Source organism: Triticum urartu, chromosome 4A (assembly GCF_056163025.1).
Source record: "Triticum urartu cultivar PI428250 chromosome 4A, HENAU_Tu73, whole genome shotgun sequence".
Lineage (NCBI taxonomy): Eukaryota > Viridiplantae > Streptophyta > Magnoliopsida > Poales > Poaceae > Triticum > Triticum urartu.
In genome coordinates this window covers 148,513,048-148,585,136 of record NC_141876.1, presented here as the reverse complement: position 1 = coordinate 148,585,136, position 72,089 = coordinate 148,513,048, and the positions used below count along the sequence as shown (strand labels likewise).

Genomic DNA, 72,089 nt, shown 5'->3' with positions numbered 1-72,089 from the left:
TGGTCCTTGAAGAGTACGGGTTCGACAAGTCCGATGGCGCACTTGTAAAACTACATTGTCGAGACCGAGACCGCCAAGTACCCTTTCGAATCCGTCAAGACCGTCAAGTGAACGACCACCATCGCTCCGAGATCCGAACGGCTACGACGACATGAACATGTACGGAACGTTTACGACTACACCGCTTGACCCGAACCGCTCCGATAACGCACTCTCCGAAAGGTATAACCGCCGAGATGATGATCTGTGGAACGAATGCATGTTGGTTGTTGTAATCCGCCCGTGAACGTTAGTTGTTCCTGTTGGGTTTCGTAGTAATTTCAAAAAAATTCCTACGCACACGCAAGATCATGTGATGCATAGCAACGAGAGGGGAGAGTGTTGTCTACGTACCCACGCAGACCGACTGCGGAAGCGTTGACGCAACGTAGAGGAAGTAGTCGTACGTCTTCACGATCCAACCGATCAAGTACCGAAACTACGGCACCTCCGAGTTCGAGCACACGTTCAGCTCGATGACGATCCCCGGACTCCGATCCAGCAAAGTGTCAGGGAAGAGTTCCGTCAGCACGACGGCGTGGTGACGATCTTGATGCACTACAGCAGCAGGGCTTCGCCTAAACTCCGCTACAGTATTATCGAGGAATATGGTGGCTGGGGGCACCGCACACGGCTAAGGAATAGATCACGTGGATCAACTTCTGTGTTCTAGGGTGCCTCTACCTCGGTATATAAAGGACTAGAGGGGGGAGGCTGGCCTGCCACAAGGGGTGCGCCAGGAGAGTCCTACTCCCTCTGGGAGTAGGATTCCCCCCCAATCCTAGTTGGAATAGGATTCGCGGAGGGGGAAAAGAGAAGGAGGGGGCCGGCCACCTCTCCTAGTCCTAATAGGACTAGGGGAAGGGGGAGGCGCATAGCCCATGTAGGGCTGCCTCTTCTCTTTTCCACTAAGGCCCATCATGGCCCATTTAACTCCCGGGGGGTTCCGGTAACCTTCCCGGTACTCCGGTAAAATCCCGATTTCACCCGGAACACTTCCGATATCCAAACATAGGCTTCCAATATATCAATCTTTATGTCTCGACCATTTCGAGACTCCTCTTCATGTCCGTGATCACATCCGGGACTCCGAACAATCTTCGGTACATCAAAATGCATAAACTCATAATATAACTGTCATCGTAACCTTAAGCGTGCGGACCCTACGGGTTCGAGAACAATGTAGACATGACCGAGACACGTCTCCGGTCAATAACCAATAGCGGGACCTGGATGCCCATATTGGCTCCTACATATTCTACGAAGATCTTTATCGGTCAGACCGCATAACAACATACGTTGTTCCCTTTGTCATCGGTATGTTACTTGCCCGAGATTCGATCGTCGGTATTCCAATACCTAGTTCAATCTCGTTACTGGAAAGTCTCTTTACTCGTTCCGTAATACATCATCTCGCAACTACCTCATTAGTTGCAATGCTTGCAAGGCTTATGTGATGTGCATTACCGAGAGGGCCCAGAGATACCTCTCCGACAATCGGAGTGACAAATCCTAATCTCGAAATACGCCAACCCAACATCTACCTTTGGAGACACCTGTAATGCTCCTTTATAATCACCCAGTTACGTTGTGACGTTTGGTAGCACCCAAAGTGTTCCTCCAGCAAACGGGAGTTGCATAATCTCATAGTCATAGGAACATGTATATTCATGAAGAAAGCAATAGCAACATACTAAATGATCGGGTGCTAGGCTAATGGAATGGTTCATGTCAATCAGATCATTCAACTAATGATGTGACCTCGTTAATCAAATAACAACACTTTGTTCATGGTTAGGAAACATAACCATCTTTGATTAACGAGCTAGTCAAGTAGAGGCATACTAATGACACTCTGTTTGTTTATGTATTCACACATGTATTATGTTTCCGGTTAATAAAATTCTAGCATGAATAATAAACATTTATCATGAAATAAGGAAATAAATAATAACTTTATTATTGCCTCTAGGGCATATTTCCTTCAGTCTCCCACTTGCACTAGAGTCAATAATCTAGTTCACATCGCTATATGATTAACACCAATAGTTCACATCTTTATGTGATTGGTTCACATCTCTATGTAACTAACACCCAAAGGGTTTACTAGATTCAATAATCTAGTTCACATTGCTATGTGATTAACACCCAAAGAGTGATCATGTTTTGCTTGTGAGAGGAATTTAGTCAACGGGCCTGCCAAATTCAGATCCGTATGTATTTTGCAAAATTCTATGTCTACAATGCTCTACATGGAGCTACTCTAGCTAATTGCTCCCACTTTCAATATGTATCTAGATCGAGACTTAGAGTCATCCAGATCAGTGTGAAAACTTGCATCGACGTAACTTTTTACGACGAACCTTTTTGTCACGTCCATAATCGAGAAACATATCCTTATTTCACTAAGGATAATTCTGGCCGCTGTCCAGTGATCTACTCCTAGATCACTATTGTACTCCCTTGCCAAAACTAGTGCAGGGTATACAATAGGTATGGTACACAGCACGGCATACTTTATAGAACCTATGGCCAAGGCATAGGGAATGACTTTCATTCTCATTCTATTTTCTGCCGTGGTCGGGCTTTGAGTCTTACTCAATTTCACACCTTGTAACACAGGCAAGAATTCTTTCTTTGACTGTTCTATTTCGAACTACTTCAAAATATTGTCAAGGTATGTACTCATTGAAAAAACTTATCAAGCGTCTTGATCTATCTCTATAGATCTTGAAGCTCAATATGTAAGCAGCTTCACCGAAGTCTTTCTTTTGAAAAACTCCTTTCAAACACTCCTTTATGCTTTACAGAATAATTCTACATTATTTCCGATCAACAATATGTCATTCACATATACTTATCAAAAATGCTGTAGTGCTCCCACTCACTTTCTTGTAAATACAGTCTTCATCGCAAGTCTGTATAAAACTATATGCTTTGATCAACTTATCAAAGCGTATATTCCATCTCCGAGATGCTTGCACCAGTCCATAGATGGATCGCTGGAGCTTGCATATTTTGTTAGCACCTTTAGGATTGACAAAACCTTCTGGTTGCATCATATACAACTCTTCTTTAATAAATCCAATAAGGAATGCAGTTTTGTATATCCATTTGCCAGATTTCATAAAATGTGGCAATTACTAACATGATTCGGACAGACTCAAGCATAGATACGAGTGAGAAACTCTCATCGTAGTCAACACCTTGAACTTGTCGAAAACCTTTTGCGACAATTCTAGCTTTATAGATAGTAACACTACTATCAGCGTCCGTCTTCCTCTTGAAGATCCATTTATTTTCTATGGTTTGCCGATCATCGGGCAAATCCATCAAAGTCCATACTTTGTTCTCATACATGGATCATATCTCAGATTTCATGGCCTCAAACCATTTTGCGGAATCTGGGCTCATCATCGCTTCCTCGTAGTTCGCAAGTTCGTCATGGTCTAGTAACATGACTTCCAGAACAGGATTACCGTACCACTCTGGTGCGGATCTCACTCTGGTTTACCTACGAGATTCAGTAGTATCTTGTTCTGAAGTTTCATGATCATTATCATTAACTTCCTCACTAACTGGTGTAGGTGTCACAGGAACAGTTTTCTGTGATGTACTACTTTCCAATAAGGGAGCAGGTACAGTTACCTCGTCAAGTTCTACTTTCCTCCCACTCACTTCTTTCGAGAGAAACTCCTTCTCTGGAAAGGATCCATTCTCAGCAACGAATTTGCCTTCGGATCTGTGATAGAAGGTGTACCCAACATTTTTCTTTTGGGTATCCTATGAAGACGCACTTCTCCGATTTGGGTTTGAGCTTATCAGGTTGAAACTTTTTCACATAAGCATTGCAACCTCAAACTTTAAGAAACGACAACTTTGGTTTCTTGCCAAACCACAGTTCATAAGGCGTCGTCTCAACGGATTTTGATGGTGCCCTATTTAACGTGAATGCAGCTGTCTCTAATGCATAACCCCAAAATGATAGTGGTAGATCGGTAAGATACATCATGGATTGCACTATATTCAATAAAGTACGGTTATGACGTTCGGACACACCATTACATTGTGGTGTTCCAGGTGGCGTGAGTAGTGAAACTATTTCACATTGTTTTTAACTGAAGGCCAAACTCGTAACTCAAATACTCTTCTCTACGATCAGATCGTAGAAACTTTATTTTCTTGTTACGATGATTTTTCACTTCACTCTGAAATTCTTTGAACTTTTCAAATGTTTCAGACTTATTTATCATCAAGTAGATATACTCATATCTGCTCAAATCATCTGTGAAGATCAGAAAATAATGATACTTGTCGCGAGCCTCAATATTCATCGGACCACATACATCAGTATGTATGATTTCCAACAAATTTGTTGCTCGCTCCATTGTTCCGAAGAACGGAGTCTTAGTCATCTTGCCCATGAGGCATGGTTCGCAAGCATCAACTGATTCATAATCAAGTGATTCCAAAATCCCATCAGCATGGAGTTTCTTCATGCGCTTTACACCAATATGACCTAAACGGTAGTGCTACAAATAAGTTGCACTATCATTATTAACTTTGCATCTTTTGGTTTCAATATTATGATTATGTGTATCACTACAATCGAGATCCAACGAACTATTTTCATTGGGTGTGTAACCATATAATGTTTTATTCATGTAAATAGAACAACAATTTATTCTCTTTCTTAAATGAATAACCGTATTACAATAAACATGATCAAATCATATTCATGCTTAACGCAAACACCAAATAACACTTATTCTGGTTCAACACTAATCCCGAAAGTATAGGGAGTGTGCGATAATGATCATATCAATCTTGGAACCACTTCCAACACACATCGTCACTTCACCCTTAACTAGTCTCTGTTTATTCTACAACTCCCGTTTCGAGTTACTAATCTTAGCAACTGAACTAGTATCAAATACTGAGAGGTTGCTATAAACACTAGTAAAGTACACATCAATAACATGTATATCAAATATACTTATGTTCACTTTGCCATCCTTCTTATCTGCCAATCACTTGGGGTAGTTCCGCTTCCAGTGACCAGTCCCTTTGCAGTAGAAACACTTAGTTTCAGGCTTTAGGACCAGACTTGGGCTTCTTCACTTGAGCAGCAACTTGCTTGCTGTTCTTCTTGAAGTTCCCCTTCTTCCCTCTGCCCTTTTTCTTGAAACTAGTGGTCTTGTCTACCATCAACACTTGATGTTTTTCTCGATTTCTACCTTCGTCAATTTCCGCATTACGAAGAGCTTGGGAATCGTTTCCGTTATCCCTTGCATATCATAGTTCATCATGAAGTTCTACTAACTTGGTGATGGTGACTAGAGAATTCTGTCAATCACTATCTTATCTGGAAGATTAACTCCCACTTGATTCAAGCGATTGTAGTACTCAGACAATCTGAGCTTATGCTCACTAGTTGAGCGATTCTCCTCCATCTTTTAGCTATAGAACTTGTTGGAGACTTCATATCTCCCAACTCGGGTATTTGCTTGAAATATTAACTTCAACTCCTGGAACATCTCATATGCTCCATGACGTTCAAAACGTCTTTGAAGTCCCGATTCTAAGCCATTAAGCATGGTGCACTAAACTATCAAGTAGTCATCATATTGAGCTAGCCAAACGTTCATAACGTCTGCATCTGCTCCTGCAATAGGTCCGTCACCTAGCGGTGCATCAAGGACACAATTCTTCTGTACAGCAATGAGGATAAACCTCAGATCACGGATCCAATCCGCATCATTGCTACTAACATCTTTCAACACAATTTTCTCTAGGAACATATCAAAAATAAACACAGGGAAACAACAACGCAAGCTATTGATCTACAACATAATTTTCAAAATACTACCAGGACTAAGTTCATGATAAATTTAAGTTTAGTTAATTTAATTAATTAAAGAACTCCCACTTAGATAGACATCCCTCTAATCCTCTAAGTGATCACGTGATCCAAATTAACTAAACCATAACCGATCATCACGTGAGATGGAGTAGTTTTCAATGGTGAACATCGTTATGTTGATCATATCTACTATATGATTCACGCTCGACCTTTCGGTCTCCATGTTCCGAGGCCATATCTGTATATGCTTGGCTCGTCAAGTATAACCTGAGTATTCCGCGTGTGCAACTGTTTTGCACCCGTTGTATTTGAACGTAGAACCTATCACACCTGATCATCACGTGGTGTCTCAGCATAAAGAACTTTCGCAACGGTGCATACTCAGGGAGAACACTTCTTGATAATTTAGTGAGAGATCATCTTATAATGCTACCGTCAATCAAAGCAAGATAAGATGCATAAAAGGATAAACATCACATGCAATCAATATAAGTGATATGATATGGCCATCATCATCTTGTGCCTGTGATCTCCATCTCTGAAGCACCGTCATGATCACCATCGTCACCGGCACGACACCTTGATCTCCATCGTAGCATCGTTGCCGTCTCGCCAATCTTATGCTTCCACGACTATCGCTACCGCTTAGTGATAAAGTAAAGCATTACATCGCGATTGCATTGCATACAATAAAGCGACAACCATATGGCTCCTGCCAGTTGCCGATAACTCGGTTACAAAACATGATCATCTCATACAATAAAATTTAGCATCATGTCTTGACCATATCACATCACAACATGCCCTGCAAAAACAAGTTAGACGTCCTCTACTTTGTTCTTGCAAGTTTTACGTGGCTGCTACGGGCTTAAGCAAGAACCAATCTCACCTACGCATTAAAACCACAACGATAGTTTGTCAAATAGACTCCTTTTTAACCTTCGCAAGGACCGGGCGTAGCCATACTCGGTTCAGCTAAAGTTGGAGAGACAGTCGCCCGCAAGCCACCTATGTGCAAAGCACGTCGGGGAAATCGGTCTCGCGTAAGCGTACGCGTAATGTTGGTCCGGGTCGTCTCGTCCAACAATGCCGCCGAACCAAAGTATGACATGCTGGTAGGCAGTATGACTTATATCGCCCACAACTCATTTGTGTTCTACTCGTGCATATAACATCAATATAAATAACCTAGGCTCGGATGCCACTGCTGGGTTTCGTAGTAATTTCAAAAAAATTCCTACGCACACGCAAGATCATGTGATGCATAGCAACGAGAGGGGAGAGTGTTGTCTACGTACCCACGCAGACCGACTGCGGAAGCGTTGATGCAACGTAGAGGAAGTAGTCGTACGTCTTCACGATCCAACCGATCAAGTATCGAAACTACGGCACCTCCGAGTTCGAGCACACGTTCAGCTCGATGACGATCCCCGGACTCCGATCCAGCAAAGTGTCGGGGAAGAGTTCCGTCAGCACGACGGCGTGGTGACGATCTTGATGCACTACAGCAGCAGGGCTTCGCCTAAACTCCGCTACAGTATTATCGAGGAATATGGTGGCTGGGGGCACCGCACACGGCTAAGGAATAGATCATGTGGATCAACTTCTGTGTTCTAGGGTGCCTCTACCTCAGTATATAAAGGACTAGAAGGGGGGAGGCTGGCCGGCCACAAGGGGTGCGCCAGGAGAGTCCTACTCCCTCTGGGAGTAGGATTCCCCCCCCCCAATCCTAGTTGGAATAGGATTCGCGGAGGGGGAAAAGAGAAGGAGGGGGCCGGCCACCTCTCCTAGTCCTAATAGGACTAGGGGAAGGGGGAGGCGCGCAGCCCATGTAGGGCTGCCTCTTCTCTTTTCCACTAAGGCCCATCATGGCCCATTTAACTCCCGGGGGGTTCCGGTAACCTTCCCGGTACTCCGGTAAAATCCCGATTTCACCCGGAACACTTCCGGTATCCAAACATAGGCTTCCAATATATCAATATTTATGTCTCGACCATTTCGAGACTCCTCGTCATGTCCGTGATCACATCCGGGACTCCGAACAACCTTCGGTGCATCAAAATGCATAAACTCATAATATAACTGTCATCGTAACCTTAAGCGTGCGGACCCTACGGGTTCGAGAACAATGTAGACATGACCAAGACACGTCTCCGGTCAATAACCAATAGCGGGACCTGGATGCCCATATTGGCTCCTACATATTCTACGAAGATCTTTATCGGTCAGACCGCATAACAACATACGTTGTTCCCTTTGTCATCGGTATGTTACTTGCCCGAGATTCGATCGTCGGTATTCCAATACCTAGTTCAATCTCGTTACTGGAAAGTCTCTTTACTCGTTCCGTAATACATCATCTTGCAACTACCTCATTAGTTGCAATGCTTGCAAGGCTTATGTGATGTGCATTACCGAGAGGGCCCAGAGATACCTCTCCGACAATCGGAGTGACAAATCCTAATCTCGAAATACGCCAACCCAACATCTACCTTTGGAGACACCTGTAATGCTCCTTTATAATCACCCAGTTACGTTGTGACGTTTGGTAGCACCCAAAGTGTTCCTCTGGCAAACGGGAGTTGCATAATCTCATAGTCATAGGAACATGTATATGTCATGAAGAAAGCAATAGCAACATACTAAACGATCGGGTGCTAAGCTAATGGAATGGGTCATGTCAATCAGATCATTCAACTAATGATGTGACCTCGTTAATCAAATAACAACACTTTGTTCATGGTTAGGAAACATAACCATCTTTGATTAACGAGCTAGTCAAGTAGAGGCATACTAATGACACTCTGTTTGTTTATGTATTCACACATGTATTATGTTTCCGGTTAATAAAATTCTAGCATGAATAATAAACATTTATCATGAAATAAGGAAATAAATAATAACTTTATTATTGCCTATAGGGCATATTTCCTTCAGTTCCCTCGTTTGACACCGTCGTCGATTCATGGGACACCCAGTATCTGGGAGCGCCCACCATATTTTGCACGCATCCGCACACTTCTCCTTTACATCGGTATCTCAATCGAGTTACCGGAACCGGAATGTTGCCGTGGCACTATTTCGTTATCGTTGCCGTGGCACCCCTTTCCTTTCCACCACGGTGACAAATGCTTCTTATTGCTCTTGTCAAATTTTAACAAAAATTGCATAAACTTGAACATGACATCCGCATCATGATAACAACATTTAATATGTTTAAAAATTGTTATTTGCTTTAATTTGCTAAATGCATGTGAGGATTTGCCGGAATCATTGTTTGATGTTTCCGGCCTCTTTTAAACTTGCCTAGTTAGGTAGTTTTATTATGCTTCTCCTCTTGCCATGTTTAACAACCTTTAATATTGTTGGGTACCTAAACGAGAGAGAACTAAATAAGTCATGTGGTGTTTTCCTCAATATGCAACTCCGTTGCATATTGATCTCCACTTAACTTGTAGTGTTGTTTGTTGCACTTTGCCATGTCATGCTTCTTTAAACCGGACATTCATCATGCTTGTTTGCACATCATGCCATGCTTATGGATGGTTGTTTACTATGTTGCTTGCTTCTTTCCGGGTTGCTTCTCTCGTTAGCTTCGGTTACGTTCCGGAGTTGTGAGGATCCGTTCGACTACGCCCGTGTGTCTTCTTCATGGACTCGTTCTTCTTCCTTGCGGGATCTCAGGCAAGATGACCATACCCTCGAAATCACTTCTATCTTTGCTTGCTAGTTGCTCGCTCTTTTGCTATGCCTATGATGCGATACCTACCACTTGCTTATCATGCCTCCCATATTGTTAAACCAAGCCTCTAACCCACGTTGTCCTAGCAAACCGTTGTTTGGCTATGTTACCGCTTTGCTCAGCCCCCCTTATAGCGTTGTTAGTTGCAGGTGAAGATTGAAGTATGTTCCTTGTTGGAACATGGAGTTGTTTTTCCTTGTTGGAACATGTTTACTTGTTGGGATATCACAATATCGCTTATCTAATTAATGCATCTATATACTTGGTAAAGGGTGGAAGGCTCGGCCTTATGCCTGGTGTTTTGTTCCACTCTTGCCACCCTAGTTTCTGTCATATTGGTGTTATGTTCCCGGATTTTGCGTTCCTTACGCGGTTGGGTTATAATGGGAACCCGTTGACAGTTCGCCTTGAATAAAACTCCTCCAGCAAGGCCCAACCTTGGTTTTACCATTCGCCACCTAGCCTCTTCTTTCCCTTGGGTCGGCCAGCCCAAGGGTCATCTTTATTTTAACCCCCCCCCCCCGGGCCAGTGCTTCTCTAAGTGTTGGTCCAACCCAGAGCACTGTGCGGGGTCGTCCCTTGGCAACTTGGGTTACGTTGGCTCCCGTACGCCTAGCTTATCCGGTGTGCCCTGAGAACGAGATATGTGCAGCTCCTATCAGGATTTGTCGGCACAGCGGGTGGTCTTGCTGGACTTGTTTTACCATTGTCGAGGATGTCTTGTAACCGGGATTCCGAGCCTGATCGGGTCTTCCCGCTAGAAGGAATATCCTTCTTGACCGTGAGAGCTTGTGATGGGCTAAGTTGGGACACCCCTGCAGGGATTTGATCTTTCGAAAGCCGTGCCCGCGGTTATGGGCAGATGGGAATTTGTTAATGTCCGTTTGTAGAAAACCTGAAGATGACCTTAATTAAAATACATCAACCGCGTGTGTAGCTGTGATGGTCTCTTCTCGGCAGAGTCCGGGAAGTGAACACGGCGTTGGAGTTATGTTTGACGTAGGTTGTTTTAGGATCACTTCTTGATCATAGATTTCTCGAACGTGCTTTGCCTTCTCTTCTTGCTCTCATTTGCGTATGTTAGCCACCATATATGCTAGTCGCTTGCTGCAGCTCCACATCATACCTTTACCCTACCTATAAGCTTAAATAGTCTTGATCGCGAGGGTGTGAGATTGCTGAGTCCCCGTGACTCACAGTTACTTCCAAAACCAGTTTGCAGGTGCCGATGTTACCGAGCAGGTGACGCAACCAAGCTCAAGGAGGAGCTCGATGAAGATCTTGTCCTTTGTGTTGTTTCGTTCTAGTTGATCAGTAGTGGAGCCCAGTCGGGACGATCGGGGATCTGTGTAGCTTTTGGGGTAGTCTTCTTTTATTTTGGTTCCATAGTCGGACCTTGAGTGTATCTGGATGTATGTAATGCTTTATTCATGTAATTGTGTGAAGTGGCGATTGTAAGCCAACTATGTATCTCTTTTCCCTTATGTATTACATGGGTTGTGTGAAGATTACCTCACTTGCGACATTGCTTTCAATGGGGTTATGCCTCTAAGTTGTGCTTCGACACGTGGGAGATATAGCCGCATCGAGGGTGTTACATAGTTGCCCAAATCGCTATGACAAGCGTCATCCTGGGAAAGGCGGCAAGACCGCTATTGTTGTCATTGGAGACACTGACATGAAGGATGCTGGGTATGGTATATTTCCCACTATTCTTTCAGTATGTCATTCTCCTGATTGGTTGATTGACACGGGTGCTAATGTGCATGTATGCAGTGATATTTCCATGTTTTCGTCTTATCAAACCCCAGGGACTTCAACCATGCTGATGGGCAACGGTTCAAGTGCTTCTGTTCGTGGTGTTGCCACGGTCGATCTGAAGTTTACTTCCCGGAAGATCGTGCGGCTGAAGAACGTGCATTATGTCCCCTCTGTCAATAAAAATCTTGTTAGCGGATCTCTTCTGTGTAGAGATGGCTACAAGCTTGTCTTTGAGTCGAATAAATTTGTAATATCCAAGTATGGAACCTTTGTTGGTAAAGGCTATGAGTCAGGAGGCCTTTTTCGTTTATCCTTATCAGACGTTTGCAATAAAGTTGTTCATCATATTTACAACAATAGTGAATCAAATGTGTGGTATTCACGTCTTTGTCATGTTAACTTTGGTTGCATGTCGCGACTAGCCAAATTGAACTTAATCCCTAGTTTCACCACTGTCAAGGGATCTAAGTGTCAAGTTTGTGTGTAAGCTAAGCAACCTCGTAAGTCTCACACGACTGCGGAAACGAGAAATCTTGCACCACTAGAACTCATACATTCAGATCTATGTGAAATGAATGGTGTTTTGATAAAAGGTGGAAAGAAATATTTCATGACGTTAATTGACGACTCCACTGGATACTGCCGTGTGTATCTTCTGAAATCTAAGGATGAGGCTTTGAACTTCTTCAAGATCTATAAAGATGAAGTGGAAAACCAACTTGATCGGAACATCAAGAGGCATAGGTTCGACCGTGGTGGAGAGTATTTTTCCAATGAATTTGATGCCTTTTGTGTGGAACATGGTATAATCCATGAGAGGACGCCTCCCTATTCACCTCAATCAAATGGGGTAGCCAAAAGAAAGAACCGTACTCTAACTGATATGGTTAACGCCATGTTAGACACATCGGGTCTCTCCAAGGCATGGTGGGGGGAGGCGATATTGACTGCATGTCATGTCCTAAACCGAGTTCCCACAAAGAATAAAGAGATAACTCCATTCGAGGAATGAGAGAAAAAAAAGATTAAAACTCTCTTATCTACGAACCTGGGGTTGTTTGGCGAAAGTCAATGCGCCAATTCCAAAGAAGCGTAAGCTTGGACCAAAGACCGTGGATTGTGTTTTCCTGGGATATGCTTTTCATAGCATTGGTTATATATTCTTGGTTGTAAAATCTGAGGTACCTGACATGCATGTCGGTACGATCATGGAGTCAAATGATGCGACTTTCTTTGAAGATATCTTTCCCATGAAGGATATGGCTACCTCATCTAATCAGGAGATGCCTAGTTCATCGAATCAGGAATCAGTTACAATTACTGAACCTGCCATTTCGATGGAACACTTTGAAAATCCTGTGGAGGAGAACAATGAAGTTCCTATTAGGAGCAAGTGACAGAGGACTGCAAAGTCCTTTGGTGATGATTTTCTTGTGTATCTCATAGATTACACTCCGAGTTCTATTTCAGAGGCCTATGCATCTGAAGATGCTGACTTCTGGAAGGAAGCGGTTCGTAGTGAGATGGATTCCATCTCGACGAATGAAACTTGGGAGATAACTGATTGTCCTTATGGGTGCAAACCTATAGGGTGTAAATGGGTATTCAAGAAGAAGCTTAGGCCTGATGGTACTATTGAAAAGTACAAGGCTCGGCTCGTGGCTAAGGGTTATACCCAAAAGGAATGTGAAGACTTCTTTGGTACTTACTCACATGTGGCTCGACTGACCACTATTCGAGTTCTACTTTCACTAGCTGCCTCACATGGTCTTCTCGTTCATCAAATGGATGTTAAGACTGCTTTTCTAAATGGAGAGTTGGACGAGGAAATTTATATGGAACAACCAGATGGGTTTGTACTAGATGGCCAGGAAGGAAAAGTGTGCAAGTTGCTGAAGTATTTGTATGGACTCAAGCAAGCACCCAAACAGTGGCATGAGAAGTTTGAAAGAACTTTAACAGCTGCAGGCTTTGTTGTAAACGAAGCTGACAAATGTGTGTACTATCGCCATGGTGGGGGCAAGGGAGTTATCCTTTGCTTGTATGTTGATGACATACTGATTTTCGAAACAAATCTGAATGTTATTAAGGAGGTCAAGGATTTCCTATCTCGTTGTTTTGAGATGAAGGATTTAGGAGTGGTTGATGTCATTCTGAACATCAAGTTGCTGAGAGACGGTGATGGTGGGATTACATTGCTTCAATCTCACTATGTGGAAAAGATCTTGAGTCGCTTTGGCTATAGTGACTGCAAGCCCTCTCCAACACCATATGATGTGAGTGTGTTATTTCGAAAGAATCGAAGAATTGCTAGAGATCAATTGAAATATTCTCAGATTATTGGCTCGCTTATGTACTTAGCCAGTGCTACAAGACCTGACATCTCTTTTGCTGTTAGCAAACTGAGTTGGTTTGTCTCAAAACCAGGAGATGTGCATTGGAAAGCTCTAGAGAGAGTGTCGTGGAATTGTAACGGCAGATGTCCTAGTGTGAGGACTTAGTCATGAGGCCAATGCATCTATGTGGTAGCTTGAACGGGGTTGGTCAGAATCGAGAGACGCGACACAATACAAGGGTTTTAGACAGCTTCGGGCCCCGGGAAACATCATCCGGTAAAAACTCTACATGCTGTTTGTGGCTAGGTCTCATTATCATCACGAGGGAGTCGCCGTAAACCGTCTCTCCTAGTTGTGTCTAGTATTAACCATTATTTTCTCTCCCTCTTGGGGTGCCCTGCCCCTCCTTATATATGTTGAAGGGGCGGGTTACATGAGTAGTCCTATTAGGATTAGGATTACTCTATTACAAGTGGAGTCCTAGTCTTGCTTCCTTTGTAGAAGAATATTCCTTATGCCTTTCCTCTTAAGTCGGCCCATCATAACATGAGCCGACCTTCTAGGCCTTGGGCCTTGTCATCCATCTAAGATACCCGCCGGTTCACTAATGAGTCTTCAGGCTCGTGAGTCGTCACACCAGTGAACCGCCAGACATGTGAGTCGCCAATCCTCTGGCGGGTTACCAATGAAACGCTAAGTCCGGTCGGGTCATATATCCAGCCGGGTCATATCGCGGGGTATATCCCCGACATTAGCCCCTAGTTTAATTTGGATTTATCCATGTTAAACTGATCTGCAACATAAACACAAGAACAAATTTGATAGGTTGTGCTCCGGGTTAAATATTCTTGTAAGCCGGCACCTGATCATCCTTAAGTCCTTGTCATTTCCTCCTTCTAGAAAATCCGGGTCAATAGGCCGGCTTCATAATCAACTTGCTTGTAGAAGAATTATTGTAAATAAAAAACCATTTGAGTCGGCCTTCAATGCTCTGACTTGATAAAAATATTGGTCTTCAAATATTTCAACTGATATTCAGTCGGCTTGAAGATGTAGGACTTACCGGTTTATCATTGCCAAAGTTACTGGGTTATAAAAACTGATGACTCTGGGTTATGATTGTTGCCAACGCTGGGTCACGCAATTAATCTTCCTGACTTCCTTAAAACTGAGAATTTGAAAACTTTCCTCCTTTATATGCATAGTGATAACTTAAGACTTTGCTTCAATATAAATGCTGCAACCTTGAAGAAATCCAGGTTGTTCATTTCAATCATTAGTCAAAACTGAATATTCCATATATGTATCCCCCAAGTGCCCGGTTATCATGCTTGCAGCAACCTAGGACTTGTAATTGCCTTGTGCTCATAAAAACTTCAACTAATGTAGCCCCCAAGGGCCGGGTCATTATGCAATAATGAGCAGGGACTTTATAAATATAATCATGTATACTTGAGCAGCGACATGTAGCCTCCAAGGGCCGGCTCAGTAAGATAATACTGAGCTGGGACTTTATATATACTTCATTGAAAATAACATCATATGATGTAACCCCCATCATGGGGCTTGAACCCACGTCCACAAGGTTAAGAGCTTTGTGCTTTCCCAACTGAGCAGTGGATCCTTCAATATAATGGATTAAGACTTGTGTACCTTAAATTTTTTACATGAGCAATTGGTAGCCCCCAAGGGCCAGCTCATTATGATGTGATGAGTCGGTTCTTCAATAAGGCCGGTAAAAATGACTTTGCATTAGCCCGCAAGTGTCATGGTGCATGCTTGCAGCAACATGAGACTTGCATATTTTATGTCATCTCAACTTGAATGATGTAGCCCCCAAGTGTCGGGTCGTAAGCCTGCAACGACTCAGGATTATTCCTTCCATTGTAGAATAAATCATATCCATTGAATAATAACCATTGCGCTGAAGCGACTTTGAAAACCTCAATCATAATACTGGTTATTGATAACCATAATAAAAATCCAGCCATGTTGGCTATTCAAGATTTGAATAATATAATCCGGTAAGAAAACCTCAATCATTCAATATCATAATGAAAATCCAGCCAAGTTTGGCTATTAAAGATTTGTATACTTTATCTGTAGAATTGGCTCATACTGCCGGCTTACATTGCCACATCCAATGATTTAGAAGCGCATGATTCCAATGGCACAATCCAAAATATACCGACGTTTCAAACCAAGAAGGGGTTATCAACGCTATGTTCTGTGAATCAGGGAGCCCCCAAGGGATATATTTTGAACCATCAAGGCCGGGTACCTATGTTTGAGTTGTGTTGTGCAACAGACTCTCTTTGGTCCCTTTAACCCGGGCATTAAACCTCCAAGTAGGTCAGAGCTATGCTCATATGAAGTTATAATATTGGATTGATAGCCGGATTACCAAGGTAATCAGAGCTATGCTCTTATGAAATTATAATACTGGCTTGATAGCCGGATTACCAAAGTAACCAGAGTTTTGCTCTTATAATATGGGCTTGATAGCCGGATTACCGAGGTAACCAGAGCTGTGCTCTTATAATATGGGCTTGATAGCTGGATTACTGAAGTAACCAGAGCTGTGCTCTTATGATATGGGCTTGATAGCCGGATTACCGAAGTAACCAGAGCTGTGCTCTTATGACATGGGCTTGGTAGCCGGATTACCTAAGTAACCAGAGCTGTGCTCTTATAATATGGGCTTGATAGCCGAATTACCGAAGTAACCAGAGCTGTGCTCTTATGATATGGGCTTGATAGCCGGATTACCAAAGTAACCAGAGCTGTGCTCTTATAATATGGGCTTGATAGCTGGATTACCGAAGTAACCAGAGCTGTGCTCTTATGATATGGGCTTAATAGCCGGATTACCGAAGTAACCAGAGCTGTGCTCTTATAATATGGGCTTGATAGCTCGATTACCGAAGTAACCAGAGCTGTGCTCTTATGATATGGGCTTGATAGCCGGATCAAGAGGGTAGTCATAGCTATGCTCAATGAGCAGAAAGCCCCCATGTAACGCCCTCGATGCGGCTATAGCTCCCACGTGTCGAGGCACGACTTAGAGACATAACCGCATTGAAAGCAATGTCGCAAGTTAGGCAATCTTCACAACATCCCATGTAATGTAGATAATAAAAGGGGAGATACATAGTTGGCTTACACTCGCCACGTCAATCAAAGTACATAAATAGCATTACATCAATCAAACACTCATGGCCCGACTACGGCGCCAAAATAAAAGATAACCCAACATGCGACACGGTCCCGATCCCCCCAACTGGGCACCACTACTGATCATCAAGGAAAGACACGTAGTAACGGCGTGAGTCCTCGTCGAACTCCCACTTGAGCTCAAGCGCGTCATCTGGAATGGAATCATCAGGCCCTGCATCTGGTTTGGAAGTAATCTCTGAGCCACAGGGACTCAGCAATCTCGCACCCTCGCGATCAAGACTATTTAAGCTCATAGGTAAGGCAAGGTAAGTATATGTGGAGCTGCAGCAAGCGACTAGCATATATGGTGGCTAACCTGTTCGCAAAAGAGAGCGAGAAGAGGAGGCAAAGCGCGAACGAGCAACTAGAGGACATCCTGCAGCTAGCATTACTCCAACACGGTGTTCACTTCCCGGACTACGCCGAGAAGAGACCATCACGGTAACTCACACTGTTGATTCATTTTAATTAAGTTAAGGTTCAAGTTATCTACATCCGGACATTAACAAATTCCCATCTGCCATAACCGCGGGTACGGCTTTCGAAATTTCAAATCCCTGTAGGGGAGTCCCAACTTAGCCCATGACAAGCTCTCATGGTCAACGAAGGAATAGACCTCCTCCCGAGACATCCCGATCAGACTCGGTATCCCGGTTCTACAAGACACTTCGACAAGTTAAAACAAATCCAGCAACACCGCCCGAATGTGCCGACAAATCCCGATAGGAGCTGCACATATCTCGTTCTCAGGGCACACTCAGATTGTCTTAACTTCCGGTAGGCCAGCCCAGAGTTTCCCCTGGTGGCCACCGGCGGCTGACGAGTTGGACCAACACTCAGAGGAGCACTGGCCCAGGGGGGTTTAAAATAAGATGACCCTCGGGCTCCGGAAACCCAAGGGAAAAAGGGCTAGGTGGCAAATGGTAAAACCAAGGTTGGGCATTGCTGGAAAAGATTTAATCAAGGCGAACTATCAAGGGGTTCCCATTATCACCCAACCGCGTAAGGAACGCAAAAATCCGGGAACATAACACCGATATGACGGAAACTAGGGCGGCAAGAGTGGAACAAAACACTAGGCGAGAGGCCGAGCCTTCCACCCTTTACCAAGTATATAGATGCATTAAGATAACATGGCAATATAATGATATCCCAACAAGTAAATAATGTTCCAACAAGGAACGGTCTCCAATCTTCACCTGCAACTAGTAATGCTATAAGAGGGGCTGAGCAAAGCGGTAACATAGCAATCAATGGTTTGCTAGGACAAGGTGGGTTAGAGGTTTGACATGGCAATTTAGGAGGCATGATAAGCAAGTGGTAGGCATCGTAGCATAGGCATAGCAAAAGAGCGAGCATCTAGCAAAGCAAAGATAGTAGTGATTTCGAGGGTATGATCATCTTGCCTGCAAAGTTGTCAGAGTTGACTGGATCCTCGAAAGCAAACTCAACGGGCTCCTCGTTAGCGAACTCGTCTCCCGGCTCTACCCAAACAAGACAAACAAGCAAACGGAGCACAATCAACCACGTGCAAAGCTCAAACAATATGATGCAAAGATGGTATGCTATGCGGGATGCAATATGCGATGCATATGCAAGATTTGATAAGGAATGCATGAACCTGACCTCAACTTGGAAATCCAAGTGTGCCACTGGAAAGATGAGATGAAATCGCTTGAAAACGATATAAAGAACGCCGGAATCGGAGTTACGGTTTGGAAATGGCAAGCAATTCAAATATGACCACGTTCTGCGATTTACAGCAAGTAGCCATCTAAATGCAACAATATGAACATGCTACAGCACCCAAACATGGCATAAAAATACATGGCAGGGATCCATTCATGATGCTTAACAAAAGAGTAGAACTGAGCTACGTCCAATTCATCCATTAACAGGTTCAAACAAGCATGGCAAAAATGCATTTGGCAAACAGATCTCAGACTTAGTGAAATTAACACTTGTCTGGAATTTCAGATCAGATAGCACACTTTGGAGCATGAAAAACTATATGCTAGAGGACCTGAACATGGCAAAGTAAAGCATGACATGTAGCTACTCAAAGAGCTTAACAAAAGTCCCTTAGTGACCTTGAGCCAAAAGGGATCAAAAAACCTTGAGCCAAAAGGGATCAAAAAATACAATTGCAAGCATGTGAACATGGCAAAAACATAATCAGCTCTCAGACTTAGTGAAAACTAGAGCATGCTGAAACAGATATCAAGTAGGCATGTTTACGAGCTCGATGCACTCACTACAGAGCAAGTCATGATAATCTAAGCATACACCCATAAAGAATACACAAAATACAAACTATACATGGCAAGAACAATAACATAGCATGCACGGGTCAACTACAACATCCTCGGCAAAATTGCTAACAAGTAGACAATCTGCCCAGATTCACGAAATGACAAAAGTAGAGATCGATTGACTCAAGCTAGGGTGCTTCATAATTGCAAACAAAGACATGTATGGATAGATCACTACAAGATTAACAAAACATCCTTACTGATCATCCTCAAAAGAGGCACGGATCGCTAAGAAACAACATGAACATATGGCATATTGAGATAAACAGATCAAGGACTTAGTGGAAATGCTAAGTCCCTGAAATTAGCATTAACGAATGCTCCACTTTGCAAGCTTGTGCTAGTCACCACGCACATCACAAAAATACATGGGTTGCACCTCTGGATAGATAGCAAAACATATAACAAAACTCATGAAGAGCTCAGGGGCATATCATGCACACAATAATCATGGCAAAAATGACAAATATCTAATTGGAGCAGCAGATCTGACAATTATCTCAAATAGCACTCTTCTAACAACATTTCGGACATCAAGATGAACTCAAATGAAAATGATGCAATGAGATGAAATGATGTGCTCTCTGAGACGAACATTTTGATATGCTATATGCCCAAAACGGAGTTACGGATGAGGAGTTACGATGCGATGAACATAGACAAAAAGTTAGGGTTTCGGGGCAAAAGTCAACCGAGGTGGATCTCAGATCCAGATCTGGCGCGTTTTACGAGGATGGCCGGATTTCTCGCCGGCGTTGAGGAAGAACTCGTCGGAGACGTCGGGGCGGCCGGATCCGGGCGGGGAGGCGAGAAGGCGGCGGTCGCGGCGTCGAGGCGGACGAGGCGGCGCCGGCGCGGTGTCGGCGGAGCGGGGCGGCGCTTGGGCGGCGCGGTGTCGCGGTCGGCGGCGAGGCGAACCGCGGCGGCATGGCGGCGCCGGCCGGCGAGGCAAAGGCGGCGGGGCATTGGCGTCGGGCGGCGGGGCGAAGAAGGCGCGGGGAGGCGGCGGCCGGGCCCGGGAGGGCCTACCGCGGGCTCGCCGGGCCGGTGGCGCGGGGGCGGCGGCGCCTGCCACGTGGCGTGACGGGAGAGGGCGGCGGCGATGCGTCCGGCCGGAATCGGACGTGTCCGGCGCGGCGCGAGTAGATTTAGGGTTAGGGGAAAGAGGAGACCCGTGATTTTCAAAGGGGGGGTCTTTAAATAGACATAGAGGGAGCTAGGAGAGTCCAAATGAGGTGCGGTTTTCGGCCACGCGATCATGATCGAATGATCTAGATGATGGAGAGGGTTTTGGTGGGTTTTGGGCCAAAATGGAGGGGTGTTGGGCTGCAACACACACGAGGCCTTTTCGGTCCCTCGGTTAACCGTTGGAGCATCAAACGAAGTCCAAATGGTACGAAACTTGACAGTCGGTCTACCGGTAGTAAAACAAGGCCGCTTGGCAAGTCTCGGTTCAATCCGGAAATGTTTAATCCCCACACACGAAAGGAAGATAGAAATGACCACCGGAGGAGAACGGAGCGCCGGAATGCAAAATGGACAACGGAGAAAATGCTCGAATGCATGAGATAAACACGTATGCAAATGCAATGCACATGATGACATGATATGAGATGCATGACAATGATAACAACACACGGAGACAAAAACCTGAACCCGAGAAAATAAAATAACTTAACGCTGGAAACGGCAAGAGTTGGAGTACATATTGGGAAAATCATATCCAGGGTGTTACACCCCAAGTGACCAATGATATGATAAGCCAATAAGGCAGGATACCAATGTTTGAGCAGTGCATCATAGCAGCAAGTTCTCTTTGGCAACCTTTAATTTTTTCTGAGAACTCGAACTTTGCGAGAGATAAATTCTTCTTGAGCCGGAATTTTAAACCGGATATTGAAAGCTTCAAAGCTTTGTGGGAGACATATTTCCTTGAACTGGATTTTAAACCGGAATCTTCATTTTGAGACGGAAATTTTCTGACGGTCTTTTAAGTTTTCATCAATATAACAGCAGCCTCCGGGATCGGGTTATCTTCCCTCCACTGACCCGGAGTTCTTGACTTGCTTTAAACTGTTAGTCATTTACTGAGTCATGTCATCATAACCCCCTAGTCTTAAGACGGCTCAAAGAGTTGGCTTGAGATTCTCCATATTTGATCATAGCATAAGAGGTGTATTGTTGGCGTTGATAATGCGATGTGAATCCACAGAAGGTTGAGGTGACTGCGGCGGGTTATAAATGATCCCGTATGAGCCTTGTCAGCAACCCGGTCAATAGTTCCTTCCAACTGGCTATTTGAAGTTAACCAAACTATAATGGCGGCGACTTGTGCGCCTGCCCATTAAGCCATCCAGTGCAGACGGCGGTTGGTACTGCATGATAATTTATCTCCAATTTATTGGAAGAAAAACCGGGCTATCCAAGTAGTGACTTGCTCATACTCAATTAAACAGCTCATGCAGACAGGTGCAACCCGGTGTGTTGATGTAGACGTGGGAGTCGGCCGGTAAAGACGACCGCAGCATCAGAGGCGGCACAGACAAACAAGTCAGCCACTGTGTTGTAAGCCAGTGCGGACGGATGAGTCGACCATATGTTGATGCAGACCAGACTACAAGGACGGCGGTTTACACATGTTCATTGAGCAGCATGACATGGACGAACGCTAATGCAGAATCATACAGGCACGTTCCGTATCCATAATATAATACCACCTTTTGTAATGGATAATTATCCTGCATGTCAAAATAAACCAAAGTAATTGTTCTTTTGACCAAAATAATATGTGCCAATACAAAAATAGACGTAGATGGATATCACCTGATATTTTTTGTTGAATTAAAAGAGGCGGAGCAGACAAGTTTTAATACGCAGATAGATCCATAATTGGAATTATGGACAGCATCCAGCAGCCCAGCGCTAAGTCAAATTGCCTGGCATCTTTGACGTGATTCTGGGCAGATTTTGTCTCCTCATTACTTTAAATAATAAAACAATAGTGCCCTGCCTGTCTTTTCATCCCTTTTTTGATATCCAAATGGGCAAACAGCCACATCAGCTGGTGAAGCGTATCCGTAGGGGGCCCTTGGGTAGGTTGGCGCGGTAGAAGTGAGCCGCGGCAGAAAGTGGCCGAGACCGCAGTAACAAAGGCAGCTGCGGGAACGAGGAGGCGTATAAGGCTTGACTGTGGTAACAGAGGTGTGGCCGGCTCACAACCGCAGCGACGGAACCGGCGGCAGAACCAGCTCAAGGAAAGCGGGTCGGTAGGCGGCGGCGGTTCGTAGCTGAACCCACAGTGGAAGTAGAGGTCAGCTATGGTCGGGGTGACTCAATGTAGGAGGAAACGAGGTCGCCGGCGACTTGGTTGAACCGGACGGCTTGTCTTGCGGCTTACAACAGAGGAGGCGACGGCGGGGCCGGGTCAAAGCCTGTAGCGAGGCGGGTTACCGTTGCCGCAGCGTCGCACGGTTGCAGCTTCAGACAGATGAAAGGTCGGCCCAGCGTAGCGATGGTAGAAGTTAAAGCCGCCGGCGGCGGCTTGACTCGGCGGTAGGAGCAGCTGATCGGAGCCGTGGCTTCAGACGAGGCGCACTGGCGATTCGCAGTGACAGCGGCACGCGGTTGATGAGGCGCTGGCTCTCCCGCTGCTGTCTTTGATGGCAACCGGCAACTCAGGCGAGGGCCACAACTCGGACGACGGCAGCTGTGATTCACGTCCCAGTCCTTCTGCAAATCGTGACCTTCTGATGTATCTTGTGTGGGATAGTAGCAGCAAATTTTGATCCCGTGGACTACTACTTGAAATAGTATTTTTCCTTCCGTCTTTGTGTCAGGAAGTAGCAGCAAATACGTATACTGATGCCTTGAGAGTTGAAGAGCGTGTACACGGTCACACGTAATGGCACAAGCATGGCAGATGATTACGTGTTCGCGTTTTCTGTGATCGGCGATTTAGGCGGTTTGATGGATAACGTGCCACCTCGTATTGCCAGCTCCAAAGTTAGTCACACTTTTAACCCCTAGTGGACTTGACGGTGCTCCTTTCTCAAACCAGAACAACTTTAAACGTTAGGGAAAATAAGGGAAAACCACCTGAGCGAACCGACCGAAGGGACTTTACTTATCCGAACCGAACGTTAGCGGCTTAAGCTAAGCCTATCACGAGCTGCGTTGCTGCTCCCCCTTTTTTAAATGAAGAAAGAAAAAAGGGTCGAAGTTTAGACCGCTCACAGTAGTTCTACCCATAGAAAAGATCATGAAAGAGGCGATCAGAATGGTACCCGAATCCATTTACGATCCCGAGTTTCCAGACACATCGCACTTCCGCTCGGGTCGAGGCAGTCCTCTTTCTCTCGGAAATATACGCCACATGCCAGTGATCGATCTCTCTCAAGCTAGGTATCGGTGAAGTCCATCATTGAATTGAAGTGGTAGGGCTCAAATCGTCTATATCAATGCAAGTCTAGCTGGATGGAGTGACTCGTGCTTTCGAACCATAAACTAATGCCGCCTCTCGGGAGCGCGTGTTACTATTCCATTCTCTGGAGCACAATCCAACGGAAAAAAAGTATGTTTCCAACCTACACCTTTAGTTGTTCCAGCTCGTTAGAAACGTTGAATGCGCTAGCTTTGTCCAAGAGTATTTCATGCCGGCTCTTCTTATCTTGAGCTACAGCAGAGGCGGGCGGCCTGGGAGGCGGCTCAAGGCCGGAGCGAGGCACGGCGACGGTGACTCATAACAGACGCGGGCGGCTCAAGGCCAGAGCAAGACACAGCGACGGTGGCGGGCGGTTCGGACGGCGGCAGCTTTGAGCAGGCGACGGCTTGACCAATCCGTCCCAGTCAGACCTTCAAAAAAATCCGTCCCAGTCATGCTTGATTTCCGATTTTGTGTTTGACCAATGTGCAGCAAGAGTCGTCTGAGTCCGTGCTCACACCTGGGTCCTTTTCCAAGTCGTGGCCGGCTTGACCAATCCGTCCCAGTCATGATTGATTTCCGATTTTGTGTTTGACTGCGTTCCACCATTGCCCACTGGAACCTTCCCTTCAATTATGCCAATACCAGTGCAGCTGGTCAACGACAACCGCAGGAACACAGTGGATCAGCCCACCGGTCGACACAGCAGCAATTGGATCCAGACACTGAATCTGTAGCAGAGTCGGATGGTTTTGACAGACCATACGTTGTCTTCGGGGAAAAAAATTCTGTTGATCTCGGCGGAATCGTCTTGACGGATCGCACAGGCGGTTGACGGATCGATCAGCAAAATCCTAATCTCTCTTGTGCTCAACCTGCGTGCCGGCTGATTGGGAACTTATCAATCCTTGTAAGGGCTTTCTCCAAAAACTTAACACCGCCGTGCGCGAGCCCCACGGTGGGCGCGAACTGTCGTGGAATTGTAACGGCAGATGTCCTAGTGTGAGGACTTAGTCGTGAAGCCAACGCATCTATGTGGTAGCTTGGACGGGGTTGGTTGGGATCGAGAGACGCAATACAAGACAAGGATTTTAGACAGCTTCGGGCTCGAGGGAACATCATCCGGTAAAAACCCTACATGCTGTTTGTGGCTAATTCTCATTATCATCACGAGGGAGTCGCCGTAAACCAGTTCTTCTAGTTGTGTCTAGTCCTAACCATTATTTTCTCTCTCTCTTATATATGTTGAAGGGGCGGGTTACATGACTAGTCCTATTAGAATTAGGATTACTCTATTACAAGTGGAGTCCTAGTCTTGCTTCCTTTGTAGAAGAATATTTCTTACGCCTTTCCTCTTAAGCCGACCCATCATAACATGAGCCGGCCTTCTGAGCCTTGGGCCTTGTCATCCATCTGAGATACCCGTCGGGTCGCTAATGAGTCTTCAGGCTCGTGAGTCGTCACACTAGTGAACCGCCAGACACGTGAGTCGTCAATCCTCTGGCGGGTTACCAATGAAACGCTTAAGTCCGGCCGGGTCATATATCCGGTCGGGTCATATCGCGAGGTATATCCCTGACAGAGAGTTTTGCGTTATTTGAAAGGCACTGCTAATTTTGGAATTCACTACACTGGGCACCCAAAGGTGCTTGAAGGGTATAGTAACTCAAACTGGATCTTAGATGCTGATAAGATAAAGGCCACGAGCTGACATGTATTCACTCATGGAGGTGGCGCTGTTTCTTGGAAGTCTTGCAAACAGACCATCTTAACGAGGTCAACAATGGAAGCAGAACTCACAGCACTAGATACAGCTACGGTCGAAGCAGATTGGCTTCGTTGGCTCTTGAATGACTTGTCGGTTGTTGAGAAACCTGTACCGGGTATCCTTATGAACTGCGACAATCAAACTATAATCACGAAAGTGAGCAGCTCAAAGGATAACATGAAGTCGTCAAGACACGTTTAGAGTGTAGGGGATCGAAGCAGAAATTTAAAATTTTCTACGCATCACCAAGATCAATCTATGAAGTCATCTAGCAACGAGAGGGAGAGGAGTGCATCTACATACCCTTGTAGATCGCGAGCGGAAGCGTTCAAGAGAACGGGGTTGATGGAGCCGTACTCGTCGTGATCCAAATCACCGATGATCCTAGTGCCGAACGGATGGCACCTCCGTGTTCAACACACGTACGGGGCAGAGATGTCTCCCGCACCTTGATCCAGCAAGGAGGAGGGAGAGGTTGAGGAAGAGAGCTCCAACAGCAGCACGACGGCGTGATGGTGGTGGAACGGCAGTACTCCGGCAGGGCTTCGCCAAGCTCTTAACGGAGGAGGAGAGGTGTTGGGGAGGGGAGGGGCTGCGCCTTTGATGTGTTATGCAGCCCTCCCCTTGCCCCTCTATTTATACGGGAAGGAGGAAGGGGGCCGACCCCCTCTAGATGAGATCTAGAGGGGGGCGGCGGCCAAGGGGGTGGCTTGCCCCCCAAGCAAGGGGGACGCCCCCTCTAGGGTTTCCCCCCAACCCTAGACGCATGGGCCCAAGGGGGGATGCGCCCAGCCCATTTGGGGCTGGTTCCCTTTCCTCTACAGCCCATGAGGCCCTCCGAGAGAGGTGGCCCCTCCCGGTGGACCCCCGGAACCCCTCCGGTGGCCCCGGTACAATACCGATATGCCCCCGAACCTTTCTGGTGACCGTATGACAACTTTCTATATATAAATCTTCACCTCCGGACCATTCCGGAACTCCTCGTGACGTCCGGGATCTCATCCGAAACTCCGAACAACATTCGGTAATCACATACAAGTCTTCCTAATAACCCTAGCGTCATCGAACCTTAAGTGTGTAGACCCTACGGGTTTGGGAACCATGCAGACATGACCGAGACAACTCTCCGGCCAATAACCAACAGCGGGATCAGGATACCCATGTTGGCTCCCACATGTTCCATGATGATCTCATCGGATGAACCACGATGTCGAGGATTCAAGCAATCCCGTATACAATTCCCTTTGTCAATCGGTACGTTACTTTCCCGAGATTCGATCGTCGGTATCCCAATACCTCGTTCAATCTCGTTACCGGCAAGTCACTTTACTCGTTCCGCAACACATCATCCCGTGACCAGCCCTTAGTCACATTGAGCTCATTACGATGATGTCTTACCGAGTGGGCCCAGAGATACCTCTCCGTCATACGGAGTGACAAATCCCAGTCTCGATTCGTGCCAACCCAACAGACACTTTTGGAGATACTCGTAGTGCACCTTTATAGTCACCCAGTTACGTTGTGACGTTTGGCACACCCAAAGTATTCCTACAGTATCCGGGAGTTGCACAATCTCATGGTCTAAGGAAAAGATACTTGACATTAGAAAAGCTTCAGCAGACGAACTACACGATCTTGTGCTATGCTTAGGATTGGGTCTTGTCCATCACATCATTCTCCTAATGATGTGATCCCATTATCAATGACATCCAATATCCATGGTCAGGAAATCGTAATCATCTATTGATCAACGAGCTAGTCAACTAGAGGCTCACTAGGGACATGTTGTGGTCTCTGTATTCACACATGTATTACGATTTCCGGATAACACAATTATAGCATGAACAATAGACAATTATCATGAACAAGGAAATATAATAATAACTATTTTATTATTGCCTCTAGGGCATATTTCCAACACAGAGAAGGTTAAAGTCTTTCAGGAAAATGAGAAACTCCGGAGTTATTGCATTGGATTATATTCAAACGTCTAAAAATCTGGCAGATCTTTTCACTAAGGGTCTATCACGTAATGTGATAGATAATGCATCGAGGGAGGTGGGTATGAGACCCACAATATGAGTTGTTCATAGTGGTAACCTAGTCTATGTGATCGGAGATCCCGTGAATTAGATGTGGAAGACAAGTTGTTGGTCAACTGAGAGGAGAGTATCCTTACTATTAATAATACCACTCCATGAAGATGCAATACTCTCCTAATCTGCATGGCAGGTTGATGTATATCTTAAAGTGTTCTAAGTGGCTCATTTAAGCAGAGATGTTGTCCTGTAGAATATCTTTTGAAGAACACACCTATATGAGTCTGATTGTAAAACGTTGCAATCTATGAGAGTAGTGTTCTCTCTAGTAAACTCATGAAAGGTCTCGAAGTATGACGCATAAGCTCCATCCGCGGGGAAGACCCACGGTAGCCTAGTATCTTTCAAGGCTTTGTGTGAAGCTAGATTCACAGAAAACTTGCAGTTCAAGGCCTAGTCCACTGTTCAAGTTGCTTACTAGTGTAGCATAGAGTTCTAGGTGGAAGTTCAACTTAACAGTCTCCACTGCAGTATCGATATATAAAACAGTGTTTTGGAATTAAAGGCAAATTATGTGTGCCTCTAGGATCTGGTGGGGGATTGATGGAATTTTATCTATTTATGGGCCAGCCCAATAACAATTTCAGAAATTCCTAATAAATCCTAGAGGCCCACTTAGCCCATTCATGCAAGGCAACGGGCACTTCTAAAGTTTAGTCTCACATTGCTAGTTTAGGGGGAGTTGGACCTCTTTATAAGGGAGGTTCTTTTCCCACATGTATGAGCATGAGAACAAGAGGGACATCCACGCGCGCTCCTCCTCCGTCGCCCGCCTCGCCACGACGCGCCGCGCCACGCCGCGGGCTGCGGGAATGAACCGAGCCGATGTCTAAATTTTTGCCACGCACGACAGGTAAACGAAAGGTCCTGAATCCGAACTCGTCTCCCTCGTTCCCTTCAGCTCCCGGCGCAGCCTCTCGCCTCCTTCAGTTGCGCCTATAAAAGGGAGGTCGCTCTGCACCACAGGTCGGGACAGTAGGCCTCCGAAACTGCACCTCTTTGAGTCCTGTACGGGAGAAGGGTGATAAGATTTTTGGGGAGCGCTCCATGCGACTACTGACTTCTTCATCACGGACTCCGATGACTTCTTCCCCAACGTCGACAACCTCATCGACGACATGACTGGAGAGGATGTTGACCCAGAGTCCAGTGTTTCTGCTGCTGCTGTCCCGTACGTGTTCTTACTCTTTCTGTTAGAAGTCCTGCCATAGTTCTTTGCTCTAGTTTCTGCCCTACATATGTTAGGTTCTACTTCGTATATGCAACTTCATCTAGTGTCTGTTCTAGACGTGTTTAGTTCAAATTCATATATGCAGATATTATCTACCTTTTCTCTGTCTGATTGCATGACTTGCTTTATCTCTGATATATTAGTCATGCTTTATCTGTATTTCCGTTAGCAAAATTATTTGATAAATTGCTCATATTTCCAACATTATATATGTTAATATTTTTGTTTATAATTTTTTTTACAAAGCTTGGCTTTGACTAAAGCTAATGCACAGGCTAAAAAACGCAGATAGTACTCAAAAAGCTACTCCCTCCGTTCCGAATTACTTGTCTTGGATTTGTCTAGATACGGATGTATCTAGACTCATTTTAATGCTAGATACCTCCGTATCTAGAAAAATCTAAGACAAGTAATTCGGAACGGAGGGAGTACATGTGAATAGCTGAAGACGCAAGCAAGCCAAATTACCTCGGAGCATCGCTTCAACAAGCAAGGTATCAGCTCAGAGAAAATGGTGTGCCCCCTACTACTACTACTACTACTACAGCAAAGGACCGGAAGAAACCAATTACTCCCTCTGTCATTATGAGACAGAGGGAGTATGGCTCCAACACCTCTTCCATCACTGAGCTCTTGCAAACAAATTGCCCATTTGGTTGGAGTAGGGCATTTTGAAGACCGAGCTCCATGAAGCCCTTTATTTGGAAAAATTCAAAAAAAAGTACACATGTATGCAAGGAGGTAAAGTGTATGTGTGAAAATTTCCAGGATGAAATACCTTGAATTGCGAGCTGCACAAAAAAAAACAAAACCATAAACTTTAAAGATGAACAGTACATATGCTAAAAAGCCCCAAATTTGTCTTTTTATGTAGCTCACAATTTAATGTATTTCGACCTGAAAATTTGCACACATGTACATTATGTATCTAGGTACATTTGTATTTATTTTCAGAAGTTTTTGAAACTGAAAAGTTTAAATTTTGAAGTTTTTAAATAAAAGCCTTCGTGGAGCTCGGTCTGGCATTTCTGATTTGGTTGAGCTATTTATTTGTCTCGTGACACTCTTTTTTGCAGTATGCTAATGAAGTGAGTACAAGGTTGACCAGCCATTGTTGTAGCAACGCACCGCACTCTGCTAGTTATGATGGGGGGGGTGTTCTAAACGAAAGCAAAGCAATCGAGTGCAGACCTTGCTCAGTTATCTTCTTTGTAATGTTATTAGAGTACCCCTTCTATCTAAATACAAACCACATTCATCCTACATATTTTTAACATATTCCTGTGTCAGGGTAGTGAGGTTTGCTGGTACCAACCAGCACCTAGGCAATTGCAATAGGGATTTCAGTAGTAAAAGAAAACTGGGAAAATGATAGGTAACACAGAGAAAATATCATCTTCCTAAAAAGAAAACCTAGGAAAAGATGTGGCTGTCCACTCTAAATAATAAGTGATTCTCTTGGAAGCCCCAAACGAAATCATATTACTCGAAATAGTACATACTCCCTCTGTAAAGAAATATAAGAGCGTTTAGATCACTACTTTAGTGATCTAAACGCTCTTATATTTGTTAACGGAGGGAGTACTCAAGAGTAATGACTGAGAATGGCCACTACTCCATCATCTGTTCACTTGCATATCTGAAGAAAATATGGCAAGTTCACTCCTACATGGCACAAAGGAAGAAAAATATATGGGAGGCCTTTGTGTATCTAGTACTTCTGTACACAGCTTCCTTGTACAGTGGAAGGGAGAAACAACCTCCTGCAGCAGACACAGCAAGAGGGAACACCTACCCACCTTCTGCAGCCTCTCGTCTGTCCTACTGCAGAAGCAGTCCCTCTTCGTCTCTTTTCCTTTTGAGATAAAACAGTGCCTCTTCTTGTGTTACAAATGACTGACACTATCCGCCTAGGTTTTCTTCCTTCTGCTGATCCTTGCTCTGTTTGAGATCGAACCATTCAACATCCACGGTCATGCACTATGACTATGACCTTAAAATGTAGCGCTGTGATTGCCTCAAAATGCTTCCTACGTATTCTTGGTATATTAATCAGTCTTTGACCAGACTATTTCCCATGGTCCACCTTTGCTCCCTAACCTGAAAAGTCAGAAGGATTCGCTCAAGCCACTGACAGATTTTCTTTTCCAGAATAAGGATCATTCTTTTCATTCTAATCCAAGTCTGGACTTAATTTCTAACAAAGCCATGCAAGTGCCATGATCTTAAAACAATTCCTACCAAAACAAGAGCAGGGAATTACCTCCAGAACCCGGCAACTGCTCGCAGACCCATAAAGAGAGTAAGACCAGCCCATACACCACCAAGACCAAAGTTGGGACCAACGACAAGGAGGAAGGCTGAAGCGACGACCCCCGCGAAAAGCTAAAATGGGCAATATATCGACATCGTTAGGATGAAAACGTTGGAGTTATAACTAGTAACACCAGTAGTGGGGATAGAAACAGCACTGTGGAGTATGCGGCATAGCCGAAGTCAGAAACACCGTAGTAGAGCCCATCAAACACAAAAGCAATAGCATTTATCGGCTGAGTAATAGTGACAAACTGCAATAATTCCACATTCATTCAGTGAATATAAGATCATTGTGACTTGAGAAACAAAGTATTGACTTCTTATAATTCTCCTTACCCAGACTCCAGACTGCGCAACATCTAGAACTGCTGGATCATCTGTAAACAGCAAGGTCAAATATCCAAACCCAAGGAACAAGGTTGCAGCAAGTGCAAGACCAGTGACACCTCCAATCTGCAGGAAAATAGATGCATCATCAGCATATGACTGTTGATTAACGCCAAGGAAGAGGAGAAACTTAACAAGGAATTGTGAGTGAATATAATATCTTCTTAACCTGCAGAACCCTGTACAAAACCAAGCGGGCCTGCTTGTAGTTCCCTTTCGCATATTCACTTGCAAGCAGAGCCTGCATTAAGTTATAGATACTTCAGATACATAGGAAGACATCGACTTAGAGATTAAATGCATGTCCCTGTAAATGTACATACCTGACCAGCAAGAGCCAGTGCATCATTAAGTAGAGAAATTGTTAGCCAGACTTGCAAGCTTATCTCATAGCCAGCCATTGGAACAGGCCCTTGTCTTGCGGCCAGGGATGTCGACAGCCATAATGGAAGGATTACTGCGATGGTCCTGGCAATTAGCAAGGCACCTACAAAAACACTAAAGTTAGAGTGGCTATCATATAGGTATGTTGCAGCAACATTAAGGGATGCTTAATTGAGTGATTACTAAGCGGAATTGAATTCATGAATATCCTTTTGTCTTTCTGTATAGACCAAAAAAATCTCACAAGAAAACACTATTTTGTTAAGTCTTAGGAAATGAACATGAGGGATATTGGCTAACCAGATTTCAGGTAGCGGATGATGTCACTGCCAATGACATTCCATGAGAACAGGATTAGTTCGTTATTCAGCTTCCATAGGAGGATGAATGCCGCCAAGTACCTGAACAAATGCAGATAGTTTACGCAGTCTATAAATATTGATAATAACAGGACGAAGCAAAAAAAAGTAAAAGATCTCATAATGGCTTCAACATACTCAGAAGTTACAGTTGCCAATGCAGCGCCACTTACACCTAGACCAAGTGGGAAGATAAATATGGCATCCAGTATTGCATTTACTAGGTTGCCAGCAACTGCATGCATCATAGATCCACACAATTAGTTTCTTACTGCAATATTTCAAATCAATAACGTATGGCATCTTAACCAGGAAGCCAGATGTAACAACAAAAATCTGTTTGCATAATCTTACCCACAGCATACAAAGGTGTCTTTGTATCCATGAAACCACGAAATGCACCTTGTGCTGCAAGTGCTACTACGACTGGTGGAGCACCATATGCCCTTAAAGTAAGAAACTGTTCTGCCGGTGCTCGCATCGGTGAATCCTGTGTTGATTTTTTAATAGCAGAAGTTTTTTGAGCCGGAATCACTAAGAACTAGTTACAGATGTTGTACAATAATTCCATGCTTACATAACCTTAATTCAACAAATAAAATGAATAGACAAATAAAGCTGGTGTCGCAGGCAAAATCAAGCCGGTGAATTTTGCTATTGGGCTAACTAACAGACTAACGCCTACTGGGCTATCAACTTGGTAAGTTTCGGTGATAATGCTAGGAAAATGGTTTCCGCTCAATTATACTTGGCACCTGGCAGTCAAGTTTAAGATAAGACAATATCCAAATATTTATTTATTATAGCAAGTAGACACCCATATTTTGGTAGTACCATAAAATCATCTGTCCAAATGGCATAATATCATTCTTATCCAGTCTCATCTTTCCAGGATGAGTAAAGGCTACTTTATCTTGCTCCAAATTTAGCAGTCAAACATGTGACTTAGAAAACAAGAAACAGAGGTTCAAGAAATAATTTTCACATTTTAGGTATGCATTAGGAATCACAAACACAAGATAATACTCAATTCACAATTGATACATCCAGGTACCACACCTTAACAACTCTAGATTCAAGAAATCTATGTACAACAATAAATTAGTCTTACGTACGACAGGTATACCAACGATGTCCATTAGTGTGCCAGATCCAACAATAAGTGCCACCATTTCCATCAACCCGATTCCAGCAGCTAAAGCCAAGGATGTTGACACCGCTGGGAGAAACTTCCTTTTTTCACTAGCCTGCTCTCGGGTACTCGACACTCCATCTCCTATGTGAGAACTAAACAGTAATCAGTGTAACGCAAACCAAATTGCTGATTCTAGCTAGATGAATAAAACTTCAAACTTGTGTACATGGCTGGGTTGGAACGGAGAAACAGCATCGTCGTCGTGTTCATGGGGAGGCAACGGAATGCGTCGTGTTCATGGGGAGGCAACGGAATGCGTCGTGTTCATCGGGAGGGTTTGGACGGAACAGGCGATGGAAACGAGGCCTGGCGTACCGCAGAACGGAGGAAACGGCCTTGTGTTCGACCGGCCACGTTCGAAATAGGATCCTGTTCATCGGGAGGGGTCTGGCGTACAGCAAAACGGAGGAAACGAACCTCCTACGGTCGAAACGGGGATCCTGTTGATCGGGAGGGGTGTGGCGTACCGCAAAACGGACGAAACGGACTTGTGTTGGAGCACTACGGTCGAAACGGGGGTCCTGTTCATCGGGAGGGGTGTGGCGTACCACAAAACGGGACTCCATGGGATACTGTTCATCTCCACCGTCGACCCCCTCCAGCCTCCACGAGCTACTGTTCATCCACCGTCGACCTCCTCCAGCCTCCATCTGCGACTGTTCATCCACGGGCTCCTGTTCATCCAGCCTCCACCACGCGCTACTCCACCAGCTACTGTTCAACCAGCCCTCTCCACGGGCTCCTGTTCAACCACCCCTCCATGGGCTACTGTTCATCCTGCCCTCCACCGTCTACTGTTCATCCAGCCCTCCATGGGGTGGTCCTGTTCATCCAGCCCTCCACGGGGTCCTGTTCATCCAGCCCCAACCGGCTCGATCGATCGGGGTCCTGATCATCCAGAGGCAACACCACGGGATCCTGTTCATCCACCCCCACCAGGAACTATTCATCCACCCCCCCCGCAACGCTCACTGTTCATCCAGAGGCAGCATCGATCGGCTTCAGTTAGCAGCAGTAGCGAAGGAATCGCTCGATCGGGTTCAGTTAATAGCCATCGATCGATCGCTCGGGTTCAGTAACGCGTAGCTTGCAGTGCAATCGCTCAGGTTTAGTTAGAGCCCAACGCCTCACTCGGGTTCAATTAGAGCCAACGCCTCGCACACATGCGCGTACGTGTACGAGAGAAGCGCGCATCGCTCGGCCCCCAACCTCCCACCGTAACCGGGAACTCTCCGAAATTTTCCTCGCCCTCGCTTCTACCACGGTTTTTTCCGTCATGGACGGCCCAAAGAATGTCATGCAGCTGCGTCTCCGGCCCGCCCAGGACGAAAAGCCCATTTTCTGTCATGATTTTTTGTCATAGAAGTAGGAGCCCACCACATCTATGATGATACCGGGTTTTGTCACAATTATCGTCATAGAAGTGTCATATGTATGACTGCAAAAAATTCGTTCGGCCCAAAATGTCACGGATGTGTCTTTTTTGTAGTGAAGAACCCGGTTATTGTCACTCCGGGGTTACCGGATCATAACACGTAGTAGGTGACTATAACTTGCAAGATCGGATCTAGAACATGGATATAATGATGATAACATAAATGATACGTCTCCAACGTATCTATAATTTTTGATTGCTCCATGCTATATTATCTACTATTTTGGGCAATATTGGGCTTTATTATCCACTTTTATATTACTTTTGGGACTAACCTATTAATCGGAGGCCCAGCCCAGATTTGTTGTTTTATGCCTATTTCAGTGTTTCGAAGAAAAGGAATATCAGACGGAGTCGAAACAGAACGAAATCAACTGGAGAAGTTATTTTTGGAAGGAAACACACCTGATGGACTTGGACCCCACGTCAGGGGAGACACGAGGTGCTCACGAGGGTGGGGGGCGCGCCCCCCTGTCTCATGGGACCCCCGTGGCTCCTCCGACGTCCTCCCTGCACCCATATATATCCACGTACCCTAAAACTTCCAGAACACAATAGATCGGGAGTTCCGCCGCCAGTAGCCTCCGTAGCCACCGAAAACCAATCTAGACCCGTTCCGGCACCCTGTCGGAGGGGGCAATCCCTCTCCGGTGGCCATCTTCATCATCCCGGTGCTCTCCATGACGAGGAGGGAGTAGTTCTCCCTCGGGGCTGAGGGTATGTACCAGTAGCTATGTGTTTGTTCTCTCCCTCTCTCGTGTTCTTGATTTGGCACGATCTTGATGTATCACGAGCTTTGCTATTATAGTTGGATCTTATGTTTCTCCTCCCCCTCTTCTCTCTTGTAATGAATCGAGTTTCCCCTTTGAAGTTATCTTATCGGATTGAGTCTTTAAAGATTTGAGAACACTTGATATATGTCTTGCCATGGATATCTGTGGTGACAATGGGATACCGCGTGCCACTTGATGTATGTTAAGGTGACCAACTTGCGGGTTCATGAACCTATGCATAGGGGTTGGCACACGTTTTCGTCGTGATTCTCCGGTAGATCTTTGGGGCACTCTTTGAGGTCCTTTGTGTTGGTTGAATAGATGAATATGATATTGTGTGATGCATATCGTATAATCATACCCACGGATACTTGAGGTGACATTGGAGTATCTAGGTGACATTAGGGTTTTGGTTGATTTGTGTCTTAAGGTTTTATTCTAGTACGAACTCTAGGGATGTTTGTGACACCTATAGGAATAGCCCAACGGATTGATTGGAAAGAATAACTTTGAGGTGGTTTCGTACCCTACCATAATCTCTTCGTTCGTTCTCCGCTATTAGTGACTTTGGAGTGACTCTTTGTTGCATGTTGAGGGATAGTTATGTGATCCAATTATGTTAGTATTGTTGAGGGAACTTACACTAGCGAAAGTATGAACCCTAGGCCTTGTTTCAACACATTGCAATACCGTTTACGCCCACTTTTATCACTTGTTACCTTGCTGTTTTGATAATTTCAGATTACAAATACTATTATCTACTATCCATATTGCACTTGTTTCACCATCTCTTCGCCGAACTAGTGCACCTATACAATTTACCATTGTATTGGGTGTGTTGGGGACACAAGAGACTCTTTGTTATTTGGTTGCAGGGTTGCTTGAGAGAGACCATCTTCATCCTACGCCTCCTACGGATTGATAAACCTTAGGTCATCCACTTGAGGGAAATTTGCTACTATCCTACAAACCTCTGCACTTGGAGGCCCAACAACGTCTACAAGAAGAAGGTAGTGTAGTAGGCATCAATAAACGATTCAGATCTGAAATCATGGCACCCGGGCCCAAAGTGACAAGCATTAAGCATGGCAAAGTCATAGCAACATCAATCTTAGAACATAGTGGATGCTAGGGATCAAGCCCTAACAAAACTAACTCGATTACATGATGAATCTCATCCAACTCCTCACCGACCAGCGAGCCTACGAAGGAATTACTCACTTCCAGTGGGGAGCATCATGGAATTGGCGATGGTGAAGGGTTGGTGATGACGAAGAATGAAGATCCCCCTCTCCGGAGCCCCAAACGGACTCCAGATCTGCCCTCCCGAGGAAGAACAAGGCTTGGCGGCGGCTTCGTCTTGTGGATCGCGATAATTCTTTCTCCTTGATTTTTTTCTCTCCGAAAATAGGATTTTATAGTGTTGGTTTCAGGGTCAACGGGGTCACCAGGTGGGGAAAACCCACCTGGGCGTGCTAGGAGAGGGGGCGCGCCCTGGTGGGTCGTTCCCACCCAGGTGCCCCTCTCCGGCAGGTCTTGGCTCCAGAAATTCTTATTGTTGATATAAAAAATCCTCGCAAAGTTTCGTTCCATTCCGAGAACTTTTATTTCTACACAAAAACAACAACACGATAGTTCTGCTGAAAATAACATCAGTCCGGGGTTAGTTTCATTCAAAACATGCAAATTAGAGTCCAAAACAAGAGGAAAAGCGTTAGGAAAAGTAGATACATTGGAGACGTATCAAGGGGGCGCCCAGAACACACACCAACAATTGTTAGTCGTGTGCAGGGCCCCCTTCCATAGTTTACGCCTCCGGTCATATCTTCGTAGTGCTTAGGTGAAGCCCTACACGGATCACTTCACCATCACTGTCACCATGCCATCATGCTGACGGAACTCATCTACTTCCTCGACACTTTGTTGGATCAAGAGTGCGAGGGACGTCATCGAATTGAACGTGTGCAGAACTCGGAGGTGCCGTACGTTCGGTGCTTGATCAGTCGGAACAAGAAGAAGTTTGACTACATCAATCGCGTTATCAAACGCTTCTGCTTTCGGTCTATGAGGGTACGTGGACACACTCTCCCCCTCTCATTGTTATGCATCTCCTAGACAGATCTTGCGTGAGCGTAGGAATTTTTTTGAAATTGCATGCTACATTTCCCAACATCACGACAGGTAAACAATGGTTCCATCAACCTGTCTAAGCACCATACCTGCACCAGCTGAGCTTCCATGACCAAAGGATCCATTTGAGTTTAATTTCACCCAGCCATGACAAGGGGGGTCCATTGAGCAACCACTCTAGGCATTCTCACATGTGAGGCCACCTGTAGTGCTCTATCATATGTCATTATTTGCTTCCCTTTGTTCTGATTTGTAGTAAGATCTATCTTCAGACCAATCAGTGAATCGAGGTAGCTCATTAGAAACCTCTTTGATGCTTCCATTAATGGCGGTGGCTTATTGTGGACCACCTCATTGTGAATAAACCAGGCGCGACATATGGTCATTAGTACCATACTGCGTTCTACATCTGAAAGAGGAGCAAGGGCACACAACAACCACTCCTTCCGTGTGTTCTGAACTGAATCAACCTTCGGCAAAGTACATAGAGAGGACATGGTTCTTCGCAAATCATGTGACAAAGGGCATCTAAGGAAAGGGTGAAAATTGTCCTCTGGTTCATGATCACAAACAAAACATATGTCATCATTTTCTAGCCCCCTACTAAACTTTTTTGTCAAGTTGGTATTGCATTAGTTGCAAATTTCCAAGCATGATTACTGACAGTCGGTGGAACGTCACACGACCAGATAATTTTCCAGCAAGAACGGCGCTGACCTGGCCGAGAACTAGAACCAGTAGCCGACCCGCTATGTACTTCATCAAAAACTAAATTGTATGCACTCTTCACAGAGAAAGTCCCAAACTTGCCAGGACCCCATGCTAAAGTATCATCTTCAAGTCAAGGAGAAGCACGAATGACAATCTTCACCACATCCGCCGGCAAGAACTCATGAAGCAATCCAATATTCCATGCATCATTACCATCTAACAGCTTGGAGACAAAGCATATACAGCATCTACCTTGTAGTGTGATAGGCTTGTAAAAGAATGGTCTCGAAATCCAGTTATCACGCCAAACAAGTATGCTCCTTCCGTTGCCCACTCTCCACACCAAGACCTTCTTTAGAAGCTCGAGCCCATAAGTAATAGACTACCAAGAAGAAGAAGCATTGCACGTAAAAACGGTGTCCACCAACTTACCCTTCGGATAGTACCTAGCCTTTAGGACTTGAGCACAAAGACTGTACGGTTTTGAAATAAGTCTCCAGGCCCGCCTTGCTAGAAAAGATTGATTGAAAAGACGGAAATCTCAAAAGCCCAAACCACCTTTATCTTTTGGCTGCAACAAAGTATCCCAAGCCTGCCAGTGCACCTTTCTTTTGCCTTTCAAAGAACCCAAATAAAATTCGCTCACCATCTGAAAGGATCGATATAGTTGACTAGAGGTGGGGTGAATAGGCAACTAACAATTTTTAGCTTTTCTTTACCAATTTAAACTTTGTATCAAAGTAGGTTGTCTAGATATGCAACTAGGTGAGCAACCTATATGATGCAACAATAACAACAAGCACACAAGCAAGCAAGGGATACAACACAAATATAAGCTTGCACAAGTAAAGGTGAGAGATAACCAATAGTGCAGCCGGTAGAGATAAGGATGTGTTACCGAAGTTCCTTCCCTTTGAGAGGAAGTACGTCTTCGTTGGAGCGGTGTGGAGGCACAATACCCCCCAAGAAGCCACTAGGGCCACCGTATTCTCCTCACACCCTCACACAATGCGAGATGCCATGATTCGACTATTGGTGCCCTTGAAGGCGGCAACCGAACCATTACAAACAAGGTTGGCGCTCTCTCCACAACCGAATTGGAGGCTCCCAACGAAATCACGGAGCTTCACCACAATGGAATATGGCTCCAAGGTGACCTCAACCGTCTAGGGTGCTCAAACACCCAAGAGTAACAAAATCCACACAAGAAAGTATGGGGGAATCAAATATCCTTTGGTGGAAGCGTAGATCTAGGTCTCCTCCTTCAATCACTAGCAAATAAACAAGTTTGAGTGGCTAGAGAGAGAGATCGGGCAAGAAAGCTTGAAGGGCATTAATGGTGGAGAGAGAGAGGCAAGAGGTAAATGCGGTAGGTGGAAGAACCTCCCTTATATAGCAAACCCTAAAATCCAACTGTTACTGCGAAAACAACACTGCAGCGGTACAACCGCTCCTTGTCCCGGTACAACCGGGACTCACGGGTATACGGCAGAAACCCTATCAAGCGGTACAACCGGACAGACAAGCGGTAGTACCGGTTGTGAAGAACAACCGGAACAACCGCTCATAGCCACTGCTCAACCACCGCTTTGAAACAGAAGGGAGTCACCATGTGAGCGGTGATCGAGCGGTACTGCGCCGGTGCAACCGCCTGGCCCTAGTACCCTGGGTGGATAAGTCCCAAGCGGTAGAACCGCTTAGGGCACCGGTGGTACCGATGTGCGGAGCACAACCGGAACAACCGGGCCACCACCGCCCAAGTACCGCATCAAAACAGAAACCATACCGGTTGTTGAGCGGTACCTGGCCGGTATAACCGCCAGCGACACACCCCAGACATTTTTAAGCAAGGTGGCGGTACTACCGCCCGGGGGCAGTAGTACAACCGCTTGGTCATGAACTGGGGGACCCCATGGTATCACCCTTGGGGTGGTGGTTGGGTCAGTGCCAAGGGCCAGCGGTACAACCGCTCGGGCGAGCGGTACAACTGCTGAGAGTACACAACAACAGTTGAAAAAGAAGGGGAGCTCTCTCTCTAACAAGAAACGGAAGGCAAAGGTGGGTAAGGAAAAAGTGTACGTGCAATGATTCACCCAACTCCTTCCGATGTGGATTCCCTCTTAATAGTACGGGTTTCCTACCACCAAAGAGATAAACATGTAGACAAACACCGTCTTCGATCTTTTCCTTCCAGAGAGAATAACTAATTGATGCAAGCCTAATCACCGAGAACCTGAAGCACTTAGCACAAGATTAGACCAACAAAGGGTTGTCATCATCATCCAAAACACAAAGTAGGGAAATGACCTTACACCATCCTAGTGAGTTCGTCAAAAATTGAGAAGAGCAACTCAAAAAAACCCATAATATATGTGGGTAGTGCTTGAGCTACAAACTTAATAAGTGCCTCTCTACCAGGTTGAGTGAGATGGCCATCTCCCCACTGAATATTTTGGAATCTTCCTTTTGACATCCAACCATCAGGACTAGGAAGCCCCAAATATTTTTCCTCGAAGACCATACTAGTGACACTAAGAACTTCTCTTACTTCCTGCTGAACACCATCTGGACATGCATGCCCAAAAAGAATATAACATTTATTGAAATTCAAACTCTGTCCCGTGGCATTACTATAGAGATCCAAAGCCAGTTTGATCCTTAATGCTTGAGCTTGTGATGCCTCAAAGAATAGCAAAGTATCATCAGCAAACAAAAGATGCAAAGTACCCAAAGCTCTTCTGCATACCTTAATAGGAGTAATATCACATTCAGAGACATTGTTTTTTAGGATTCCAGATAGACCATCAACTACAAAAAGAAACAAGAACAGAGAGAGAGGGTCTCCTTGACATAGCCCAAGCCACAGTGCAAATTAATCCAAGAGGATTTCATTTAATTTGACAAAATACTTCACCGATATGATACAAGACATTATCCAGTCCGCCCAACGGCGAGAGAAATCCAAATTTTGCATCACCTGCTCAAGGAATCCCCAGTCAACCCTGTCATAGGCCTTGGATAGGTCAAACTTGTACGCACAGAAACTTTTTGTGGGATCTTTCTCAGCAAGTCAACCGAGGCGATGACCTTCACGGTGCTCAGCCTCCAAGCCTAAGACAGCTAGAAATCGGGAGGTACTCTGTGGAACTCATCTCCATCAATTGACTGGACACTTGCTTCATCTTGCTGACATCGAGCCTCACCTCAATTTAGATGTTTACTCGTTAGGTTCGTATGAACGAGCCCAACCCCCTCATGTTAGATCTTTAGTTTGAGCCTCCTGTGAAACATAATTTTGTCAACTTATATGAAAGGCTTGTATTTGATGCTTGCAACTTCTACAGTTTTACCTCAACTTTGTCCCTTTTTATCGTGCTAAGTCCATGGGAGCTCCAATATACCTACAAAGACAACAAACCCAAGTAAAAACTACTAAAAACTAAATATTATTCAGTGACCTCAATAAAAATGCATGGAAAATAGAATGTATGCAAAATGGACATGAAAATGGCTAGATGGATATGATACGAGGGATTTTGATGTGAAAATGTGCGACTAATGAGCTCTAAAACATGACACGAAATCCACCCATCATATGTCACTTCATGATGAATCATGGAAAAAGACTACCATGCATAAAAAATCCACCTCGACATTCAAACATGCATGAGTAATTTCATCCTAATACGCTATTTATATTTAATAAATATTTTAAAATTATAGAATAGTCAAACACAAAAATATATGTATTTTTAGTTTTAATTATCATATTATTACTCCAAATATGCATGTTCCATACAACAAAATCTCATTAAACTACATTACAAAACATTCAGGCAACGACCGTGAGGGTGTTATCTAGTACTAATAGATTAGGCCAACTTTGCCGGTCTATCTTTAGTATAGAATTTGAAAGATTAAAATGAAAAGATGATCTAATTTTGGAGGACAAAGAAAACTCTTTCAATTAAAAGTGTATCAGAATTATTCCCCTTATTCGATTTCAATAGAAGAGGGGAATGCTTTGTCGAAGAAATTAAGAAAAATAAAATAGCATACAACAAAATAGATAGCGGGACTGGCACTGTAACTTTTTATACACCAAACAATCTAAGGAGTTTGACGAGATAAATTGCACAAAACAACCAAAATTTGCATAAGAGATTGATGATTAATGGAGGCACACACAGAAGCCGGTATGAGTTATTTAAGAGCTCCATGGCGGTGCCACCGAGGGCAATATTCAGGTACCAACCGAAGTAGCGGCGGGAGATCATAGCACAAGCAGAACCAATTAGAAAATTGGGGGTGGCATGTAAAATTGTCCATATGGGTCGTGTCTCGCAGACCGGCCATGGACATGGATTCTGGGCCAGACACGGGACATGTCACATGAATAAAAGGGTTGGGTCGGCCTTCAGCTCGCCATGGAACAAGGCCAATCCTCGAGGTCAGGGCTTAATGCCGGTCACGACACGACCCTTTCAAATGTGGGGCCCTTTTAGGGCTGTTTTGGTCTTTTAATTTTTTAAGGCTGTTTAGGCCTAGCTATTTTCGGCCTTTTTAACGCGGGCTGCCCGTAGCGGTGTCGTGTCGGGCCAGTGCTATTAACTCACGTGTCAGGCCGATCCTCAAAGCCAGGCCTTGGGGCTAGAACGGGCTGGACGGGCCGGGCTGGCCCATATGGCCAGATTTGGTGGCATGTCACGGCCCCCAAGAGCGAGATATTACGGTCCAACAAACACGGCATCTCCTCTTTCCCACTGAACGCCCCGCACGTGCCACTGCTTTTATCCACACATGGCGGCGACCTCGCCAGCGCCGATGAGGGCCGTCGCCACCGCGTTTACCCCGCCTCCGTTATCTCAGAGGATCACCCGTATCTCTACCGTGTCTGCCGTCCACCTTCACCAATGCCGCGCAGCTCACCGGTGGCGCCCTGCACAGTGCCGCGGGAAGCCGGCCGTCAGTGGCGTGGCCGAGGACGACGAGGAGGACACTTCGCGGGAGGCTTTAAATCTTGAGGAAAAAGAGGAGGAGTCCGCGGGCGCGGGGAGCTGGGGGCTGGGGTGGTTCAGGCTTGATGAGGTTGGGATGGACATCCTGGGCATCGCCGTGCCCGCCGTGCTTGCACTCGCCGCCGACCCCGTCACGGCGCTCGTTGACACCGCCTTCGTCGGACATATCGGTAACTAAATCACCTGGATTCCTCATATCTTTTTCACAAGCCTGCCTTCAGCTGTGAGCTCAAATGATTGAGTACTTTCATGTATATCGAAAATGGCAAACACTTCATATGATAAGATTCAGTGCAGAATTCAGTAGAGAAGCTCAGATGTGTATACTTGCTTTTCATGTTTTGTTGATGAGATTTATTACATCAATTTCATGATCTTTAATTCCTGTCGCCAGGCTCGGTTGAACTTGCTGCCGTTGGTGTATCCATATCTGTTTTCAACCTGGTGTCCAAGCTGTTTAATGTGCCACTGCTTAATGTCACCACATCCTTTGTTGCTGAGCAGCAAGCAGTGGATGCCAAGTATAGTGGCGTAGGAGAAAGTAAGCAAGTTTGAAGTTTTATTCATCTAGCTAGAATCAGCAATTTGGTTTGCGTTACACTGATTACTGTTTAGTTCTCACATAGGAGATGGAGTGTCGAGTACCCGAGAGCAGGCTAGTGAAAAAAGGAAGTTTCTCCCAGCGGTGTCAACATCCTTGGCTTTAGCTGCTGGAATCGGGTTGATGGAAATGGTGGCACTTATTGTTGGATCTGGCACACTAATGGACATCGTTGGTATACCTGTCGTACGTAAGACTAATTTATTGTTGTACATAGATTTCTTGAATCTAGAGTTGTTAAGGTGTGGTACCTGGATGTATCAATTGTGAATTGAGTATTATCTTGTGTTTGTGATTCCTAATGCATACCTAAAATGTGAAAATTATTTCTTGAACCTCTGTTTCTTGTTTTCTAAGTCACATGTTTGACTGCTAAATTTGGAGCAAGATAAAGTAGCCTTTACTCATCCTGGAAAGATGAGACTGGATAAGAATGATATTATGCCATTTGGACAGATGATTTTATGGTACTACCAAAATATGGGTGTCTACTTGCTATAATAAATAAATATTTGGATATTGTCTTATCTTAAACTTGACTGCCAGGTGCCAAGTATAATTGAGCGGAAACCATTTTCCTAGCATTATCACCGAAACTTACCAAGTTGATAGCCCAGTAGGCGTTAGTCTGTTAGTTAGCCCAATAGCAAAATTCACCGGCTTGATTTTGCCTGCGACACCAGCTTTATTTGTCTATTCATTTTATTTGTTGAATTAAGGTTATGTAAGCATGGAATTATTGTACAACATCTGTAACTAGTTCTTAGTGATTCCGGCTCAAAAAACTTCTGCTATTAAAAAATCAACACAGGATTCACCGATGCGAGCACCGGCAGAACAGTTTCTTACTTTAAGGGCATATGGTGCTCCACCAGTCGTAGTAGCACTTGCAGCACAAGGTGCATTTCGTGGTTTCATGGATACAAAGACACCTTTGTATGCTGTGGGTAAGATTATGCAAACAGATTTTTGTTGTTACATCTGGCTTCCTGGTTAAGATGCCATACGTTATTGATTTGAAATATTGCAGTAAGAAACTAATTGTGTGGATCTATGATGCATGCAGTTGCTGGCAACCTAGTAAATGCAATACTGGATGCCATATTTATCTTCCCACTTGGTCTAGGTGTAAGTGGCGCTGCATTGGCAACTGTAACTTCTGAGTATGTTGAAGCCATTATGAGATCTTTTACTTTTTTTTGCTTCGTCCTGTTATTATCAATATTTATAGACTGCGTAAACTATCTGCATTTGTTCAGGTACTTGGCGGCATTCATCCTCCTATGGAAGCTGAATAACGAACTAATCCTGTTCTCATGGAATGTCATTGGCAGTGACATCATCCGCTACCTGAAATCTGGTTAGCCAATATCCCTCATGTTCATTTCCTAAGACTTAACAAAATAGTGTTTTCTTGTGAGATTTTTTTGGTCTATACAGAAAGACAAAAGGATATTCATGAATTCAATTCCGCTTAGTAATCACTCAATTAAGCATCCCTTAATGTTGCTGCAACATACCTATATGATAGCCACTCTAACTTTAGTGTTTTTGTAGGTGCCTTGCTAATTGCCAGGACCATCGCAGTAATCCTTCCATTATGGCTGTCGACATCCCTGGCCGCAAGACAAGGGCCTGTTCCAATGGCTGGCTATGAGATAAGCTTGCAAGTCTGGCTAACAATTTCTCTACTTAATGATGCACTGGCTCTTGCTGGTCAGGTATGTACATTTACAGGGACATGCATTTAATCTCTAAGTCGATGTCTTCCTATGTATCTGAAGTATCTATAACTTAATGCAGGCTCTGCTTGCAAGTGAATATGCGAAAGGGAACTACAAGCAGGCCCGCTTGGTTTTGTACAGGGTTCTGCAGGTTAAGAAGATATTATATTCACTCACAATTCCTTGTTAAGTTTCTCCTCTTCCTTGGCGTTAATCAACAGTCATATGCTGATGATGCATCTATTTTCCTGCAGATTGGAGGTGTCACTGGTCTTGCACTTGCTGCAACCTTGTTCCTTGGGTTTGGATATTTGACCTTGCTGTTTACAGATGATCCAGCAGTTCTAGATGTTGCGCAGTCTGGAGTCTGGGTAAGGAGAATTATAAGAAGTCAATACTTTGTTTCTCAAGTCACAATGATCTTATATTCACTGAATGAATGTGGAATTATTGCAGTTTGTCACTATTACTCAGCCGATAAATGCTATTGCTTTTGTGTTTGATGGGCTCTACTACGGTGTTTCTGACTTCGGCTATGCCGCATACTCCACAGTGCTGTTTCTATCCCCACTACTGGTGTTACTAGTTATAACTCCAACGTTTTCATCCTAACGATGTCGATATATTGCCCATTTTAGCTTTTCGCGGGGGTCGTCGCTTCAGCCTTCCTCCTTGTCGTTGGTCCCAACTTTGGTCTTGGTGGTGTATGGGCTGGTCTTACTCTCTTTATGGGTCTGCGAGCAGTTGCCGGGTTCTGGAGGTAATTCCCTGCTCTTGTTTTGGTAGGAATTGTTTTAAGATCATGGCACTTGCATGGCTTTGTTAGAAATTAAGTCCAGACTTGGATTAGAATGAAAAGAATGATCCTTATTCTGGAAAAGAAAATCTGTCAGTGGCTTGAGCGAATCCTTCTGACTTTTCAGGTTAGGGAGCAAAGGTGGACCATGGGAAATAGTCTGGTCAAAGACTGATTAATATACCAAGAATACGTAGGAAGCATTTTGAGGCAATCACAGCGCTACATTTTAAGGTCATAGTCATAGTGCATGACCGTGGATGTTGAATGGTTCGATCTCAAACAGAGCAAGGATCAGCAGAAGGAAGAAAACCTAGGCGGATAGTGTCAGTCATTTGTAACACAAGAAGAGGCACTGTTTTATCTCAAAAGGAAAAGAGACGAAGAGGGACTGCTTCTGCAGTAGGACAGACGAGAGGCTGCAGAAGGTGGGTAGGTGTTCCCTCTTGCTGTGTCTGCTGCAGGAGGTTGTTTCTCCCTTCCACTGTACAAGGAAGCTGTGTACAGAAGTACTAGATACACAAAGGCCTCCCATATATTTTTCTTCCTTTGTGCCATGTAGGAGTGAACTTGCCATATTTTCTTCAGATATGCAAGTGAACAGATGATGGAGTAGTGGCCATTCTCAGTCATTACTCTTGAGTACTCCCTCCGTTAACAAATATAAGAGCGTTTAGATCACTAAAGTAGTGATCTAAACGCTCTTATATTTCTTTACAGAGGGAGTATGTACTATTTCGAGTAATATGATTTCGTTTGGGGCTTCCAAGAGAATCACTTATTATTTAGAGTGGACAGCCACATCTTTTCCTAGGTTTTCTTTTTAGGAAGATGATATTTTCTCTGTGTTACCTATCATTTTCCCAGTTTTCTTTTACTACTGAAATCCCTATTGCAATTGCCTAGGTGCTGGTTGGTACCAGCAAACCTCACTACCCTGACACAGGAATATGTTAAAAATATGTAGGATGAATGTGGTTTGTATTTAGATAGAAGGGGTACTCTAATAACATTACAAAGAAGATAACTGAGCAAGGTCTGCACTCGATTGCTTTGCTTTCGTTTAGAACACCCCCCCCATCATAACTAGCAGAGTGCGGTGCGTTGCTACAACAATGGCTGGTCAACCTTGTACTCACTTCATTAGCATACTGCAAAAAAGGGTGTCACGAGACAAATAAATAGCTCAACCAAATCAGAAATGCCAGACCGAGCTCCACGAAGGCTTTTATTTAAAAACTTCAAAATTTAAACTTTTCAGTTTCAAAAACTTCTGAAAATAAATACAAATGTACCTAGATACATAATGTACATGTGTGCAAATTTTCAGGTCGAAATACATTAAATTGTGAGCTACATAAAAAGACAAATTTGGGGCTTTTTAGCATATGTACTGTTCATCTTTAAAGTTTATGGTTTTGTTTTTTTTGTGCAGCTCGCAATTCAAGGTATTTCATCCTGGAAATTTTCACACATACACTTTACCTCCTTGCATACATGTGTACTTTTTTTTGAATTTTTCCAAATAAAGGGCTTCATGGAGCTCGGTCTTCAAAATGCCCTACTCCAACCAAATGGGCAATTTGTTTGCAAGAGCTCAGTGATGGAAGAGGTGTTGGAGCCATACTCCCTCTGTCTCATAATGACAGAGGGAGTAATTGGTTTCTTCCGGTCCTTTGCTGTAGTAGTAGTAGTAGTAGGGGGCACACCATTTTCTCTGAGCTGATACCTTGCTTGTTGAAGCGATGCTCCGAGGTAATTTGGCTTGCTTGCGTCTTCAGCTATTCACATGTACTCCCTCCGTTCCGAATTACTTGTCTTAGATTTTTCTAGATACGGAGGTATCTAGCATTAAAATGAGTCTAGATACATCCGTATCTAGACAAATCCAAGACAAGTAATTCGGAACGGAGAGAGTAGCTTTTTGAGTACTATCTCCTTTTTTTAGCCTGTGCATTAGCTTTAGTCAAAGCCAAGCTTTGTAAAAAAATTATAAACAAAAATATTAACATATATAATGTTGGAAATATGAGCAATTTATCAAATAATTTTGCTAACGGAAATACAGATAAAGCATGACTAATATATCAGAGATAAAGCAAGTCATGCAATCAGACAGAGAAAGGTAGATAATATCTGCATATATGAATTTGAACTAAACACGTCTAGAACAGACACTAGATGAAGTTGCATATACGAAGTAGAACCTAACATATGTAGGGCAGAAACTAGAGCAAAGAACTATGGCAGGACTTCTAACAGAAAGAGTAAGAACACGTACGGGACAGCAGCAGCAGAAGCACTGGACTTGGGGTCAACATCCTCTCCAGTCATGTCGTTGATGAGGTTGTCGACGTTGGGGAAAAAGTCATCGGAGTCCGTGATGAAGAAGTCAGTAGTCGCGTGGAGCGCTCCCCAAAAACCTTATCACCCTTCTCCCGTACAGAACTCAAAGAGGTGCAGTTTCGGAGGCCTACTGTCCCGACCTGTGGTGCAGAGCGACCTCCCTTTTATAGGCGCAATTGAAGGAGGCGAGAGGCTGTGCCGGGAGCTGAAGGGAACGAGGGAGACGAGTTCGGATTCAGGACCTTTCGTATACCTGTCGTGCGTGGCAAAAATTTAGACATCGGCTCGGTTCATTCCCGCAGCCCGCGGCGTGGCGCGGCGCGTCGTGGCGAGGCGGGCGACGGAGGAGGAGCGCGCGTGGATGTCCCTCTTGTTCTCATGCTCATACATGTGGGAAAAGAACCTCCCTTATAAAGAGGTCCAACTCCCCCTAAACTAGCAATGTGAGACTAAACTTTAGAAGTGCCCGTTGCCTTGCACGAATGGGCTAAGTGGGCCTCTAGGATTTATTAGGAATTTCTGAAATTGTTATTGGGCTGACCCATAAATAGATAAAATTCCATCAATCCCCCACCAGATCCTAGAGGCACACATAATTTGCCTTTAATTTCAAAACACTGTTTTATATATCGATACTGCAGTGGAGACTGTTAAGTTGAACTTCCACCTAGAACTCTATGCTACACTAGTAAGCAACTTGAACAGTGGACTAGGCCTTGAACTGCAAGTTTTCTGTGAATCTAGCTTCACACAAAGCCTTGAAAGATACTAGGCTACCGTGGGTCTTCCCCACGGATGGAGCTTATGCGTCATACTTCGAGACCTTTCATGAGTTTACTAGAGAGAACACTACTCTCATAGATTGCAACGTTTTACAATCAGACTCATATAGGTGTGTTCTTCAAAAGATATTCTACAGGACAACATCTCTGCTTAAATGAGCCACTTAGAACACTTTAAGATATACATCAACCTGCCATGCAGATTAGGAGAGTATTGCATCTTCATGGAGTGGTATTATTAATAGTAAGGATACTCTCCTCTCAGTTGACCAACAACTTGTCTTCCACATCTAATTCACGGGATCTCCGATCACATAGACTAGGTTACCACTATGAACAACTCATATTGTGGGTCTCATACCCACCTCCCTCGATGCATTATCTATCACATTACGTGATAGACCCTTAGTGAAAAGATCTGCCAGATTTTTAGACGTTTGAATATAATCCAATGCAATAACTCCGGAGTTTCTCATTTTCCTGAAAGACTTTAACCTTCTCTGTGTTGGAAATATGCCCTAGAGGCAATAATAAAATAGTTATTATTATATTTCCTTGTTCATGATAATTGTCTATTGTTCATGCTATAATTGTGTTATCCGGAAATCATAATACATGTGTGAATACAGAGACCACAACATGTCCCTAGTGAGCCTCTAGTTGACTAGCTCGTTGATCAATAGATGATTACGATTTCCTGACCATGGATATTGGATGTCATTGATAACGGGATCACATCATTAGGAGAATGATGTGATGGACAAGACCCAATCCTAAGCATAGCACAAGATCGTGTAGTTCGTCTGCTGAAGCTTTTCTAATGTCAAGTATCTTTTCCTTAGACCATGAGATTGTGCAACTCCCGGATACTGTAGGAATACTTTGGGTGTGCCAAACGTCACAACGTAACTGGGTGACTATAAAGGTGCACTACGAGTATCTCCAAAAGTGTCTGTTGGGTTGGCACGAATCGAGACTGGGATTTGTCACTCCGTATGACGGAGAGGTATCTCTGGGCCCACTCGGTAAGACATCATCGTAATGAGCTCAATGTGACTAAGGGTTGGTCACGGGATGATGTGTTGCGGAACGAGTAAAGTGACTTGCCGGTAACGAGATTGAACGAGGTATTGGGATACCGACGATCGAATCTCGGGAAAGTAACGTACCGATTGACAAAGGGAATTGTATACGGGATTGCTTGAATCCTCGACATCGTGGTTCATCTGATGAGATCATCATGGAACATGTGGGAGCCAACATGGGTATCCTGATCCCGCTGTTGGTTATTGGCCGGAGAGTTGTCTCGGTCATGTCTGCATGGTTCCCAAACCCGTAGGGTCTACACACTTAAGGTTCGATGACGCTAGGGTTATTAGGAAGACTTGTATGTGATTACCGAATGTTGTTCGGAGTTACGGATGAGATCCCGGACGTCACGAGGAGTTCCGGAATGGTCCGGAGGTGAAGATTTATATATAGGAAGTTGTCATACGGTCACCAGAAAGGTTCGGGGGCATATTGGTATTGTACCGGGGCCACCGAAGGGGTTCCGGGGGTCCACCGGGAGGGGCCACCTCTCTCGGAGGGCCTCATGGGCTGTAGAGGAAAGGGAACCAGCCCCAAGTGGGCTGGGCGCATCCCCCCTTGGGCCCATGCGTCTAGGGTTGGGGGGAAACCCTAGAGGGGGCGTCCCCCTTGCTTGGGGGGCAAGCCACCCCCTTGGCCGCCGCCCCCCCTCTAGATCTCATCTAGAGGGGGCCGGCCCCCTTCCTCCTTCCCCTATAAATAGAGGGGCAAGGGGAGGGCTGCATAACACATCAAAGGCGCAGCCCCTCCCCTCCCCAACACCTCTCCTCCTCCGTTAAGAGCTTGGCGAAGCCCTGCCGGAGTACTGCCGCTCCACCACCACCACGCCGTCGTGCTGCTGTTGGAGCTCTCTTCCTCAACCTCTCCCTCCTCCTTGCTGGATCAAGGTGCGGGAGACGTCTCTGCTCCGTACGTGTGTTGAACACGGAGGTGCCATCCGTTCGGCGCTAGGATCATCGGTGATTTGGATCACGACGAGTACGGCTCCATCAACCCTGTTCTCTTGAACGCTTCCGCTCGCGATCTACAAGGGTATGTAGATGCACACCTCTCCCTCTGGTTGCTAGATGAATCCATAGATTGATCTTGATGATGCGTAGAAAATTTTAAATTTCTGCTTCGATCCCCAACAGTGGCATCATGAGCTAGGTCTATGCGTAGTTTCTATGCACGAGTAGAACACAAGTTGTTGTGGGCGTCGATTTTGTCAATTTACTTGCCGTTACTAGTCTTATCTTGATTCAGCGGCATCGTGGGATGAAGCGGCTCGGACCGACCTTACACGTACGCTTATGTGAGACTGGTTCCACCGACTGACATGCACTAGTTGCATAAGGTGGCTAGCGGGTGTCTGTCTCTCCCACTTTAGTCGGATCGGATTTGATGAAAATGGTCCTTATGAAGGGTAAATAGAAATTGGTATATCACGTTGTGGTTTTGGCGTAGGTAAGAAACATTCTTGCTAGACACCTATAGCAGCCATGTAAAACTTGCAACAACAATTAGAGGGCGTCTAACTTCACTACAAAAAAAAGACACATCCATGACATTTTGGGCCGAACGAAATTTTTTTCTGTCATACATATGACACTTCTATGACGATAATTGTGACAAAACCCGGTATCATCATAGATGTGGTGGGCTCCTACTTCTATGACAAAAAATCATGACAGAAAATGGGCTTTTCGTCCTGGGCGGGCCGGAGACGCAGCTGCATGACATTCTTTGGGCCGTCCATGACGGAAAAACTGTGGTAGAAGCGAGGCGGAGGAAATTTTTTGGGAGTTCCCGGTTACGGTGGGAGGTCGGGGGCCGAGCGATGTGCGTTTCTCTCGTACACGTACGCGCGCGTGTGCGAGGCGTTGGCTCTAACTGAACCCGAGCGAGGCGTTGGACTCTAACTGAACCCGAGCGATTGCACTGCAGGCTACGCGTTACTGAACCCGAGCATTCGATCGATGGCTGCTAACTGAACCCGATCGAGCGATTCCTTCGCTACTGCTGCTAACTAAAGCCGATCGATGGGATGAACAGTGAGCGTTGCTGGGGGGTTTGGATGAACAGTGAGCGGTGGCGTTGCCTCTGGATGAACAGGACCCCGTGGTGTGGTGAAGGGTTGGATGAACAGTAGACGATGGAGGGGTGCCCGTGGAGGGGTAGATGAACAGGACCCCGTGGTGTGGAGGGCTGGATGAACAGTAGACGGTGGAGGGGTGGTTGAACAGGACCCCATGGTGTGGAGGGCTGGATGAACAATAGACGGTGGAGGGGGTGCCCGTGGAGGGGTGGTTGAACATGACCCCGTGGTGTGGAGGGCTGGATGAACAGTAGACGGTGGAGGGGTGGTTGAACAGTAGCCGGTAGAGTAGCGCGCGGTGGAGGCTGGATGAACAGGAGCCCGTGGAGGCTGGAGGAGGTCGACGGTGGAGATGAACAGTATCCCGTGGAGTCCCGTTTTGCGGTAAGCCACACCCCTCCCGATGAACAGGACCCCCGTTTCGACCGTAGCGCTCCAACACAAGTCTGTTTCCTCCGTTTTACGGTACGCCACACCCCTCCCGATTAACATGACCCCCGTTTCGACTGTAGGAGGTCCGTTTCCTCCGTTTTGCGGTACGCCACACCCCTCCCGATCAACAGGAACCCCGTTTCGACCGTAGGAGGTCCGTTTCCTCCGTTTTGCGGTAAGCCACACCCCTCCCGATGAACAGGATCCCGTTTTTAACGTGGCCGGTCGAACGCAAGGCCGTTTCCTCCGTTCTGCGGTACGCCAGGCCTCGTTTCCATCGCCTGTTCCGTCCAAGCCCTCCCGATGAACATGACGCATTCCGTTGCCTCCCCATGAACACGACGCATTCCGTTGTCTCCCCATGAACACGACGACGACGCTGTTTCTCCGTTCCGACCCAGCCATGTACACGAGCCCTGGCCGTACGTATGCGTGAGTAGGCGTTCGAGACCCCGCCCGTATGTACACATACGTGGCCGTATTTTCTTTTTTGCACCCTGGCCGCTGTACGTACGTGTACATGTTACGTGCGCGCCTCTACTATGACACGTGTGCGCCTCTACTACGACACGTGTGCGCCTCTACATCGACCAGTATGTATGTACACGTTCGCGATCAGAATGACAATGCTACGTACGCTTCGACCAGGTGGGTCCCGACTTTCAGGCACTTCCTTGCCTGCAAAGATGTAGCTGGTGGGTCCCAGTAGTCAGGGGGCGAATCATTTTTTTGTCCGGACGCACTTCCTTGCGTGCGAAGATGTAGCTGGTGGGTCCTAGCAGTCAGGGGGAAACGTTTTTTTCGCGAAATACAGTGGCCCGTACGGTGGGTCCTAGCTGTCAGGTGGAGGAATCATTATTTTCCGCGTAATAAGGAGGCACTTCCTTGCTGCGGCCGTGGACCCAGCTGTCAGCCTCTCCACGTACAGTCCACGTCCGATGGAAGTTGTTCCTTGACCATGTTGACCATGTCGCGCCGAGAGCACCAGGGCGGTGGACGACGGCGAGGCCTAGAAAGGGGATGACACGGAGGCAGGGAAGACTCGGCAGTACGAGGGTTTACTGGTTCGTCTGCCGTCGCCGGAGAATAATAGCAGGTGTGGGTGAGTAGAGGGATGGCTAGGCCAGCGATGGGAGTACGGTCGGGCGGTGAGGCCTGCGCGGCAGCACAGCCGGCCGCGAGGAGGAAGGAGCAGGCAGTCCCGCCAGCGCTTGTTTGAGCGGCTGGAGCAGGAAGAGCAGAGATTGAAAAAGCACGACGGCCATTGGATGGACATCCAACAGTCAGTGCTTGTGCGTCAACCTTTTTTTTAGGAAAACCTCAAATCTGTGGAAAACAGCATACATCCCATCTGCCATTATTTCTAATAATTTACAGCCCATTTGCTAATTCTTAAGGTTTTCTTGGAGCCCATATTCTTTTTGTTAGCATTACAGCCCATATTGTGGCAACGGTTAAAAAACTATACGAAATTTTGCATATTTCGATGCGATCCGAACTGTTTTTAATCCCGAAATTTCGACTCACATTCAAACTGATTTTAAAAATAAATGTATATCAATATAAAATCCAACAAATTCTCCACGCATAAAAATTAATGTAATTTAAAATCTTGAAATGAAAAAAAGATATTTGAAACTAATTGCCGGTTTGATGTGTTTTAAAAATGTACAACCCATTTCTCATTACTGATGGGCCATTTTCTCGGCCAGCCGAATGAAAGCTCTCCTTGTCTTGAAAGATTTGCAGCCCAACAGGCCTGACAAAGCGACTTACTTGGCAAATCACAAAAAAACTGGGCTGTGGCCGTGGACCCAGCTGTCAGCCTCTCCACGTACAGTACTCTTCCGATGGAAGTCATTCCTTGACCACGTTGACCACACGGCGCGGAGAGCACCATGGCGGTGGACGACGGCGAGGCCTAGGAAGGGGACAACGCGGCAGTGGAAGCCCGCGCGGAGAGGACTACGAGGGTTCACTGGTTCGGCTGCGGTGTGAGGCTGCCGTCGCCGCAGGGCCTGGCCAGCGGTGGGAATAGTAGGGGGCGGTGAGGCCTCTGCGACAGCACAACCGGCCACGGGAGGCAGGAGCATGCGGCACGACCGGCGCTGCTTTGGGCGGCTGGAGCAAGAAGACCAGAGGTTGAAGAAGCACTACGGCCGTTGGATGGACATCGTACGGTCACTGGAGCTAGAATCGTTCATATTGACTAAGTTGACAAAGCCCTTCGTCCCTGTCAACTTAGTAGGCCCACAAGTCAGCCTCCCAGCAAGGTGGGTCCCAGCTAGCCGGGGGAGTATTCATTTTTTTGTGCGTAATAAGGAGGCACTTCCGGTGGGTCCGAGCTGACAGCAGGGGGGGACGTTTTTTTCACAAAATACGGTGGCCCGTCCGGTGGGTCCCAACAGTCACGGGGAAACGATTTTTTCGCAAAATACTGGTGGCCCGTCCGGTGGGTCCCCGCTGTTAGGTGGAGTAATAATTATTTTGCACGTAACAAGGAGGCACTTCCTTGTTGCGGCCGTGGACCTAGCTGTCAGCCTCTCTACGTACAGTCCACGTATGATGGAAGCCGTTCCTTGACCGCGTAGACCACGCCGCACCGAGAGCACCAGGGCGGTGGACGACGGTGAGGCCTAGGAAGGGGACGACGCGGACCCGCGGAAGACACGGCAGTGGATGCCCACGCGTAGAGGAGTACGAGGGTTCACTGGTTCGCTGCGGTGTGAGGCTGCCGTTGCTACGTCTTGAGCTTGCGTTGGTTTTCCCCGAAGAGGAAGGGATGATGCAGCAGAGTAGCGTAAGTATTTCCCTCAGTTTTTGAGAACCAAGGTATCAATCCAGTAGGAGCCCACGCTCAAGTCCCTCGTACCTGCACAAAGCGATAGCTACTCGCAACCAACGCGATTAGGGTTGTCAATCCCTTCACGGTCACTTACGAGAGTGAGATCTGATAGATATAATATTTTTGGTATTTTTGGTATAAAGATGCAAAGTAAAAAGTAAAAGCAAAGCAAGATTAAAGTGATGGAGATTGATATGATGAGAATAGACCCGGGGGCCATAGGTTTCACTAGTGGCTTCTCTCAAGAGCATAAGTATTCTACGGTGGGTGAACAAATTACTGTTGAGCAATTGACAGAATTGAGCATATTTATGAGAATATCTAGGCATGATCATGTATATAGGCATCACGTCCGTGACAAGTAGATCGAAACGATTTTGCATCTACTACTATTACTCCACTCATCGACCGCTATCCAGCATGCATCTAGAGCATTAAGTTAAAAACAGAGTAACACTTTAAGCAAGATGACATGATGTAGAGAGATAAATTCATGCAATATGAAATAAACCCCATCTTGTTATCCTCGATGGCAACGATACAATACGTGCCTTGCTGCCCCTTCTGTCACTAGGTAAGGACACCGCAAGATCGAACCCAAAACTAAGCACTTCTCCCATGGCAAGAACTACTAATCTAGTTGGCCAAACCAAATGGATAATTCGAAGAGACTTGCAAAGATAACCAATCATACATAAAAGAATTCAGAGAAGATTCAAATATTATTCATAGATAGACTTGATCATAAACCCACTATTCATCAGTCTCAACAAACACACCGCAAAAAGAAGATTACATTGAATAGATCTCCACAAGAGAGGGGGAGAACTTTGTATTGAGATTCAAAGAGAGAGAAGAAGCCATCTAGCTACTAACTATGGACCCGAAGGTCTGAGGTAAACTACTCACACTTCATCGGAGGGGCTAGGATGATGTAGAAGCCCTCCATGATGACGGCCCTCTTCCGGCGGAGCTCCAGAACAGGCCCCAAGATGGGATCTCGTGGATACAGAAAGTTGCGGCGGTGGAATTAGGTTTTTGGATCCTGTTCTGATCGTTTGGGGGTACATGTGTATATATAGGAGGAAGAAGTACGTTGGAGGAGCAACGAGGGGCCCACGAGGCAGGGGACGCGCCCTAGGGGGGTCCACCCTCGTGACCGCCTCTTTTGTTCCTTGGAGCAGGGTCCAAGTCTCCTGGATCACGTTCGATGAGAAAATCACGTTCCCAAAGATTTTATTCCATTTGGACTCCGTTTGATATTCCGTTTATCTGAAACACTGAAATAGGCAAAAAAAACAATAATTCTGGGCTGGGCCTCCGGATAATAAGTTAGTCCCAAAAATAATATAGAAGTGGAAAATAAATCCCAATATAGTCCAAAACAGTAGATAATATAGCATGGAGCCATCAAAAATTATAGATACGTTGGAGACGTATCAGGCACCCCCAAGCTTAATTCCTGCTCGTCCTCGAGTAGGTAAATGATAAAAAGAGAATTTTTGATGCGGAGTGCTACTTGGCATAATTTCAATGCAAATCTTCTTAATTGTGGTATGAATATTCAGATTAGAAAGATTCAAGACAAAAGTTTATATTGACATAAAAATAATAATACTTCAAGCATACTAATAAAGCAATTATGTCTTCTCAAAATAACATGGCCAAAGAAAGTTATCCCTACAAAATCATATAGTCTGGCTATGCTCCATCTTCACCACACAAAGTATTCAAATCATGCACAACCCCGATGACAAGCCAAGCAATTGTTTCATACTCTAACTTTTTCAGAACTTTTTCAATCTTCACGCAATACATGAGCGTGAGCCATGGATATAGCACTATAGGTGGAATAGAATGGTGGTTGTGGAGAAGACAAAAAGGAGGGGAAGATAGTCTCACATCAACTAGGCGTATCAACGGGCTATGGAGATGCCCATCAATAGATATCAATGTGAGTGAGTAGGGATTGCCATGCAACAGATGCACTAGAGCTATAAATGTATGAAAGCTCAACAAAAGAAATTAGTGGGTGTGCATCCAACTTGCTTGCTCACGAAGACCTAGGGCAATTTGAGGAAGCCCATTATTGGAATATACAAGCCAAGTTCTATAATGTAAAATTCCCACTAGTGTATGAAAGTGACAACATATGAGACTCTCTATATGAAGAACATGGTGCTACTTTGAAGCACAATATATGAGACTCGCTATATCACGATGCTACTGTGAAGCACAAGTGTGGTAAAAGGATAGTAGCATTGCCCATTTTTATTTATTTTCTCTTTTTTGGGGCCTTCTTTTTTTGGCCTTGCTCTTTTTTTATTGGGACAATGCTCTATTGAATGATGATCATCACACTTTTATTTATTTACAACTCAATGATTACAACTCGATTCTAAAACAAAGTATGACTCTATATGGATGCCTCCGGCGGTGTACCGGGATATGCAATGAATCAAGAGTGACAAGTATGAAGAAATTAACGGTGGCTTTGCCACAAATACTATGTCAACTACATGATCATGCTAAGCAATATGACAATGATGAATGTGTCATGATGAACTAGATGGTGGAAAGTTGCATGGCAATATATCTCGGAATGGCTATGGAAATGCCATAATAGGTAGGTATGGTGGCTGTTTTGAGGAAGGTATATGGTAGGTGTATGATACCGGCGAAAGGTGCGCGGTATTAGAGAGGCTAGCAAAGGTGGAAGGGTGAGAGTGCGTATAATCCATGGACTCAACATTAGTCATAAAGAACTCATATACTTATTGCAAAAATATAGAAGTTATCAAAGAAAAGTATTACGCACATGCTCCTAGGGGGATAGATTGGTAGGAAAAGACCATCGCTCGTCCCCGACCGCCACTCATAAGGAAGACAATCAATAAATAAATCATGCTCCGACTTTGTTACATAATGGTTCACCATACGTGCATGCTACGGGAATCACAAACCTTAACACAAGTATTCTTTAAATTCACAACTACTCAACTAGCATGACTTTAATATTATCACCTCCATATCTCAAAACAATTATCATGCTTCAATCTTTTCTTAGTATTCAACACACTCAAAAGAAAGTTTCACAAATCTTGAATACCAAGCATAATATTATTAAGCAAATTACCATGCTATTAAGAGACTCTTAAAATAATTTAAGTGAAGCATGAGAGATCAATAGTTTCTTTAAAAAAAATCCACCACCGTGCTCTAAAATATCTAAGTGAAGCACATAGAGCAAAATTATAACACTCAAAAGATATAAGTGAAGCACATAGAGCAAAATTATCCAGCTCAAAAGATATAAGTGAAGCACATAGAGTATTCTATCAAATTTTAATTCATGTATGGCTATCTCAAAAGGTGTGTACAGCAAGGATGATTGTGGAATACTAAGACACAAAGACACAAATAATACAAGACGCTCCAAGAAAAACACATATCATGTTGGTGAATAAAAAAATAGCTCCAAGTAAATTACCGATGGAAGTGGACGAAAGAGGGGATGCCTTCCGGGGCATCCCCAAGCTTTGACTTTTTGGTGTCCTTGGATTATCTTGGGGGTGCCATGGGTATCCCCAAGCTTATTCTCTTGCCACTCCTCGTTCCATGATCCATCAAAAGAATTCACCCAAAACTTGAAAACTTCACAACACAAAACTCAAAATAGAAAACTCGTGAGCTCCGTTAGCGAAAGAAAACAAAAGACCACTTCAAGGTACTGTAATGAACTCATTCTTTATTTATATTGGTTTTAAACCTACTGTATACCAACTTCTCTATGGATTATAAACTATTTTACTAGCCATAGATTCATCAAAATAAGCAAACAACACACGAAAAACAGAATCTGTCAAAAACAGAACAGTCTGTAGTAATCTGTAGCTAGCGCAAGATCTGGAACGCCAAAAATTCTAAAATAAATTGCTGGACGTGAGGAATTTATCTATTAATCATCTGCCAAAATAATTAACTAAATATCACTCTTCAAATAAAAATTACAGCAGTTCTCGTGAGCGCTAAAGTTTCTGTTTTTTACAGCAAGTTCAACAAGACTTTCCCCAAGTCTTGCCAACGGTTATACTTGGCACAAACACTAATTAAACACAAAAAACACAACCAAAACAGAGGCTAAATAATTTATTTATTACTAAGCAGGAGCAAAAATCAAGGAATAAAAATAAAATAGGGTTGCCTCCCAACAAGCGCTATCGTTTAACGCCCCTAGCTAGGCATAAAAGCGAGGATAGATCTAGGTATTGCCATCTTTGGTAGGCAATCCATAAGTGGCTCTCATGATAGTTTCATATGGTAATTTTATTTTCTTTCTAGGAAAGTGTTCCATGCCCTTTTTAATGGAAATTGAAATCTAATATTCCCTTCCTTCATATCAATAATCGCACCAACCGTTCTAAGGAAAGGTCTACCAAGAATAATAGGGCAAGAAGGATTGCAATCTATATCAAGAACAATGAAATCTACGTGCACATAATTCCTATTTGCAACAATAAGAACATCATTAATCCTTTCCATAGGTTTCTTAATAGTGGAATCCGCAAGATGCAAGTTTAGAGAGCAATCATCAAAATTACGAAAATCTAGTAAATCACACAAAGTCTTGGGAATAGTAGAGACACTAGCACCCAAATCACACAAAGCATAAAACTCATGATCTTTAATTTTAATTTTAATAGTTGGTTCCCACTCATCATAGAGTTTTCTAGGGATAGAAACTTTCAACTCAAGTTTTTCTTCATAAGATTGCATCAAGGCATCAACAATATGTTCGGTGAAGGCTTTATTTGGACTATAAGCATGTGGAGAATTTAGTACGGATTGCAATAAGGAAATACAATCAATTAAAGAGCAACTTTCATAATTAAATTCCTTGAAATCCAATATAGTGGGTTTAGCTACATCTAGATTTTTATTTCTTTCAATCCCACTTTCATCAATTTCATCATTAAGATCTAAATACTCAGAATTTTTAGAACGCCTTCTAGGTAAAGGAAGATCATATTCAGTTTCATCAAGATTCATATTGCAAAATAAAGATTTAATAGGGGACACATCAATAACTTTTAGATCTTCATCTTGATTTTCATAGGTATTGGAAGAACACGCTTTTATAAAGGCATCTTTGGAAGCACGCGTCCTAGCGGTTCTTTCCTTGCACTCATCAATGGAAATTCTCATGGCTTTGAGAGACTAATTGATATCATGCTTAGGAGGAATAGATCTAAGCTTTAAAGAATCAATCTCAAGAGAAATTCTATCAACGTTTCTAGCCAAATCATCAACTTTAAGCAATTTCTCCTCAAGCAAAGCATTAAAATTCTTTTGTGAATTCATAAACTCTTTAACACTAGTCTCAAATTCAGAGGGCATCTTATTATAATTTCCATAAGAGTTGTTGTAGGAATTCCCATAATTATTAGAAGGATTACTAGGATATGGCCTAGGATTAAAATTCCCTCTATAAGCGTTGTTACCAAAATTATTCCTACCAACAAAATTCACATCCATAGATTCATTGTTATTCTCAATCAAAGTAGACAAAGGCATATCATTAGGATCAGAAGAAACACTCTTAGTAGCAAATAATTTCATAAGTTCATCCATCTTTCCACTCAGCACATTGATTTCTTCTATCGCATGCACTTTTAGAAGATCTTTCAGTATGCCATTGAGAATAATTAACCATAATATTATCTAGGAGTTTAGTAGCATCTTCTAAAGTGATTTCCATAAAAGTGCCTCCCGCGGCTGAATCTAAAAGATTTCTAGAAGCAAAATTCAATCCGGCATAAAAATTTTGTATAATCATCCACAAATTCAAACCATGAGTAGGGTAATTACGTATCATTAATTTCATTCTCTCCCAAGCTTGTGCAACATGTTCATGATCAAGTTGTTTAAAGTTCATAATATCGTTTCTAAGAGAGATGATCTTAGCGGGAGGAAAATATTTAGAGATAAAAGCATCTTTGCACTTGTTCCATGAATCAATACTATTCTTAGGCAAAGACGAAAACCAAGCTTTAGCACGATCTCTAAGCAAAAAAGGAAATAGCTTCAATTTAACGGCATCATTATTGACATCTTTTTTCTTTTGCATATCACATAAACCAACGAAGCTATTCAGATGAGTAGCGGCATCTTCACTAGGAAGGCCGGTGAATTGATCTTTCATAACAAGATTCAACAAAGCAGTATTAATTTCACAAGATTCAGCATCGGTAAGAGGAGCAATCAGAGTGCTAAGGAAATCATAATTATTGGTATTGGTGAAGTCACACAATTTAGTAGTATCTTGAGCCATCGCGACAAACAAGCAATCTAACACACGAGCAAACAAAAAGGCAAACGAGCAAAAAAGGCAAATAGAGAGGGAGGATAGAGAGAGAGGGCGAATAAAACGGCAAGGGTGAATTGGGGGAGAGGAAAACGAGAGGCAAATGGCAAATAATGTAATGCGAGAGATAGGGATTGTGATGGGTACTTGGTATGTTGACTTTTTGCATAGACTCCCCGGCAACGGCGCCCGAAATCCTTCTTGCTACGTCTTGAGCTTGCGTTGGTTTTCCCCGAAGAGGAAGGGATGATGCAGCAGAGTAGCATAAGTATTTCCCTCAGTTTTTGAGAACCAAGGTATCAATCCAGTAGGAGCCCACGCTCAAGTCCCTTGTACCTGCACAAAGCGATAGCTACTCGCAACCAACGCGATTAGGGGTTGTCAATCCCTTCACGGTCACTTACGAGAGTGAGATCTAATAGATATAATATTTTTTGGTATTTTTGGTATAAAGATGCAAAGTAAAAAGTAAAAGAAAAGTAAAAAAAGCAAAGCAAGATTAAAGTGATGGAGATTGATATGATGAGAATAGACCTGGGGGCCATAGGTTTCACTAGTGGCTTCTCTCAAGAGCATAAGTATTCTACGGTGGGTGAACAAATTACTGTTGAGCAATTGACAGAATTGAGCATATTTATGAGAATATCTAGGCATGATCATGTATATAGGCATCACGTCCGTGACAAGTAGATCGAAACGATTCTGCATCTACTACTATTACTCCACTCACAGAACGCTATCCAGCATGCATCTAGAGTATTAAGTTAAAAACAGAGTAACGCTTTAAGCAAGATGACATGATGTAGAGAGATAAATTCATGCAATATGAAATAAACCCCATCTTGTTATCCTCGACGGCAATGATACAATACGTGCCTTGCTGCCCCTTCTGTCACTGGGTAAGGACACCGCAAGATCAAACCCAAAGCTAAGCACTTCTCCCATGGCAAGAACTACCAATCTAGTTGGCCAAACCAAACGGATAATTCGAAGAGACTTGCAAAGATAACCAATCATACATAAAAGAATTCAGAGAAGATTCACATATTATTCATAGATAGACTTGATCATAAACCCACAATTCATCGGTCTCAACAAACACACCGCAAAAAGAAGGTTACATCGAATAGATCTCCACAAGAGAGGGGGAGAACTTTGTATTGAGATTCAAAGAGAGAGAAGAAGCCATCTAGCTACTAACTATGGACCCGAAGGTCTGAGGTAAACTACTCACACTTCATCGAAGGGGCTAGGATGATGTAAAAGCCCTCCATGATGACGGCCCTCTTCCAGCGGAGCTCCGGAACAGGCCCCAAGATGGGATCTCGTGGATACAGAAAGTTGCGGCGGTGGAATTAGGTTTTTGGCTCCTGTTCTGATCGTTTGGGGGTACGTGTGTATATATAGGAGGAAGAAGTACGCCGGAGGATCAACAAGGGGCCCAGGAGGCAGGGGGCGCGCCCTAGGCAGGGGGGGCGCCCCCCACCCTCGTGACCACCTCTTTTGTTCCTTGGAGCAGGGTCCAAGTCTCCTGGATCACGTTCGGTGAGAAAATCACGTTCCCGAAGATTTTATCCCGTTCGGACTCCGTTTGATATTCCGTTTATCTGAAACACTGAAATAGGCAAAAAAACAGCAATTCTGGGCTGGCCTCCGGTTAATAGGTTAGTCCCAAAAATAATATAAAAGTGGAAAATAAAGCCCAATATAGTCCAAAACAGTAGATAATATAGCATGGAGCAATCAAAAATTATAGATACGTTGGAGACGTATCAGCCATCGCCGCAGAATAACAGGGGGTGTGGGTGAGTAGAGGGATGGCCTGGCCAGCAGTGGGAGTAGTAGGGGGCGGTGAGGCCTCCGCCGCATCGCAGCCAGCCACGGGAGGCAAGAGCACGAGGCACGACCGGCGCTGGTTTGGGCGGCTGGAGTAAGAAGACCAGAGGTTGAAGAAGCACTACAGCCGTTGGATGGACATCGTACGGTCAGTGGAGCTAGAATCGTGCATATTGACTAAGTTGACAAAGCCCTCCGTCCCCGTCAACTTAGTAGGCCCACAAGTCAGCCTGCCACTAAGGTGGGACCCAGCTAGCAGGGGGTATTCATTTTTTTGTGCATAATAAGGAGGCACTTCTGGTGGGTCCGAGCTGACAGCAGGGGGAACATTTTTTTCATGAAATACGGTGGCCCGTCGGGTGGGTCCCAGCAGTCAGGGGCAAACGTTTTTTTCGCGATATACCAGTGGGCGTCCGGTGGGTCCCTGCTATGAGGTGGAGGAATAATTATTTTCCGCGTAATAAGGAGGCACTTCCTTGCGGCTGGCGTGGACGCAACTGTCAGCCTCTCCACGTACAGTATTCTTCTGATGGAATTCGGTCGTTGACCACAATGACCACGCCGCACCGACAGCACCACGGCGGTGGATGACGGCGAGGCCTAGGAAGGGGACGACGCGGAGCCGGGGAAGACGCAGTAGTGGATGCCCACGCGGAGAGGAGTACGAGGGTTCACTAGTTCGACTGCGCTGCCGTCGCCACAGAATAACATGGGGTGTGGGTGAGTGGAGTGGAGGGATGGCCTGGCCAGCGGTGGGAGTAGTATGGGGGCGGTGAGGCCTCCGCGGCAGCACAGCCGGCCACGGGAGGCAGGAGCAGGCGGCACGACCGGCGCTGCTTTGGGCGGCTGGAGCAAGAAGACCAGAGCTTGAAGAAGCACTACGGCCATTGGATGGACATCGTACGGTTAGTCGAGCTAGAATCGTGCATATTGACTAAGTTGACAAAGCCCTTCGTCCCCGTCAACTTAGTAGGCCCACTATACTGGGTCCCAGCTAGCAGGGGGAGTATTCATTTTTTTGTGCGTAATAAGGAGGCACTTCCTTGCGTGTGAAGATATAGCTGGTGGGTCCGAGCTGTCAGTGGCGGTAACATTTTTTTCGCGAAATACAGAGGCCGTTTCGGTGGGTCCCAGATGTCAGGTGGAGGAAATCATTATTTTGCGCATAATAAGGAGGCATTTCCTTGCGTGCGGCCGTGGACCCAGCTGTCAGCCTCTCTACGTACAGTCCACTTCAGATGCATGTCGGTCGTTGACCACGCTGACCACGCCACGCCGAGAGCACCAGGGCGGTGGACGACGGCGAGGCCTAGGAAGGGAACGACACAGAGGCAGGGAAGACTCGGCCGTTGTTTTTGTTTCCCACATGGAGGGGAGTACGACTGTACGAGGGTTTACTGGTTCGTCTGCCGTCGCCGGAGAATAACAGCAGGTGTGGGTGAGTAGAGGGATGGCTAGGCCAGCGATGGGAGTACGGTCGGGCGGTGAGGCCTGCGCGGCAGCACAGTCGGCCGTGGGGAGGAGGGAGCAGGCAGTCCCGTCGGTGCTTGTTTGAGCGGCTGGAGCAGGAAGAGCAGAGATTGAAGAAGCACGACGGCCGTTGGATGGACATCCAACAGTATACATGCCATCTGTGGAAAGCCTCAAATCTGTGGAAAACAACATACAACCCATCTGCCATTATTTCAAATAATTTATAGCCCATTTGCTAATTCTTACGGGTTTTTTGGAGCTCATATTCTTTATGTTAGCAATACAACCCATATTGTGGCCACGGTTAAAAAATTATACGAAATTTTGCATATGTCAGTGGGGTCTGAACTGTTTTTAATCCCGAAATTTCGAGTCACATTCAAACTGATTTTAAAAATAAATGTGTATCAATATAAAATCTAATAAATTTGTCCACGCATAAAAATCAATGCAATTTAAAATCTCGAAATGAAAAAAAGATATTTGAAAATAATTGCCGGTTTGATGTGTTTTAAAAATGTACAACCCATTTCTCATTACTGATAGGCCATTTTCTCGGCCAGCCGAATGAAGCTCTCCTCGTCTTGAAAGATTTGCAGTCCAGTAGGCCTGATAAAGCGACTTACTTGACAAATCACAAAAGAACTGCGCTAGCCATTTTTAGAAAGAAAAAAACTACTGGGCTGGTCTGTGGTAAACATAAAAGAAAAGGCTGTCTAGACAGGCCAGAGTGTCCCGCACAGCCCAGTTGACACCCTGCTTCCGTCTCAAAAACAAATTAGATAAATGCCACTCCAATTATGGCGATTCATAAAAATGCCACTACAATTTCCAAACTTTGAAAAATGCCACTGCAATTTTTGCAAACTTTGAAAAACGCCACTGCAGTTTGCAAACTTTGAAAAACGCCACTCCAGACTTCAAAAAATGCCACTAGAAATGGCATGAAATGGCATTTTTCAAAGTTTGGAAATTGCAGTGGCATTTCTCGGATACACCAGATTTGGAGTGGCATTTATCAAATTAACCCAAAACAAACATAACTGGGCGAGCTGCTGGGTCCCTGGTGTCAGTCGCTCGTTGTGCAATTCTCTCGTTTATTGACTATGTTGACAATGACATGGGACCCAGATGTCAGAAATCCACTAGGAGGAGCCATTTTTATTAGCTTGAAATAAGGAGGCACTTGCTTGTGTACTGCCATGACCTTGGTGGGTCCCTGCTGTCATCCTCTCCACGTACAGTACTAGTTAGTCGTGCTTCAAAACTGATCGGCACGCCATTAAAAAAATAAAGGTCGATAACTATGCGGCACCTCGGGCCAACGTGGCTAGATCGCATTTTGCACGAGAAATTACACACCATGTTTTGTTGACATGTGGTCCCGTTCCAACATATCAGTGAGACAACGGCGAGTAGTAGGAGTATTTCCGAACGGACATGTAGGCTGGGGCGCCTCTTCGTGAACCATGGCAAACTCGCAACCATCCACCGACTCTTCGCCTTTCCCTCTCGATTTGGAACTGTTGTCGCACGCTCTTCCTCTCCCTCCTCCATTTTCCTTCAGCCCTTCACCCTTTCTTCTACCATTGTTCGATCGTCTTCTCCATGGAGGGAATAGGCCGGAAACGACCCCGTTATTCTTGCCCCGATCTGAAAGATGACGTGGTGGAGGAACTCATTGATCGGTGCGACGTCATCACCTCGGCTAGCATGGCAGGTTCGTTCAAGCCCATTCTCGACTCAACTAATAACATCATTACAAAGAACCCAAGAGTCAAGGAGTGGTTTGATCTCCCCTATCTTCTTCGCCGTGACCCTGATGACTGGCGCCAGCACGACGGAGGCCTCGCCCTATGCCAGTTGATGCCGCTTGATAATGATACGTATGATGTTAAGATGCCATCGCTTGAGGGTAAGGCTTGGGCAGGCGCAAATGGAGATTGGGTTGTTTACATTGGGTCCAACTGCGAGTGGGAACTTGTGAATGTGTACACTCGTCACCGGGCTCCACTTCCAAAAATCTCAGCACACTGCCCAGAGGTTGAGCACACCGGTAATGTACGCGCGTTCAAATACGATCATGGTGACTGTCTTCTACGGAAGATAGCAATTTGTTGAGTTCCCAACCGCTCTTGGAATTACAACAACTATGAAGTTGTTGCTATCTTCGACAAGCTTGTTGCCATCCTTAGTGGTTTGACTCGATGGACATTGCTCAAAAATCAGTTTCTGTGCACGAATGAGTACTGTGATGCAATTCAATACGAGGGCCTTGTGTTTGCTGCCACCACTCGTGGCACTCTTTTTGCATGGTATCCTCGTAGTTTCGGTAAGTTTGTCTTCCACTGTAATTATAATTGTTTCATCCACATGCATGCGGGTTAGCAAGTTTCCCTTTACTAATTAACCTTCTTCTTGTGTTTCCAAGGTCCTGTGAACATCCCACCACCTATACTTGATAATTTTTATAACCAAGGGGGAGATGCCGATGGTGATGATCACGAGCATGAGGACAAGCAGCGCCCATATACTCTGTGGCGCCTGGCAACTAATTCCGATGGATCACCTCTTCTTGTGTGTATACAGCTCACTGATGATGTTACTGCTAAGGAAGCAGGTGTCTCCCATGGTCGCACTCTCCGGACCTATTCCAACACCCGTTGCATGGTATTTGGGATGGATACTAGTGTGCTAGTGCCAACTCCTTCTCCCTGGCACAAAATTGATAGTCTTGGAAAAAACTCGCTCTTCCTTGGACAAAACTATCTGATGATGGTGAAAGGCGATCCAACTGCTGTTGACACATTTATGAGAAGCAACTGTGTCTATACCTCGGACATTTGGGTGGTTCCCTACCCTGATACTGATATAGTAGGCCGCTTCAGCCTGAATGATCAGTCATGCGTTGGTCTCCAGATCGACAACGGATGGCCCATCCCAGAGAATCACTTGTGGTTCAAAGCAAGCGTTTCCAACGCCGTGGAATGGTTGAGTTGAAGTTCATTTCATGGCTTGTTATTTGTTGTGTGGTGAAAATTTTAGTATTTATAATGTATCCTCGTTGTCGATGTGGGTTGATGACCTGTTGTATGTAATAAAATGATATGCCTGTGATAAACTTACTAAATTTATGAATGGCTTTCGAGTCGCTTCTCTGAGTGAGTGGTGCGATGAGGCAAAAAAATATTTTCCGAATACATAATTGTACGTGCATTGCAACAGGTTATCGGATGAGGCCAATCAACAATAGTAGCACACTGTTTGTACTAGCTTCACATGCTTCGCGCGTCGGGCGGGTGTTTTTACTGTAGCCATATGTTAATGTGTTCACTGTATGTAACCAGCACCTCGAATCCTCGATACTAGTACTATATAGTAGGAGTAAGTAGTAGGAGTAGTAGGGTGGCATGGGCCAGAACAAGCATTCACATCCAGGAGTACGACACACGCCACCACCACGACATCCATCTGACACCATATTATTTCTTGGAGTCCGTGCTAGAGCAATCTCTTCAACCTGCTTCAGAAGGCGGCGCACATGTCCGCCACGACGCTGCTTCAGAAGGCGGCGCAGATGGGTGCCACCTCGTCGAGCTCCTCCTTCCTGCGTGGGCTGGGCCTGGACATCTCGTCGCCGTCACCGGCATCGACATCGTCAGGTCAGCATCAACAGCAGGAGCACCAGCACCAGGGGCCCATGCAAATGCAGTTCCTGGAGGGGTCGCTGCAGCAATGGCCGCCGCCGTTGGAGCCCGAGCCAGCTCCGATGGTGTCGGCCGGGCTAGGCCTCGGGTTACCATACGACTCTACCGGCGGTCCGATGGGGTTGCCGAAGCTCATGATGGGCCAGTCATCACTGTTCAACGCCAAGCCGGCCACGCTGGACTTCCTGGGGCTTGGGATGAGCCCCACCAGCGCAACAACGAGCAGGGGCCTCCCCGTGTTCATGCAGCCCATGGGCGGCACGGGCGGCATGGCCCGGACCGGCAGCGGCGCGGCGGAGACGTTTTGCTCCGGCCCGAGCACTCAGGCCAAGCCGTGGGAGAGGAACCCGAGCAGCTCGCCGATCCTGTGAAAGGACTGCTGGGCAGTATCAACACGTAGCACAACAGCTGTAAAATGCTGCTTGTGTCTAATTAGCAGCAGCTAGTTGTCAGTTCTTCGCCGTTCTTTTGTTTCTTAGGTTACAATCAAGTACGTAAGTTACTTTTGTTCCTTTAGGCTTCAACTTAGTACTCCTACACTGCCCTGAAGCAAAGTTTATTTTCAAGTTCATTCACAGATCAGTCGGTGTTTCCTGCAGTTAACTGCACCTTAACATTCAGTACTGTGGGTTAATTAGAGAAGATGAAAGGGTGTTTCCTGCAAAAGTGCAGACGAAGACCGGTCAAGCCACCTGGCTGCCACTTGTTAAGCTGTGATAGGCTGGGGACTAAATCATCACATCTAGTGCAAGTTGGGGTATGATGGAGTTACATTTTGCAAGTTTGGGACTAAATCATCACATTCCATGCAAGTTAGGGTACTTGGGGTTCTTTTACCTCTAACTTCAGCCATCGCACGGCGGGCGAGGTGGGGGTTTGCCGATAGTCGGTTTCCTTAACTGCGGTCCCACTTGTAAGGCCAACTCCAACGCACGACCCCAAACAGACCTCCGTTTTGCACGAACTCCAACGATAATTTTGACTAGAAAAGCAAGACCAAAGAAAACAAGAACCACAAGAATACATTTTACTACTCCTGTAAGTTGGATTAGTGCCTTCTAGATGCATTCATTGTTGATCTGCGGAGGCTCGATCTTGCGTGCTTCTTTCTTCTTCGAGTGTAAAGAAGTAGACGTTGCTTCCTCGCATCTAGTCTCATGTCTAGCCTCTATTCTAGTAGGAGTATCAACAAGTGCACTAATCTCATCCGAGAGCAGAATCGAAGATTTGGTCGGGTTCTTCCTCCTTTTGCCGACACGTGGGACATCCAGCATCCAGGTCGTGTCATGAAAGAAAATAGAGTGGTAGTTGAAGCCACGAGATGTGCATCTCGGGTTAAACTGTAAATAGAATATTACTACTCTTGAGTAACTCCAAAAGCGGCCACCGAAGATCTTTATTGGATTTGTTTTTTCATCACCAGCACGTCGAGGTGAAAGATGTGCAGGTTCAGTGGGTCCTCTTGCGTTTTCACTGACATGTGGGGCCGCATGTGAGCAAACAGACGATGGGATCCGCGCGTCCGCTGGCTGGCTGAGAAGAGAGATAGAGGAGGGCTGAGCACGGACTGCAGGAAATTTGTTCTATGTACCTCGATATAGGCTCAATATAGTGGGGTGGCATGGGCCATAACTAACATTCACGTCTAGCAGTACGGCACACACCACCCACACGAGTCCCATCCGACACCAATTTTCTTGGAGTCCATGCTACAGCCATCTCTTCTCCCTCTTGTTTTCTCAGCCATCGCGCGGTGGGCGGGGTGGGGGTTTGTCGATAGTCAGTTTTCTCAACTGCGGTCCCACTTGTAAGTGAAAATGCAACACCGCACGCATTCCCGCTTGAGCGGCGTGCCGGACCAACCATGTGGGGGTGCGACGCGAACACAGCAGGCTTTTCCTTTTGAACTCGTAACTTGTAAAATTTGGTTCTGCTCCATGGCGTGACCGATAGATAGGAAATAATGATTTTGCCTAGAGTAATGAGAAGTTTGGTTCTGGCGCCGTTCATGCATGGAGTACATATGAAAATTATGAAGTTGATGCGAAAGGTAAGATAATTACTGTAGTATCATATACTACTACATGGATTTGACGGAAAGATAAAAATACATATGGATCCATCAACGTTCAACGACATCCTCACGCCCTAGTGCACCGGGTCACCAACCGATGTGTGAGGAGCAGCGGAGTTGGCGGCGAGCTCAACGTGCTTCTGAACAGTGCCGTCCAAGGTTGCCCTGCGCTCCAAGAAGGCCAGCGTCCTATCGTCCTCCTCTTGCATGTAATAGTCCTTGTGGATGATTTGCGTAGATCTGGGTGATTATGTCGATGGTGTCTTGCTGCGCCAGGCGCTGCGCGGCGAGCGCGACCTCGAGGTGGACATTCTTCGGCGCGACGGCGGGCAGTCGCAGGGCCACCAGTGCGTCGAAGAGGTTGTTACCATAGTGGCCGTTGAGGGTGGCGGGCATCGCAGAGCCTGGGCGCGTCGGCTAGAGGCTTACGTCAAAGTCGTCCGCAAGC

At 45.2% G+C, this 72,089-nt stretch overlaps 2 protein-coding genes across 4 annotated transcripts; one reads left to right on the top strand and one right to left on the bottom strand.

Annotated features, from left to right (window-relative positions):
- Positions 1-30,369: 30,369 nt before the first annotated feature.
- Positions 30,370-33,537, bottom strand: LOC125551145 (protein DETOXIFICATION 44, chloroplastic-like). Of its 3 annotated transcripts, none has more exons than XM_048714300.2 (10): positions 33,349-33,537; positions 32,588-32,723; positions 32,372-32,468; positions 32,175-32,275; positions 31,814-31,977; positions 31,660-31,731; positions 31,440-31,556; positions 31,259-31,354; positions 31,051-31,172; positions 30,370-30,887 (listed from the first exon to the last, which is right to left on the bottom strand). In XM_048714300.2, the coding sequence occupies exons 1-10, from the start codon at positions 33,409-33,411 to the stop codon at positions 30,836-30,838; spliced, it is 1,020 nt and encodes a 339-aa protein (XP_048570257.1). In that variant the 5' UTR covers positions 33,412-33,537; the 3' UTR covers positions 30,370-30,835. The 3 variants fall into 3 exon arrangements, with proteins under 3 accessions (XP_048570257.1, XP_048570258.1, XP_048570259.1); XM_048714301.2 differs by having other exon boundaries at positions 33,345-33,521; XM_048714302.2 differs by having other exon boundaries at positions 33,360-33,506.
- A 9,684-nt stretch (positions 33,538-43,221) lies between these two features.
- Positions 43,222-47,261, top strand: LOC125551436 (protein DETOXIFICATION 44, chloroplastic-like). The gene is made up of 12 exons (XM_048714684.2): positions 43,222-43,665; positions 43,890-44,036; positions 44,122-44,282; positions 44,908-45,043; positions 45,163-45,259; positions 45,356-45,456; positions 45,654-45,817; positions 45,900-45,971; positions 46,075-46,191; positions 46,277-46,372; positions 46,459-46,580; positions 46,744-47,261. Exons 1-12 carry the CDS (start codon positions 43,278-43,280, stop codon positions 46,793-46,795), a joined length of 1,653 nt encoding a protein of 550 aa, XP_048570641.1. The 5' UTR covers positions 43,222-43,277; the 3' UTR covers positions 46,796-47,261.
- The last annotated feature ends 24,828 nt before the right edge of the window (positions 47,262-72,089 follow it).

Bases quoted from the DNA above. Each gene is read 5' to 3' on its own strand.
- LOC125551145 (XM_048714300.2), bottom strand. From the start codon at position 33,411: ATGGAAATGGTGGCACTTATTGTTGGATCTGGCACACTAATGGACATC. The intron at 32,469-32,587 runs GTAAGATTATGC...TGATGCATGCAG, and splicing joins GACACCTTTGTATGCTGTGG to TTGCTGGCAACCTAGTAAAT. The intron at 31,173-31,258 runs GTGCTGTTTCTA...TGCCCATTTTAG, and splicing joins GCTATGCCGCATACTCCACA to CTTTTCGCGGGGGTCGTCGC.
- LOC125551436 (XM_048714684.2), top strand. From the start codon at position 43,278: ATGGCGGCGACCTCGCCAGCGCCGATGAGGGCCGTCGCCACCGCGTTT. The intron at 46,192-46,276 runs GTAAGGAGAATT...GAATTATTGCAG, and splicing joins TTGCGCAGTCTGGAGTCTGG to TTTGTCACTATTACTCAGCC. The intron at 46,581-46,743 runs GTAATTCCCTGC...CTGACTTTTCAG, and splicing joins GCAGTTGCCGGGTTCTGGAG to GTTAGGGAGCAAAGGTGGAC.